At 41.4% G+C, this 72089-nt stretch overlaps 3 protein-coding genes across 4 annotated transcripts; 1 reads left to right on the top strand and 2 right to left on the bottom strand.

Annotated features, from left to right (window-relative positions):
• Nucleotides 1-16518: 16518 nt before the first annotated feature.
• LOC117751683 (synapse differentiation-inducing gene protein 1-like) lies at nt 16519-23215 on the bottom strand. Its single transcript, XM_034563635.1, has 4 exons — nt 22998-23215; nt 20781-21272; nt 17974-18111; nt 16519-17334 (listed from the first exon to the last, which is right to left on the bottom strand). The coding sequence occupies exons 2-4, from the start codon at nt 21204-21206 to the stop codon at nt 17176-17178; spliced, it is 723 nt and encodes a 240-aa protein (XP_034419526.1). The 5' UTR covers nt 21207-21272; nt 22998-23215; the 3' UTR covers nt 16519-17175.
• A 15526-nt stretch (nt 23216-38741) lies between these two features.
• LOC117725166 (RAS guanyl-releasing protein 1-like) lies at nt 38742-53107 on the bottom strand. Of its 2 annotated transcripts, XM_034525177.1 has the most exons (17): nt 52921-53107; nt 52193-52368; nt 47438-47543; nt 45894-45956; nt 45675-45806; nt 44830-44983; nt 44485-44658; nt 43595-43711; nt 43237-43512; nt 42747-42827; nt 41880-41984; nt 41610-41719; nt 41013-41157; nt 40824-40860; nt 40311-40442; nt 39179-39504; nt 38742-39075 (listed from the first exon to the last, which is right to left on the bottom strand). In XM_034525177.1, the coding sequence occupies exons 1-17, from the start codon at nt 53031-53033 to the stop codon at nt 38941-38943; spliced, it is 2382 nt and encodes a 793-aa protein (XP_034381068.1). In that variant the 5' UTR covers nt 53034-53107; the 3' UTR covers nt 38742-38940. The 2 variants fall into 2 exon arrangements, with proteins under 2 accessions (XP_034381068.1, XP_034381069.1); XM_034525178.1 differs by lacking the exon at nt 41610-41719 and having other exon boundaries at nt 41880-41980.
• A 2505-nt stretch (nt 53108-55612) lies between these two features.
• exd1 (exonuclease 3'-5' domain containing 1) lies at nt 55613-59096 on the top strand. Its single transcript, XM_034525333.1, has 11 exons — nt 55613-55742; nt 55887-55955; nt 56073-56106; nt 56186-56262; nt 56377-56450; nt 56608-56694; nt 56809-56913; nt 57002-57082; nt 57175-57318; nt 57412-57603; nt 58380-59096. Exons 1-11 carry the CDS (start codon nt 55613-55615, stop codon nt 59094-59096), a joined length of 1710 nt encoding a protein of 569 aa, XP_034381224.1.
• Nucleotides 59097-72089: the final 12993 nt, after the last annotated feature.

The raw sequence follows: 72089 nt of genomic DNA, 5'->3' as shown, positions 1-72089 counted from the left end.
ATTTAAAGTTTAAAACGTTAACAAAAGGATGGAGCTTATTTGCCCAATTGGACATTTTTCAACAGACATTTAAGTTGGGTGTTTTCTGACCAAGGTTTCTTTAAGGACTAGTATGTACTATGTATCTAGTAGCCTACTAGACATGTTTCACAAGTGAAGAATTATCTGCACCCACTTTGTATAAGAATCGACCAATTAGCTTAGAGAAATTAAATCATTTATTTGAATTTATTAGAGATGTATCGGTCTTATGAACAATACTGGTAAATGTAATAAACTATGAGTGATATAAGCTAGAGGCACAATTTTGTTGTTTTGGTGTATGTTCAAAAATATCAAAAGGCATACTGTAGCTCTCTGTCAGCCTGAAGGATTCAAGGCATTCCATCCATCCATCCATTTTCAATACCGCTTATCCTCATTAGGGTCGCGGGGGCGCTGGAGCCTATCCCAGCTGACATAGGGCGAAGGCAGGGGACACCCTGGACAGGCCGCCAGTCCATCAAGGGCACATGTAGGGACATACAACCATTCACTCTCACATTCACACCTATGGGCAATTTAGAGATCAATTAACCTGCAGCATGTCTTTGGACTGTGGGAGGAAGCCGGAGAGCCCGGAGAGAACCCACGCTGCCACGGGGAGAACATGCAAACTCCACACAGAAGGACCGCTCCGACCGGGAATTGAACCCACGGCCCTCTTGCTGTGAGGCGACAGTGCTAGCCACCACACCACCGTGCAGCCCTGGATTCAAGGCAGTGTTGGAGAAAAGTGTCATTTTCATCTCATATTTCATGCACCGACATTTAGACACGAATAAACAGACTTGTGATCATGAGAAGGTTATTGCGGCATACACAGCCGAGCAGAAGAGAAAATCTTCATTGTTTCTTATACCTTTACACGTATCGCTTACGGGTTTGTTTCAATCATCACCGCTTTGCTCGGTTCCCCCTGTGTCTGTGTCTGTTTCTGTACATCTGCTCTGCTCCACTCTTCTTCATGGTTTCATAATGCACCTGATGTGTTTATCATTGTGCCAACATTAGAGGATGTGCTCTCGACTTCTCTACACGGAAACAGGTAAAAAGGAAAAAGTGCAGAAGTTTGCTTGGCTTTGTGAAGTGGACGCACAGAAAAGATGCCTCAAGGCGTCCTGTGTTTGAGATGATTTTCCAGTTCGAGCCACGAGGTGAATGTTCTGACTTTTTAAGCATTTGTAATTCGGTGTGGCTTTGCGAAGCAGCAGGCTCATAAAGCCTTGCTGCAGCAAGCCACACTGCATGTACTCATGCAGGCTTATTTTTTATTCGGTGTGGCTATGCAAACTGTGGGGCGCCGAGGTATTACAGGGGGGAAGCCCAACACATTAAAAAGACACTGGAGACATTACACCCCACTCACGTAGATAAGCCACGGGAGCTCTTTCAGAGGAAACTTGGTGAATACCGCATGCAGGCAAATCACTTTGTAAAAGTGGCATCAGCTGACGAGCTCTTTAGGCTTCTGAGCAGTTACCTGACAGAACACGGGTTGAAAGCACCACTGTTTTCACTCTGTGAGGAGACGGGAGCGGAGCGTTCAGCTGCTTCACAGCGAAGCTCGGAGGAAAAGGCTTGTCGCGAGTCTTTGAGCTCAGAGATGTTAAACATCCATCATATGCATGACATATGTCATAGAGGACAGTACAATACAATTGAAATTGTACACAAATTATCCATACACAATATTATTCTGCAAAGAGGAGGTGGACTCAGTTTATCATTTATTTTATCTTTAATATACTTTTTGGAGTCAAATTTATTTATTCAATTATAATTATTAATTTGCAGGCAAGTTTGCTGATGAATAATTTCTGAGGAAATTGGCCTTTCTCAGTGATATATTTGGAAGGCTGAATGAATTAAATCTTCATCTTCAAGGCAGAGACCATGCAGCACATTGTAAAATATGTTTTACTTGTTTGTTATTTTAGGATATTATTCTATGTCAGTATAACAAAAGATTATTGAAATTGTCGTGATAACACACAATTACTAGTTAGCAACATCTCAACGACAAACCAAACGTCAACCTGAAAATTTACATTCAACTGAATTAGTAGTGTAAATCATGAGGTAGTCATCACGTTTTTGCGACCGTTATCAAAGTGCATTATGGGGATTTGGCGGGCGAAGTTGACTTTCCTCCAGTCCTGTCCCTGTTTCAGACCAGGCTTGGGTGACATCGTCTGCTCTGACTGTTTTCGAGGTGAGTGAAATCATAAGTGTTTATATATAAGTGATGTATAAGTATATATATTAAATGTATGAGCTATTGGGCCATTGCAGGGACCAACGGGCCAGTGAAGTTACATTATGTTAATTAGCCAGTTGCCCAACCTCGAAAAAGTAAAACATGAATTTAATTTAAATATTTTTTTCCCCAGACATTACTACGTCTGCTCGACTCGCGTACTTCAGTCTTCTCTGCCCGTGTCTGTCTCTCTCGCTATTTCAGCGGTGGCTGGTTTTAACTTGGAGATGGAAGTGTCGTCTAACGTTAGCAAACGTGGGTCCGTTAGCCGCCTTTTTTCCAGGCAAGCTAGTTTAATGGAATACTGTCCTCCCGTGCTCCTCGGCTGGTACAGGAGTAGTGCCCGAAGTTTCTGCATTAAGCTTGCTTGTGCACGTCATTCTGTACATTCATTGTGTAAACCTGGAATTTCTGCACAGTTGCAGATAAAGATTAGGCTACACTATTGTGCTGAGCTAACGCCACCAAACTTCAGACAACAGGTTTTGTCAACCTAAGTAAGTTATTCAAGACATGTGACGTTATACCGTGGCAAATAAAAAAACATATTATTGTTAGACCCTGCATGTTAAATCCATATAGCTAGTAATTTAAAGTGGTGTTATTGAGACTTGCATGTAAGCTGCATGAATGAAATGTTCAGATATGCCACCATCCAAATTATGAATTGACAACTATGTTTATGTCAGTGCATTATACCAGTGGTTCCTAACCTGGATGTCAGGACATCACATGTTGTTGCAAAGGCATCACAATGTGTTGTGGGAGAGTGCTTAAGTAAGAAATAATAAAGAACAGCACAGTAAAAGACAAACTGCGATGAATAGTAATTGGACTATGGCATCTTTAAGAAGCTGGTTTTCAGTGTTTGTGTAGCCTTCCTGAAAAGTTACCCAACCAGCATTTATTATAGAAGAAATTGTGCATAAAATGCGGTTGTAAAAGCAATAGTAACTGAGTCTTTCCTTTTTGTTTTTTTCCATAGGGCTACTTCATCACAACTGTGGCTTTTTCTGTTATGGACATTTATGAGGTGGACTTTTTTCTGTGGAAATCGTACAAGAATTATTCAACATTACCAAAGTAGTCTCAGACATTACGGAAGAAATAGTCCATTACCCTGCATATACAAAGATTGTGCACAGTATTTCAGATCAAAAATCTCTGCAGGTCCACTTGAGAGATCATGGGGTCATAGAAGGGGGTAGTGGACTTGTTGGCTTTCAACTAAAATGCTTATTGTGGGACTTTAAGGAGACAGTTGGCCTAAAGCAATATATTGCTCATCTTGGGAAGCATCTGAGGAATAGGGAAACGGTTTCCTGCCCTTTTAGGCAGTGTTCTTTCAAATCAAATATTTACTCTAGTTTTAAATCACATAAATGTCGTTTTCACCCACATTCTACTATAAAAGACTTTAAGACAGAGATTACGGTCCAAGAACGAGAGATTGAGGAATTGTCAGAATGTGCATTAGCTGAATTGCAATCAGATGTTAATGACAATGTTTTGAATTTGCTAAATTCAGGAAAGGCTTGCGTCCTTACTTCTGCAAATGCAAGCAAGTCTTGCATGTATCCAAATTAGCAACTCAAGAAATAGTCAGTGAATTTCATGACATTGTTGTTTTTATTGGTGAACTAAACAGGTACACAGCAAAAAATGTACTAAGGCAGCACAGTTGTAACATTGATGAAAACACTATAGATTTAGTAACGAATGCCTTACACAGCCTCAGTCCGCTTTAGCTCCATTTCCCAGAGTGGGTGACTTAGGTCAGACCGTAAAAGGTATTTCAAAGAAAAATGTTGTGTCATAGACCCAGTTGAATATGTTTTGGATTTGCCATCAAAGAAAACCTTTGTTTATGTCCCAGTTCTAAAAACTCTGCAAGGATTGTTAAATACATGTCATTTAGCTGACGCTTTTATCCAAGGCGACTTACAATCATGTTACATTCATACACTGTAGACACAGCTACAGGGAACAATGCAGGGTTAAGTGTCTTGCTCAAGGACACATCGACTAGGGCGGGGATTAAACCGCAAAACCCCTGATTACAAGACGGGCATGCTAACCACTGACCCACAGTCGCCCCAAATAGGGGTGATATTATTGACAAAGTTTTAGAACAAGCCAATACAGGATCACAACCTTGCCATTACAACACTTCATTTGATGGGTCATATTTCAAGGAGAACCCACTTTTGTCTATGGAAGAGCAAAGAAAAAAAATGTAGCTTTATATATTGATGACTTTGAAGTCTGTAACCCTTTAGGCACCTCAAGGAAAAAACATAAACTGTGTGCAATATACTGGGTAATAGCAAATGTACCTGTTAAGTACAGGTCATCATTGTCAAGCATACACCTTGCTGTCTTGTGTAAAAGTGTTGATGCTAAGACATTTGGATATAATAGAATTGTAGAACCACTTTTGAGAGATCTCCAACTGCTTGAAATCCATGGTATTTACATCAGTAGGTTGGGAACCGGGGTAGTGTTGTATGTATCATCTGATAATTTGGGAGCACATTCCTTTGCTGGTTTTCAGGAGTCTTTTAACGTTGACAAGTTTTGTCGGTTTTGTTTGGCCAGTCGTAGTGATATTCAGAGTTCTGTACAAAGTAATTCATTAGTATTGAGAACCAAAGAGTCCTTTAATGAGAACCTTTCCAGGCTCAAGGACAATGACAAATTGACAAGTGTTGACGGAGTGAAAAGGGACTGTGTTTTGAACACTACCCTACTTTCATTGTATAACAGGGTTTCCCCCTGACGTTTTGCATGACCTTTTTGAAGGTATTGTTCCTTTGGAGCTCTGCTTGTGTTTGAAAAAAATTATTGGAAAGAAGTTCTTCACATTAGATTATTTGAACACTGCCATACAGCGATTCCCCTATACATTTTCTGACAGAACTAACCGTCCGCCGAAACTTTCAGAAAAAGTACTTGTGAGTCAAACTATTGGAGCGGCCATGAAAACTGGACTCTTTTGAGGTTGCTACCTCTACTAATAGGTGACGTTGTACCGGAAAATGATGATGCATGGGCTGTAATTCTGGAACTTAAAGACATTGTGGAGCTTTTGGCATCATCCACCTTTACAGATGAAAGCTTGTGTTACCTTGATGCCAAAATAACTGAGCACAGGAAACCTTTACAGGATGTGTTTCCTGACCTGAAACTCAAACCTAAACACCATTTTCTGGAACACTACCGTCATTTGATCCGCTGCTTTGGGCCACATGTTGAATTTTGGACAATACGTTTTGAAGCTAAACATATCTTTTTTAAGAAAGTGGTTTGTGATGTAAATAATTTCAAAAACATTCTATTGACTCTGTCCCTCAGACACCAGCTTATGTTGGCATACTACTTGGACACACCCAGTCTATTTAAACAGTGGAAGTAACAAGAGTATCACATATTTCCCTGGACATTCTGACCTCTTCTGTCAAGCAAGTGATTGAGAAGAAATGTGGAACTCTAAGCAGTGTAGCGCTGGCCACAACCACATGCATACATGGAACAAAATACACCAAGGGAATGTTTGTGTCAATTGGAAGCACAAGTGGACTTCCTGATTTTTGTAGGATTTTCCTTGTGTTGCTTGTATGCAACAAGGTCTTTTTTGTTGTTGAACCTTTCTCAGCTTGGTATGTGGAGCACCTCAGATGCTACGAAGTCTGCAAAAGAGACCCAGCTCGACTGATGGTAGCTGAACCTGAAGAGCTCAGCCATTACATTCCACTGTCGGCATACACTGTTCGAGGTCAACTCCTGGTTTCACCAAAGGCATTCCTTGTTCATTAAGGTAATCTTTTGTGACTTTTTTTTGCTTACATTAAGGTTAGTTAACATTTTTTATTTTTCACAGTTTTGACATTCAAGCATCACCTGACCTGGGTATCCCTCTGCAGACACCAGTAAAACTTAACCAAGGCAGTGGTAGAACAGCTGTCTTGTCCTTCCCAATAACAGTAAGTTTTAAGAGTTTTTTTTTATTGTTCCGTAATGAAGTGATGTTCTGAAAATGGTCTCAATGGATTAGACATTCCAACTGTCTGTTTTTGATGCATCGCTGCAAATATTGTTAATGGTTAGATTGAAAAAATACCACTATCGCATCTGTGGAGCCCCAAAGTAATCAATATTAATTATAACATTATGAATTTTGTGAAATATATAGAATTAACCACAACATTGTGAGACGTTATAATAGATTGTTGAAACTCAACTCACTATTATGGAATTTCATTGTTCGGATTTAGTGAATAACATGTCTGGTGGATTTAATTATATCATTTATTTTAAAACAACAATTTACAAAAAACGGTGATACATTTCATGCATTTTTCCCCCCCAAATGATATTCTCATTTGATAATGTTACTTTGACCACAAGTCACTGCATTCTCGCTCCTCAGCTGTCATTTCCTTTAACCCCACTTATCGCACTATTGCAGCAACAATGCCAAATTGTGCATCAACCAGCTACCTTCTGCTGCTGCAAATAAATACAGTACACAATAACCAACCTCTCCTTTAGATTAACCATGCTGCATATGTTACCTACTCCAGCCAGCTAACTTGCAACATAAGCTCTACTGATTCAGGAGTATTCCAGGTTTCTCAAGTGGGGCAAGGCCTTAACCACATCTCAGACCAGTATGATACTTGCATGCACAAACAAATATCTAGGGCTCTACAAAGAGCTGATCATAATATGAATACTCTATTTTAAACCTTCCATTTTGTGTCCAGTACACACCTTTGGATGCCAGTGTTTTGGCCTGTTCAACAAAAGGTTTGAGAAAAATGGACATGACAGGCTCTTGAGCACCAAACCAAAGACCTGCAAGTACTACATTGTTAAATCTCATTTTGGGAGGAAGCTCGTTTAAATGCAGCTGTATTGGCCATATTGAAAATCTGGAAGACTTGAACACAGGTGAGCCATCAGAATTTAAATTAAACGACAAATTGTTTGGATCTGACAGAATTCCACCTGGTTTTGATAAGTTTTTATACTTTTCGCCATCATAGATGTCAGAGATCACATGATCATTTTGTGGCCTTTGGTGTCTGTAGCTCATTTTTTTTTGAATCTGAGGAGTTTCTAAAAGTGCAATTGATATGTTGATAAAGAAACTTGAAATGTTCATGGAATCGATTTCAACAGAAGTACTACAAATTAAACACTGCAATGTTTTTGTCTTTTATGTCTCCCTTTGTGCCAATATATACTTTACAGGTTTTGCAGTAGTAGTGAAACGCTACACTGTCTGAGTTGTTTTGAAAGACCTTGTTGAACGAATATTTTGATCTTGGTAGTACCTCTTTGCCAAACAGAGTATTTATGAGTTTTAATAAATCATCAAGTTGTGTCCCTGTTATATTGTGCCTTGCTGCATGACTCATTATCATGATCAGTGCTTCAGCCTTTGTTGTTGTACCTGCTGACATGAGCACTGAGTCCATGTCTTTGTCAAAACATGTCTCTCTCACTGGCTCATCTTCTCCAAGATCTTCCAGATCTGAATCGAGTCCATAAACACTGCCTTCAGGTGAGAAAGCCACATCTCTTGGTTGCATCTCCGAAGTTAGGAGAAAATGACCAGATGAAGATATTAGCTACAAAACAAAAACAACACACATTCATAAGTGCATTTGAAGGAATTGGAGGCAGTGAGGTTGTAGACCCCAACAAAATGAACAACCCTCACCGCCCCCTTTCAAACATATTGGAGAATTCATAGTGCCTGCAAAACTGGTAATGCTATGTAACACGTTATATAGTGGGTAAATTTTTTTATTGACCCAAACGTGTACCCAGAGGCAAATGTACAATGCTAGGCACCATTTCGAACCAGCCCCTTCAACGTCACCCACACACACTAACAAAAGTTAGCGCAACTCAAATAGACATTAGACAGGCTGTTTTATTTAGTTTTTATAAGCCCCACCTCCCTCTACCTACAGCAGAGCTTAGGCTAATCATGCCATGTAGATTTGAAATCCTGTGTTATTGCGATTTCCTTTTTTATTGGATGTGCTACAAATTAATGTAATTGTGTTTAATGAAAAATGCTATTCCACAACTTTTTAGTATTAATTAAGACCTTGGAAAAATGTTTAGATTATGAAAATTAGATTTTCCAATTCGCAGAACTAATGTTCTCCATCATTCGGATGACACTAGGTTTGTGATGCAACAGCCTATGATGGTAAAGATTGTTGTCTAATCCTGCCCGAGTATTCTTGGGAAAGATTCCTTTAATTCTATTTACATGACCAAAAATAATTAAAAGAGAAAATGGTGAAAATACTTTCACTATGTAATATACTTTATGAACACTACTACAGCCTTTAACACTTGTCAAATTATATTGACATTATTTCCATTTACCTTTTCTGATACATTTCAAAGGACATATGTTGGCTGTACTGCGGAAATACTGATGATTGAACTAAGTCTTTATGATTTATAAAACATAATTTGTTTCAATAAGGCTTGCTGGCAATCTTAAAACACCCCTCCAGTATGGCTGGTAGAAAAGCTAACCTGGTCGGCTGTGTCATCTGAATCCAACTAAAGATCAGGAGTAACAGGTATATGACCTGTATAGGATGCAAAATATATTAGATTATTAATATTATTATTATTATTATTATTATTATTATTATTATTATATATTAGCACAGGATACAAGCGGCCGAAATGAGCTTCCTCCATAGGGTGGCCGGGCTCAGCCTTAGAGATAGGGTAAGGAGCTCGGACATCAGGGGGGGAGCTCGGAGTCGAGTCGCTGCTCCTTCGTGTCGAAAGGAGTCAGCTGAGGTGGTTCGGGCATCTAGTCAGGATGCCTCCTGGACGCCTCCCATTAGAGGTTTTCCGGGCACGTCCAACTGGTAGGAGGCCCCGGGGAAGACCGAGGACACGCTGGAGGGATTATATCTCCCGGCTGGCCTTGGAACGCCTCGGGATCCCCCAGAATGAGCAGGAAAGTGTTGCGGGTGAGAGGGAGGCCTGGGTCGGTCTGCTGAACCTGCTGCCACCGCGACCCGACCCCGGATAAGCGGGTGATAATGGATGGATGGATGGATGGATATATTAGCACATTGATGAAAAAAATCCCTCTGAGAAATGTACTGTTTATATGGAATGAAAGAGCACATACATCCCTCACCTCAACATCTGCAAGAGGAGGACTGATTCTGTCCTCTTCATTGTTGTCACCAGTGAAATCCAAAGCCTGAGGTAAATTTCAGGGGGGAAAAAGTCAACAATTTGCAGGTGTGGTTACCTGGTCAATCGTGTCTGTTTGATCATAATGCTGCATAAGTTCAAAGTGGCCAGATGGAGATGTGGTTTAGGATGAAAAAGAGATTTTACAAGCACAAAAACAACAACAACAACGGTACTAAATGTAGTAAGGACCAGTGTCAAATAACATCTCACCACAAATTATTATATTATATTTTATTATTATATTACCATCTCACCTCAAGATCTGCAGGGCTCAGGTGAGGACTGATTCTGTCCTCTTCAATGTTGTGGTCATCAGTGAAATCCAAAGCCTGAGGTAGATTTTAAAATGTACAAAGTGGTTTCCACTATTTGCCACCTTAAAAGTACATAATCAAGGAAGACATTTAAAAATAATAAAACACATGATACATCACATTGACTTACATCCAAATGTCTTCTTTGCGATGTTGAACCAGGTATTTAAATAGTGTTGTTTGGCTCCAAGTACAATTTGTACTTACGTTTGGACATTCTAAAATAAAGAATAACATACATACGTAAATCATTAATAAAAGAGAGAAAAATAAATAACAAAATAGTGAATTCAAACCACAATACATTTACTGTCTGAGCCACTTAAAACCACTAAAATACACTTAATTTATAAACTAGCTGTTTGGCAACTTCATGCTTGGATCACAGCATCAATATTTAGTGTGACAGCAACTCACTATTAGGGTATTCAGCTAAAAGTCATGCAGCCTAACAAATCCACCTTACACTCATATAGTGTTGAAAAACCTCACGCTATATAACCCTCCTGTTGTGTTCGTTTCTTACATACAGCCATGATGTTCCCGAGTCAATTTGACCCGGTTTATGTTGAATCATTTTAAAGTTGTCAGAAACCAAAAAATCCTAATATCTATAGTTTGTACCTCATCACCAATGTCATTACTAACAATTCAATCAGTTTTTAGTGTAATGGAGTTATTCACCCCTCCATAGATCAGAATTCAATTAGGATAACTCACTCGTTTTAATGAAAAATACATGTTCAAACAATTGTTTAGGTACATTGAAAGAATCTATATATAAATTGCATTAGTCTACCATAACCTGTATTTTCTCCCACATTTTATTTGTATTTTTAAACTCTTTTTTTTTTTCATAGGGTGATGTAGATAAATAGAGATGAGACACCTGTGATGTTCAGGGTCACATTGACCCGCTCACTCAAAATCAAGCCAAATGAGTCAAAAGGATTTGTATTGAAAGTAAACTTTAGTTATGTTCATTTAGAATGTTAAGATACATCAATACATCAATTATATTATAAAAGATGACCAAAGGCCAGCGTGCAGTCATCCTCTTGGTGCAGTCGTATGTATCTGCAGAGTGTAATGTTGGTAGGACTCCTAAGCAACCATGTTGTATGTCTGACCCTCCCCTGCATCTGTATGTCTCACAGGTGGGTTGTTAGAAAGAGTGTGTGTGTGTGTGTGTCTGGGATTGGGATGAAACAGGGTGTGTGTCACTCTCAGTCAGACAGTCTATTTGAAATCCTATAGCACCATATTTATTAGGAGAGACATGAAAGAAACTCTCACATTAGTGTCCAATGTCCAATAAAGGTTTATTTAGGGAGAAAGTGAGAAGATAAGAAACATTGTTTAGTTTGGGGTGATGGGCACAAAGCAGGATAGAGATGGTTCCCATAACACACACCTGACTCTCTTGTTTGAAGTTTGAAATGTGTACAACTTTATATATTAAATATATATTAAATGATTCAACATTAACCGGGTCAAATTGACCCGGGAACATCATGGCTGTGTGTCAGAAACGAACATAACAGGAGGGTTAACTTTAAAAACCACACGCGCTTGCCGCTTCTAAAGACCTCACGTGCTTACCGCACATACTTACTTACTATATATGTATATATATATATATATATATATGTATATATATGTGTGTATATATATATATATATGTGTATATATATATATATATATATATATATATATATATATATATATATATACATATATATATATACATATATACACATATAGTAAGTAAGTATGTGCGGTAAGCGCGTGAGGTCTTTAGAAGCGGCAAGCTATATCTATATCTATATATATATATATATATATGTATATATATATATATATATGTGTATATATATATGTGTATATAACACCTCTCGGTAGTAGCCACATCATTTAAATTTATTGCGAAATTTTCTAGTTGTAGATATTCTCCATGTCTGTGCACTAAAGGGCTGGAAGTAACGAATAACTATCGTTACGGTAACCTTTTGCTTAAATAGGCTGATACTTAAAAATTACAAATTAACATCAACAGTCACAAAACGTCAGCCTCATAAACTGTGAAGTTGCAGGTGACTAGTTATACTGGGACAGAGAGGCTGAGTGGACTAGTTATATTGGGACAGAGAGGATGGACTGGTTATACTGGGACAGAGGCTGAGTGGACTGGTTATACTGGGACAGAGGCTGAGTGGACTGGTTATACTGGAATGTATGTGTTATTGGGTCTTTTAATACAGTTAATTTGTGAGCATGACATTGAACTACAACTGGCCTTGAGCGGTTCATCTTACTGTGTAGTGCAACATTTCATCCACGCGGGGGCAGTCTTGAGCTTCTTTCACAATCAGAACTCTGTGAATTTGTGGTCAGGTGAATTATATTTCACAATTACAACTTTTCTATAATACAGCCAATACATGAATATCCAGCTGCTAGAACACTGCGATCTTGACATCGATTCATATCTGTACGGCTGGGGAAAAAAGGGTTATATTACAATTTTTAGAGAAGACATGATCTGATATCTTGATCAATATTCTCATCTCTCGTCACTCCTCTGGTGCTCTCTGGGATGAGGTTGTCAGCTGTGAGTTAATGGAGATGGGATTGATACTGCTGCTACTAAATGATCTGTCTTGACTGGGGGCTGATTTCATCTCCCAGGTTCTCTTTTTTCCAAAACCATCCAGAGGGTTTGATCCCACAGAGCCAACCAGTTCTTTTTGTACCCTTCACTGGATAGAAATCATCATCTCAGTACTTCTTCAGCATTCAGAGGTTGTGCAGGATATTATGCTGGTGTTTTATTTGTGACAATGCTAATTTAGGCCACAAGCCTTTTGATTAAGCAGCTGATTGAAGTCTGGTGTCGATGTCCGTGGTTTATCGAGTACTACTCTGTGTTTTCATTATGATCTATTAGAGACTGGCTATAGCAGAAGACACAAGAGAATTACGTCATGGAAAGTAAACAGCATTCTATTCCACCTGCTGACCTGTTGGCATTTCCTTTTATCATTTCAGCAGTAAATCCACCATTCGTCATCCACCATTACTGAAATTCTAATCTCAGTAAACATATGCATTTTATTTTATTTTCGCCCCAAAATGAAAGAATTGGAAAGCTTCTTATGCATCGGGATTATCGGGTTAGAGTGATTGCAGTGGATGGTGGGAGTTCTGTGTCCCTGGATTACCTTCACTGTCTAAGATCAGCTGTAGACCTGCTTCAGTCTCGTAATGGGTATCGGTTACCCCTTGAAGTTGAACTTGACTGCTTGTACCAGAAAGATTCATGATGTGTGGCACAATACCAGCGGACGTCCACCGCAGCTCCCCTCCAGCTTTCCCTGCTCGGTATATTCAGCAGACCATCTGTGGACCGTTTCAGATGCCAACTCCAGTCATCCGAGTGGATGTAAACTGTGTTAGTCTCTATTTGCTTTAATATTTTCATACCTAGCATTTGTCTCCTCCTGCTTTCATGTCTCAGAAACAGACATCACCCCGTGAAGTGCCACGTACTCAGGTTGCAGTTAACACCAACTCATCTCCCTGAATCTTATCTGAGAGCTGCCGTAGATGTTTCTGCTGGCACAAGACAGCAGTTTTGAGGAACGCTCGGAGCAAAAAAGAAGTCCAGTCTTTACTTGTGAAGAGAAGATAAACATGAACAGCCAGACAGGGCTCCCTTGTTGCTCAAGAGTGATAAGCAAAGCCAGAATAGGAGGCTGTGAGGTCCTTATCAGTGCACAGGCCTGGCAAATGCCTGCGCCACACAGAGAGAGAGAGAGGCATGTTGCTGTGCGACAAAGGTGTCAGGGCAGATAAGCATGTTTGTGAAATGCTTCAAAGATGAGCTTAACTCTGATATGAACGTGGGGTGAGAGAGAGAGAGAGAGAGAGAGATGCATGCAGACATCAGAGTTGCTGTATGGGATGTCTTCAGTTCCTCATGCACACTGGAAAAGTGCGATAGAAAAACATGTTGCTCCTACACATTTGGCCTGCTGAAGCTCAGGTAGAAGAAGAACTCAGATCCTTTACTCTTTACTAAGATTTATTAGATTGTAATTTAAATGCATCAACACGTCAGTAGCACAACAGAGTTTTTGCCTTTTTGGTAAAATACATATGTTCCACCTTTTGGATTGAAGGTGGAAATGGCTAATAGCGACACTGCTAACAACCCATAGACTTGTCCATTATTCATCTCTCAAAATGAAGCATAAAGTAGCACACAATAAAGAACATAAACAAAGTACAAGTATATCAAAATGATGTATGTTGCACTTGAGCTAAGAGTTATTTGACTGAATCCTACAAGATTAACCTCCTATTGGACGGATGCAGAATAATAATAGCTATCATTATTATTTGGTTACTTCAGATGAACAGTTTAAATGCTGCTTTGCATTAGATCTACTATGGGGCACAATTCATCCCTTTGTTTACCTATTTAACGACGACATTTAGACAAAGTTACCAAAGTGGGGGCCTAGCAGGACATGTTGCTGTTCTTATAAAAAATTATATATATATATACAGGCTTTATTTTTCGTTTTCCAAAAGGCATGTAGTCATATGTTATTGAGTTAAATCTTGTTATTTTCATTTGGATTTGGCTCTGGATATATTAGAATACCACCGTCTGAAACTCCTGGTGTGCTGAAATGCTGAGTTAGTACTATTATATGCTAATTGCTCACTCCATGTAAACTGTCTCGACAGACACAAGTTTTGTCCCATCCATTGCCAGAGATTGGTGCTGCTGTTGACCTAGAAAGTGTCCGTACGTAATCAAATATGCATTAAATGTATCTGCCTGCTCGGGAATTGATCTCTGGATGAACTTCAAACAGCATGCAAGTGTCTGTAATCTACCAAATGAAGTAAGATCCATCACACAATACAAAGCCAAGACGTTTTACACTTTTACAAGATGAAAACTATTTCCCCAATAGTGTAAAAACTTCAGGACACAGTTTCCATCTTCCTTAATCACATCCTCCCATTGTGGTTTTGGGTGGTGAGTTAAACATCTATCTGCTGAGTCATATTTTCGAGTATTACACTTGAATTTTCTTTCCTTTTCACAAGGGGGATTCTTTGATTGGTTTTATAGTTTCACAGGATTTGTTTCTAATAAATGTTAATAAAACAAAAAGATACAATATCCACATTCTCAGCTTCAAATCCATCCTCTTTTGCAGAGAGGCATTGCACAAATCGAAGATACAGTATTGCTTGTATGCCTGTTGTTTACGAGCAGAGAGTGGTGATGGGTATTAAATCAAAACAATGATAAGAATCTGAAAAAGGCTTTCAGTCGCATGAACACTCAAGACTGTCATGTCCTTATTATTGTAGAACTCAGCTCTTATATCTTTTTGTCTTTTCACTGCCATTCAGATTCTTTCCATTTTGTTTCAGCCCATTCATCATGTTTCTCACCTCTGTGCGAGACCAATTTATTTTCTCTCTTTCTTTTTGTCATCTGCTCGATGTGACAGGTCGGGGTATAACTCCGACAAAAATCAGACTGTTGGTTAATTTTGGATACAAGGGTTATATTTAGAAACACAGTACGGGCTTATAATTCCTTTAAAACACTAAAAGTGTACTGACATACATAGTGTTCAGATTCAACCTGCTGCTTCCTCTTGGAAAGTTTTTATTCACATGGGGGTGGATGACTAATGAGTTTGCTTCTGGTGGTCTGAGCTAGCTATGGATGTTAAAGGCTGTGTGTGTGTGTGTGTGTGTGTGTGTGTGTGTGTGTGTGTGTGTGTGTGTGTGTGTGTGTGTGTGTGGGCGAACAGACGTGGGTGAAACTCCCTTTCTATTGTGGGAGAGAAAACACATGCAGCGCTGCCCTCGCTCACAGAGTGAGCCCACTTCAGCACCCAATACAGCTCCCATTGATGAGAGCATCACTTTCGCCCCCGTCCATCCCATCGAGCCACATTTCATGCATTATAGACTTGCTTGAAGAGAAGCTGCAAAAGAGGAGGCAGACAAACATAAGAGAGGTCAGGCTGTGCAGGCTTTCCTGTGAAACTTGCTTACCTTGCCATCTGCATCACTTATTCTGGTGGTGAATAATCGGGTATATAGGTGTATTCAATATGTTCTCCTCTGCGTCTTGAGCTCAGTATGTGGCCGATGCTGTCTGTGTTGAGGACACTATGGCTCTGGAGGCCCATGTTCTGATGGGATGGCGAGAGAACAGGATGTGCATGGTGGTCTGTTCCAAGTCCAGAAGGGGGAATAAAGTGCTGCTCTCCTTTTGCTTTGACATCCTGACTTCAGAGAGCAGGCATTGTTGCTGACAGTCACACACACTGTGGCAGATAAAGTTGCGGCTAAACAATGAGTGATGCAGAAGACGGTGAAGAGCCATGGCAGTTACAGCAGAGTCACTGTATGGATAATAAACTGGATGCTATCTGACACAATTAATTACATGAAAATAGATGTTGCTGCAATATTGTTTCTTAAAATCAAATGGTTACTGTGTAGTTATTAGTATAATTATTCCTTACGTATCGCCTAAAGTAGAAGAACTCCTGCTTGCACAATAAGAAACAATAAGAGATGAGAGACATAGCATGTGATGGTTCATTATTCATGCCAAATGTATTTATTGACCTAATTGACAGTACACAATAAACACAAATATCTCTTTTGTCCACTGCTCAGCAACTTTGTGTACATTCTTCTCTTTGTATTTAGGGTCAACTTCTCTCTGTTTACTAACAGGATACTTTTCTGGTACATTCCTTGAGGAAACAATCACAAAAAAAGCCCACTGGCTGAATGTTTTTCCAAGAAATTAATTTACGAAGTGGACAATATACAATCTGCAATAGTATCTGCAGAGATTACAGCTACTATAACGGTAAAATAAAACAGCTGTAAACGACTAATGTGGTAAACGGTAGGTAGTTACTGTTATGTTTCAACATATTAGTACAGCACAGTCTTTGTGGAAGAGTAGTCATCCCTCTCTGCTTGAGGTGGTGGAATACCTTGGTGGGAGTGTTGTATCCCAGAAATAATGAGTCCATGTAATACTCCATCCACACATCTCGTTGTTTTCCTCTTTTCCCTGTCTTTCTGATTTAGTCTTTTCTCTTCACAGAGACTCTTTTTTTTCTGCAGACAGCCAGGCAGCAGCACAAACACGCGCCTCCAGGAGAGGTATCCAGCCTCGTCTTTTCCCTGCCTCCCATCTGGATTCCTCTCTCTCTCTATCTTCCCCCAAACCAGCTGGTCCCGGTGCTATACGTGTCCAGGCTTGGACAGGTAGGCTATGAGGGCCACAACCACCCCCACATACATCCCTGTTCCAATGGTGATGGAAAGAGCCGCCAGGAAGAGGGCTCTTCTGGAGCTCATTCCTGCTCTGGAGAAGTCTCCCTTAGAGATGGCCTTGCCTGTCTGACAAAGCAAAGCAGAGAGTGAAATGAGCTTACTCATCAGCACAGAGTGTATGAGTAGGCGTTAAGCCACAGTCAAAAGAGAGAAAACAAGAAATGTTCTTTGGGAGCCATTAGTTACCATGGCAATTAAGTCATTATCCATCTGACAGTGACAAATGTGTTATTTGGGTGTTTTGGTTTCCTATCAAAAACTGTGATTTATTCTACTGCTGCATTATTTTCTGTCCAGTATAATTGTCTCTGCAATTATTGTGTAAAATGTCGCCAAACCATTGAGATATGCTGTGCTTTGTTTGAGGATGCAGGATGTGAGACTTATCTTTTTGGACCAGGAGACTCGGGTCTCAGCTATGGACGCTCCCACTTAACATGATGTCATAAAAGTGCACTGCTCACACATACATACTGCAGACCAAAAGCTCAATGTTAATGGTGTCCTAAAGTGAATACAGAAGCGTGACAAGTGGTCCGAACTTGCTGAATTTACGTAGTCAATCATCTGAAACAACTGCGAGGAGGGTCACAGGCAGGACAATGGGCTGCGGTAGCACTTGTCTGAGTGCTTGTGCTCGCTGACCTTAAATAGAATGCAGTGTAATCAGAGTTAATGACGGACTTGAGGTCTCTGGGCCTTTACCTTGTGAGAGTAGTAAAAGGCAACGATGCCCAAGGGCCAGAAGCAGCAGAGCATGGAGAAGATGGCTAGGCCCAGGTAATCCCGGGGGGGCAGCACAAAGAAGTTGTCCTCGCTCTCACTGTCACTGGAGCTGTCACTCTGGAAGACAGAGGTTTGAATAATTCAATGTCAGAAAAGGACAGGATGATGCACTTTTTACATGACTGCTTGTACTCCTCAGCACAATTTGTGAGACAACCAACACATTGATGAAAAGTGAGCGCAGGGATCTTGAGACTGACTCCTAAACAACACTGGGGTAAGGGTGACATGTGATGATAGTCAGGTGTACTTTAAACATGTTAAAAGTGGTAACAACTCGCACCCCCCCAAGGCCAGTGTGTCTGCCCTTGTTCCACCACCACGCAGGACATGATGTGCTCAGCCAGCCAGACAGGATTTGGTGCCTCTGTCAACACCCATGAGCGGGTTGACAGATAACACAGGATTAACGGATTGTTCCATCATCACGAGGTGACAGGGGAAACAGCAAGAACGCCGTGTCATTTATGTGCTAAATTGCTTCTACGGCGTGAGAGACCTCCGCCATCTCTCCTCAATGCACCCGGCATCCTATAAGGCAGCAGGTGTCCAACCGGTTCTCAATACTGTGTCTCCATACTCAGGGCCACAAGGGCTGAGTGGGTTAATAAATGAGAGATTGGGAATCCACTCAGACTACATTGGCACACGGCGTCTGCAGCGAGGATGGCAATGCGACTGCGTGGGTGACCTTTAAGAAGACGTTGTCGTCCTCCTCTCGGCTGTCCCAGAGACGTAGTGGATGTTTGTCTAAATAAATAGCCCCCATAAGGAGTGGGTTTTATTTGTTCGTCTTGCAGCCTGCAGGGATCAATCAAAGTGGGGAAAAAGGAAGGCACAAAATGGAAATCAATATGTAAGGCAGGATCTGAACCAGACATTTTAGAGGTAATTAAAGAACAGTCAGGGAGACGGGCAGAGAAGAAAGGATTGCTTGAGCGCTGACGACCAAGTTTTTAAGCACGTTGTGCAGAATTTTCTTTCTTAGCTTCTAATCTTATCTACATTTACCAAACTGCAGAATCTAATGTAATTGTTTGTGCTATTTTCAGGACGTTTCCGTTTCGAAACCTTAGACGCTGGAGGGAAGTGGAGGATTGCAGTTTCAACTACCTTTGCCAAGAGAAGATTACGTAGCTCCCTGTTATCTGCTTTATGAACACTGTCCACCTGGACAGCCGGATGTGACCCATCAAAACAGCAGCTGGTCATAACATAATCCGACATCACATGAACAAACTGGTGGGTACAAACAGCAGTAATCTCCCTTTTATCATTGTAGCAAGACCTGATAACAGGTCTGAGTGACCGGTGCATTCAGTCTATACTGACAGCCTGTCTGACACCGAGTCCGGCCGGCTGGGGACACACTCCCAGTCTGGTCTGATGCCAGTATAACTGATGGGGCTCCGCAGAGGCACAGTGCCTTTAACAACCCTGTCACTGTGTTCTCTGAGGCCTCGTTAGAGTCTGGAGGGGACATTCGGCTCCACAGACCCACAGTGGCATCACCCACACGCTCTTGTTACTTTACTACCTGCATTCTATATGTTTCACTGTCACACAGATGTCAAACATCTGCTAACTAGCCGTATATTTTTTCTAGTATGCAGACTACATCCTGTAATTGTGGCATGTATTATTTTTAGTCTCAGTCCTCTGAAGGTTTGATTGGACTTCTATGCATCAACACACATCTGGCACTGTTTGTGTGTGTTTTTTAATGATTCACACGGATCCGAGCACAGAAGCACACACGCACATACATGCACACACACACACGCACACACAGACGTGCAGAAACGCAGGTGCTGAGCAAAAAGTCTCATATTCCAGCTGGAAGCCCAACTTCCATCTGAGCACTGTTCATCAGATTCATTTTCTCTTTTGAATTGGACATGGAATAACTTTAGCTGCAGGCTCACCTGCTCCAACAGCCAAGCATCAGCAGAGGAGTCCCGCCTAATACCCTCACAGCACAACATTACTTATGGCGTTAATGGCAGGCGCTGCTGTGTCTCTATCTATCTGCCAGGCTGCCGAGTGAAAAGAGCTAGCTCGATCATCAGCCCAGTTCGGGTGATACTTCTTCCTCCACCAGCTCAGAGCCCCGGGTACTTGTGTCCCTGGATGAAATTAGATTTTTACCACTTCTGAAAAGACTTTCCTCTTTTGCTGTCACGCTTTTCTTTGGAGAGCGAAGTTCTAAAAGAGCAATAGCTTGGAAAGATAAACTAAGATGTGTCATTTTCTTAGAATGGAATTATTAAAAGAAAGTGTACAATTATCCTGCACTAAATTTGAAAGACTCGAGCAAATTGACAATTCAGAGAAGAGAAATGAGCGTGAATCCCACTGGCAGTCTATTAGAACGGTAAACGAAATAATAAGCATCACTATTCACACCACGGCTCACTTTCTGCTAAAAGATGGCCCAGACAGTTACACTACGAATAAGTGTTAACGTCTTTAATTTCAAAACTCAAAACTTGGCCAAATGGTTCTTACTTTCATTCATTTGCTCTTTAAGCGGTGTAGTTACAGTTATTATTCCCATGTAGCTTGTATCCGGGCTGAGAAACTTGTAAAATCATGTATTAGGTTTACAATTAAAATAGATATGGCTTGTAGAAACCCAGTATATATATCAGGAACCTCCTCTAAATAAAATACCATTAAAGCAATGCAAAGTGCCACGTATGCAGAACATGTATTTGCCCTCTGACCTCATACTCAGGACCCTGCTCCTCCTCCACTTCGTACGACACTGTCTGGATCTTTGCATCCTTCTCTCCATGTATGCTGTCCAGAGGGTTTTCTGTGGAAACTCCATCCAACACCATGTCCTTACTCTCTGTGAAAGTGGTCTCAAAGCTCTCACTCTTGGAGTCCTTGCTGTGGAGGCTCACGTCGTCTTTGTACAGGATGAAGTTTGGTCTGTAGAAGGCCTCCACAGCCAGATGCAGGGATTTGGCATCCAGGAACTGTTGAGTCTTATGCTCACCATTAGTCCCAGTGTAGTAGTAGCCAATGAGGCTGTCCTGGTAAGGCTGGCCTGGGTAGTCACACTGGTAACCCTGGTAATCGCTGTGCCCCACTTGTCGGCTGGTTTTGTCTAGCAGGGGGTTCTGGAGCTCACTGAGGCTCTCCATGATGGCCGCTTCAAACTTCTAGTGGACCAGAGGATGAAGTCCCAAAAAGATTTGCCGATCTGGTCGCTGGAGAAACAAGTAGAATTACAATTAAATATGATTCATAAGAAATGTAGAAGATATAAACGACAATTAAACCATCAGTCCCCACATTAGGTGTTTAGTAATGCAATAATTTAGAACATGAATTCAGTGCAGGAAAGATTTCATCTTGCTTGGGAAGCATTCCTCTCACAAGCGCTCACCAGTCTGGGCCATACAATCACCATCTGCTGTATGTTCAACTGTTGCATCTCACACCCTCAGATACAAACATTTAGGGGAACAAATATCTTCCACATGTCATGGAAGTATACATCTCATGCTGCCTATATATAATCATGGGAAAGTGTGGCGGGCTGTACTTTCCATTGCATACTGATTACTTTGACTGTCTGAACTGGCATTTTGTTGAGTCCTCCTGAATGTGTTTAAATGAGTGGAAGATCAGTAGAAAATGTGTGTTTACGTTAAAAAAATAACAACAACACACTGCCAGGAGAGGCCGTCACTAAGGCAACACATCAGCCAATGAGAGGCTGTGGGATCTAAGCATGTCCAGATTTGTGTCACAAAAAGATTGTTTCACAAATCCAGCACCAACGGTCAGATCCTTTAGGTCAACAAAGACTTCATCCATCAAAGTCATCTTTCATCCTATATGTTATGATGAAATATGATAAAAGCCACAGAGGCGACTGCCTCATATTTCGGTAATATAGAGAGCCATTTTGCGATTTTTTTGTTGTTGAAAGTGCTGTGGTGAGAAATGAGCCACAGCGTGGAAATACACAAGAAAGCAGAGGCTTTTCACATATTAGAAAAAAGAGGGCTTGATTTATGAGGTTTGGGAGGCGATTGAGTTGCACAGACCTGAACACAAACAACCTGGACGTGGCAAAATAAAACTAACACCCAGAAATGAAATGCCATCGAGTGCACCTTTAGCCTCAAGACTTATATCAATGCCTCTGACAGAGTCTAAACAAAAACTATAAAATAGGAACCCTTGAAAGGTGATGTTTATTATAATGAGTATTGCATTAGTTTGCATATATTATTCGACAACGACTTCCTGGCCCACAAAGCAGACCTCTGGCCTCTGTGACCCCTGGAGAACAAAAGCTCACGCACTCACAGGAGGTTCCAGAGCTGTTCGGCGTGGAGGAGCGTGAATAATGTGGGCCAGTGGCTGAATCTGAGCACACACACCAAAGACGCGGTCTCTATTCTCACATGCTGCTGAAGCTGAGCCACTCTCCAGATAACAGGGAATTCCATTACACACTACATTAGACAACACAAACCACATCCCACATCCACAAATAATTCATCTCACACCATGAAGATGTGAACATGTGAGTGTGTGCTTGGACTCCACAATTATTAATGACCATGAGCTATACTCTCTCTGCCTTCTCTTTTTATCACAGTTTATTCATATGTGTCACTCTCTCTCTCACACACACACACACACACACACACACACACACACACACACACTCACCCCGCCCCCCCCCCCCCACACACACAAAATCCCAATTTTCATAATTTTGATGAGATCACATCTCATAAACCTCATAAAATTCGAAGTACTTACAAATTTCATATAGCTGATCATGAGGGGAATATTCATATTTCTTCACTGTTTTGCCCGTTTGTATTACAGCGAGATCTCATATCTACCCTGCAATAAGTGCGAAGAACATCTTGTGGATACTAGTAGCTAAACGTCTCCGAAAACCATCTTACCTGTAGTGGAAAATCCTCCCGCAGCTTTGCTCAGCATCGTTCCGCGGCGCAACTGAGTCGAGACGGACGGACGCACCTTTCTACTTCACATCCTCAGTTCTGGGATCCTGCCATTGCAGCGCAACACATGCCATCTGATTAAAAGGAAGTTTATTCCGCGTGTGTGAGAATGGACTTTGCTCGCTGAGCGCTGCCTGCCACGGCTCCGCTGCTGCGTCTGACAGGTAGATTTTACGCACAGTATCACACTGAGCAGGCACCAAAACAACTCCGGCAGAGGCTGAGCTGATTCCAGCCAACTGATTGGCTGCTTGAGGCGCGCTGCAAACTCTAATAGCGACCACGGATTTGACATTTCCTTACTGTAACACCTTGCCTGGGCGTCCTCCCCCGGAGGTGCTGTTTAGCCGCCTTGCATGAGCAGAGAGTCATTTGGAAACAGGTTGTTAGCCCGCAGAAATATACTTCAGATCACATGAGCCAGCATGTGTGTGTTCTTGAATCATTGCATTGCTTGCACAACTTTGTAAGATGAGTGTTATTAAGTGTTATTATTCCCAACTGAGAACGCCCCCAAAAAGGAAACACAACACAAAATCTGCAGAACATTTTTTATGAAGCTCCTTTTCTGATGCATGAATTTCAGGATTCCCCTTCGTGGTATAATTTCAGATTCTATTCTTATTTTTATTTTTTTTAATTGTCATTTTAACTTCCTTGCCGATGTCTCTGAATGGGCTCTGAATGGTTCAGGAGTAAGCCACTATTAAATTCATTGCACACTTATATTTTATTAATATTTTAGACAAATCCCATGCATTTATCATGAGCCTGTCAATTTGGGAGAGACTTTAACCCCACTCTACTAAGCTGCCGATGATTCCATGGCACCGTTTATCATTGTAAACACTGTTTACATAACATTAGAATCGATTTCCCATGCAAGCAAATGGGTGATATAATAGATCCACACAGCAAAACTAAGACTAATTAATTTGGATCCAACTGTAGAATGACATAACTACAGTATTTACAGGGACACCGTCCGGGGGTTGGAATCATGGAAACACACTAAAAACAGGCTGAAATGCTAAAAACTAAAAGACTGATATATAGCCAATGAACACTGGACACATATCTTATTCAGAAGGAGCACTCTGTTCCACAGGCTCATAAAAATGTCTGGAGTTAATAATGTGCAAGCCAAGGCTCTGTCACTTTCACTGGGAGATGCATAAAGGTGCTGATGGACACTTTATGGGGGAAACATGGGGCTGCATTTATAAGACTGGGCACACACACGCTGCGTCTCTCCCAGAGTCACCTTGTGTTCACATGCGCGAGGCGACGTGGCATAACAGCCCGGCAGTCTCCGTGATGGATACCTCTCCCTCCGGAGATGAGTATATTAGAAGAAGGGACCAGAATCTGGCACCCTTTATCCATTATTCTTCTGTGTTTCTCTCTCTCCATCAGCTGCAGCAGCAGCAGCATTCAGAGTAACATTTTCTAATGAAGATCTGTGTGAAAATGCCACAGGAACATCTGCAACACACCCTAATCTAGAATGAAGCATCATGAAGATGAAACTCAGTGGTGCCACATTAGGCATAATTCGTGAAAAGGGAACATTTCTCCTTGGACCAGGCTTTTGCCAGCCTTCTGTATGAACCGTGAATATTTATGGCCCTCACTGTGCCCCTTTCTTCTGCTCCATTTTCTACTCTATATTTAGGCACTGTGTCACTACACAGCAGATGCACACTTTGTCAAGTATTTTGTCGCCAGAGTCTTGTAATTTCAAGAAACAAAAAGATTATTAGGATTGCAAATACAGGTATTCATAGTGCAGTTGATTGACAGCATACTTTTTTACTGTTACCTCTTATTGACTTCCCTCCACCCCTGTTTGATATCGCAGCCAACTCCTGACACCATGAACTTCCCTAATGCCCATTAACCATCTTTAATCATTTAAACACTTTTGGGAATTAATCACCCTAATCCGATTGGCAGAGAAAGTATCAAACCACTTAATTTGATCTGGCCTAGCCGGCTTTTGCAGAGAAAGAGGAGATTTAAGCAGCTTATCCCAGATGGCCGCTGTGTGCATCAAACATTGTACCGAGGCGTATGCCAATAGAACACCTCTGACCGCTGAAACAGTCTATGGGACTGATAAAAAAAGCAAAAATGCACAATTAAATCTGTCTGGATACTTGGAAATTCCCATTTGCAGCACAGTTTAGACATATTTCTGTATATACAGCACAACCCATCAGTCAACCAATCCATATATTTGTGGTTATTTTTAACAAGATACACCTTACAGACATCAAGTGTTGCATCCTTTTGGCCAAAGAGGTCAGTTTGTAGAAAACAGTGGGACTTCACTCCCTGCGGTGCTCAGTTCAGGTGCAAGGAGGAGGGTTGGCAGAAGAAGAAGAAGAAGCTGGAGCTACTTGCAGACCTGGAAGAATACTGCAAGCCTGGAACTGAACAAAAATAGCCACCGCTAAATACTGCCTCACATTCAGCACCTGACTGTACAATGATAGCGTCATTTCCTGTTGTGGGCAGAAGGGAAATATGTAAATTAGAGTTGGTGATTAATAAGATAGCAGGCAAGTGGGGAAATAAATAACAGATCCAGCTGAACGCCTTAAGGCTGTGAATATTTCTATGGAGCAAATTGAGCTTAATAGCCAACAAACACAACAAAAGCTCTTTTAAAATGCTCACCTTTTTCACCATAAACAAGAGCCATATTACAGAATTTCACTTTCATTATTTGTTAAGGTCTGATAGTAAAACCGGCCGATCTGTATAGCATTGAGGGTAATTGATTTATTGCCTTCTTACATCCAGAGAAAATGAAAGGGAGTTTGACTCCCACAGTAGGTTGTCATAATGAAAAACATAATAGTCGGTGAATGCCAACATTATGGGAAGCAATTCCATTAAAGTGTTAGAAAGTTGCACAGTATGTGACTTTTCAAGGTTCTTCCACAAATGTCCAATCAGAATAATAACAGTATGTGTCTAGAAGTTGGCCCACGTCCGTGTGCCAGTGCAGGGGGATGGATGTGCGGGGGAGTCCCGAGGGACCGGCAGAGGCTTTTTGGCTTTGCGATTATCTAACACACAAATGCAATATGTGTCGAATTAGCTGAAAGCTAATGGGAGTCTCAGACACAAGCACCACTTTGTAGCTCTACCCCTCTCCTATAAACACATATCCCTTTAGCAGTGCATGGAAAAGTTGATCCGGTCTGGAGTTGCAGTAGTTAGCGTCAATCATAATTGGGCTTCCTCCTCCAGAAGGAAAGTGAACAGCGGGGAGCTTCTCATCATCACACATCGTTCCACTCTAGAGAAACGCTGTGTGCAGATTAATGGCACCCTCCGTGGCGAGATTTGAAAACTTCCATTAATGGAACACCAATGATAATTTATTTGGACAGCCGAGCAGCTTCTCTGTGAATAATGAATCGGCCTTGGGATCATTAATATGATGGATTTCCTCTAATGTGAAATGCTGTGCCAGTAGTTCTAGCTGTAAAAAGAAAGAAAAAAAAGATACTAGCTGTGTACATTGTTTGTGATATTGATTTGACACTGTGTCCCTCTTTAAGGGGATTGACGATCTTTTAAATAAATAATACCTCAGATGATTACCATTTGAAACATTAATAGTGCTAATGAACACACATTAATCTGTATGCAGATATGCCAGGTCCGACAGTGCATGGTTTTAGTCACAGTCTATCCCATCAGTCCAAAAAAAAGAACTAACAGTTAAATGTGCCCAACTCTACCAGAGCTACCATCCCTGATGTATCATGGGACCAGCCTGCATATGTCAGAGCTCGCTGCTTTAAGATTTTCCATTAAACCTATTAAAGCATCTATTAAACAGAAGAGCGTTATGCTTTCAATATTTTCATCAAAACCGAGCACAGACGAAGGCAGGTTTCCCCTTCAGTCTGTGGTTGTGGGACTGCTGTGGAAGGCTTATAAATAGGTAATCATATAGGAGCTGCTTCAGGTTAAGCAGGGGAGCTCGCTGAGGGACTTCATCACCCTGTCTCTTTGCATCATGTCAGTAACCTGGAGTCTGCACCTGTCACTGGTAACCTATAGTCGCCTTGAAACGTCTGACTCACACACATAAACAGAGCCTCTTTGACTTTACAAATAGTTTCCACGGTTTATTAAAGTGCCCATAATCAATATTTGTATAATTACAATGAATTAAATTACTACATGTAACGTGAAAGGAGTCACATAGTGACAAACCCATAACGAGTTTTTGCTTTGCAGTTACCCTCAGTAGTAGTTAGAGTTTTAGCATCTTTCAGCTAATTGTTTCGGTAATTCTCGTGTTTCCAGCAGAAAAGCTATAAAACCCACTCTATGCACCAAACATAGTGGAGCATGTTCACCAAAACAGAGCTCATAATGTGAATATGGGACTTAAACTCAATAAAGGTGCTAGACTCAAAATTCAGAGCATTAATGTAGGAGCAAACAACTATTTGCTATGTAAAGATATAGTGGAGTCATTTATACCTGAGCAGAGTGAAGTGTGTGTTGTTACCTGAGCTTCTCTTTGACATAGCCGACAACTTTTGCATTTTAGCGCACACAAGTCTCTCTGTTGTGTCCCACTTGGATACTAATGGCCACCGCTGCACTCATACAGCGATTACTGCAGATAACACCTTCCTGATCCATGACGTTATCGTGGAAGCGTTGCTCCCAGCCTGTGTTTAAAGTTTAAATATAGATTGCCTTGTCCTAACCGTCATCTTAACTGGCTAAGCTCCCCAGCCCTATATTGCAGTGCTGGCACGAAGATTGTGGTTTATTTACAAAAGCCAATGTATTGTGCATTCAGCTGTTGTGAAAATAAGCCTGGTCCAGAAATTCTTTATCAGTTTTTGTCGTGCACAAAATCCTTTTGTACTTGAATAATACAACTAAAATGCTGATGGAATGATTGTGGTAGATTGCATAAATAAATCTTCTGCAGTTTAATACGTTTGAAAGCCATATTCTGCTGAAACAAAAACTAATTATTTTGTTTCATGCATTATGTATGCACCGTAAAACTCCTAATCTGCTCCCCCCTCTGATTTGAATCAATATCCACACGTTTCCTAATGTTCCTTTTCAATGTTCTTCTCTGAGCTGTAATTTCAGGTGGGTTTATTATCTGAGTCTTGGCAGGTTGCCGTTTGTGCGCTTATTTGAAAAGCTATTTTAGTGCACACTGCCACAGTTGCTGATGTTGTGCCTAATAAACAATACAGGAGACCCTGGGATTCCTGTGGGTGCCAAAAGGTCAGGAAGGACTACTTGTTTGTGTGAGTCTTCCTGCCTATCATTTTTAAAAGCCTGGAATGGACCCACAGGAGTCTTTCCACGCTCAACAATCCGGACATAATTAAAGCACTGCAGACAGCTATGATGCTCTACCACACCAACGTTTTCTGTGTCCATGGCCGCTCACAACTGCTACGCAGGATATGTGTTGACTTGGACTGCCTTTCAAGAGAATCAATGCTCACATGTGTAACCCGTGGGAGAAGAGTAATCATCAAGATGTAAGATGAAGAACGATTTCTGTAGCTGTTCATCTGCTCCAGCACTCTGGTCCAAGGCTCTTTAAATGACCGGTCTGCTCTGCCAAATTAGTTTGGTCATCCATCCTCGGAAAGCTGTCTGCTGTAATAGAGTGATCCTCCTGAAAAGCTGGGCCTAATATTTTTCAACCCAACATTGTCATGATGTTCTCTTATTTCATGACAGCACTTCCCATGCTCAGTAAGATAGGAAAATAACAACACAGTTCATGTCCAGCCATTAAACAGGACGTTAGATCAACGTGACACCATGTGAGAAAATGTCGCCATTGTGAGAATGGTTATGAAAGATTCTACATGAGCTCATCTGACTACGGATGATTCTTGATGACATTGACATTGCTTTCCCTTGTTAAGCTGAATTATTGATGCCTCGCTATGTATAATTTAACGGAAATGCAGTATTTGTGAACTTTTTTTTATGAGTTCAAGGTTGGAGTTTCACAGCCGATTTTTATTTTTTCGACATTGAAAGAAACTGAAGCTATCTGCAGGATGTAGGCCTAATGAGAACACCACAACCTCAATTGGAGCAATATAAGCACACTTAACCACAGACTTGATGTTGCTTTTTTTTATTGTCTGAATTAAAAACAAAACATTTATGCTTTTGCAATGAAAACATGAACACAATATTGACCTATGGACCCACATACATATTCATAAGGTTCAGGACAAACTAACTGTGACTCAAGAGATGTTGGACATCGACAGAAATTGAGTCAGTTTAACACTGGGGACTGCCGAATGTATACATATTTTATTGGCATATCCATATTTTATTGAAGTGCTCATTATGTTGAGTGATGGCTGGGATGGAGATTTAATCAGGTCTGTTTAATCCCTCATTAATTTCATAATGACCTATTTCTCATTTGACATTGAGTCAGAGGTGGACAAGCTATTTTACTGAAAACTGTCACTGTGAACTGTCAGAAAGAACGTTTCTTGTAGATTTCCACTGGAAGCTAGAAGCTAAAGCAGATGGAAGATACTGATGTTTTTATTGATAGCAGGATTACCCAAGGCCCCACCTCTTCATGTCAAGGACTTCAATTGAATAAAGAGGAGAAGAATATCAATTTGTCTATACTGTTTTATGCCGGATGTCTGATTTGATCCTGTTTTCACATCTTACACCAAGAGTCTACCGCCAGGCGAGGCTCTTCAAAAGCTCTACCTATTTAAGCTAATTGCTAACCTCATTGGGCTAACAATAACTCTGCTAATATGTTGATGTTTAACATGCTCACTAGCAAAACTCCTATGTAAAGTACCCGGAAATGACATTTTTGGTCGCACATAGTTGAAATGTCAATATAAAAGATCACCTTATGACAGATAGCAATAGCCCGCCTGTGGTGTGTGCATGAACATATGGTCAACTTAAAGCGCTCAGGGGTTTGAAAATATTGTCACCCAACATCAAACTTTGGTTTGGTGTTGCACATTTTGCACATACTCTATTTAGTTTTTCCTCAAGTATCACAGGTGAAAGATGTTGAGCTGACAGTGGTGCTAAATGAAAAGTTAAGGGATCACCAAAGTTATTGCAATTTATCTTGAATGGGACATTAATGGCAATCCATCCAATAGTTGTCAAGACATTTCACTCAAACCACAAAGGACCTCGTGGCACAAAAGATTATTATCATAGTAGCTGCGCTTAGTAGAGCCTTCAGTTATCAAGCTCCTCTTTTATGGCAGACACAGTCACCTCATTTAAGAGTAGACTTAAGACTTTCTTCTTTAATAGCGTTTATAGTTAGGGCTGAATCAGGTTTGCCCTGGTCCAGCCTATATGCTGCTATAGGCTTATAGGCTGCTGGGGGATGTTTTAGGATACACTGAGCACCTATCTCCTCTTCTCTCTCTACTTATGGATGAATTGACATCTCTCCATTGCACCTTACTAACTCTGCTTCCTCCACGGAGTCATTGTGACTTCACGTCTCATTGGGTCCATCGGACCTGACTGTGTCTGGTGCCTCCTGCCTGGTGAACCGGCCTCCCGCGTTGGCCCTGCAGACGCGCCCCGCCCCCCACTCCTCTCTACCTCCTTCTGTTTCATGGATTGTGGAGGTCCATTCATACATTGTCATATTCACTGAATGTGTTGTAACTCTGTAACACTGTTCATTCTGTACACATGACATCTATTGCGTCTGTCCATCCGGGGAGAGGGATCCTCCTCTGTTGCTCTCTTGAAGGTTTCTTCCCTTTTTTCTCCGTGAAAGGTTATTTTGGGGTTTTTCCTGATCCGAGACAGGGATGTTGTATGTGTACAGATTGTAAAGCCCTCTGAGGCAAATGTGTAATTTGTGATATTGGGCTGTACAAAATAAAGTGAATTGAATTTAATTGGAATTCATCCTCTATGAACCGTTAATGTTTGTAAAACATACAAATACTAAAAGAAACTGTACCAACCCATCCATAGAACCACACATGACTAAAATGTATGAATTGGTTGGTAAAATAATGTACAGTACATCTAAACTTTGACTTTTTCTGTACAAAAACACCTATTTTAATGAGTAAGCCAACATAACAGGCCTGGTGCTGTATTTACACTACATGTGCTATAAAGAGATTAGCATGAGTTAAACATTAACAACTGAAACTATCAGCATTACAGAGTAGCTTCCTCTTACAAGGTGTGTTGTTTTTGTACTCTATATAAGGGATGACAGTTTCTTAAAATAGGTTGACGATGTGACACCGAAGGCAACCATGATTACCAGGAATGAGGTAAAGAGAGAATCTCTAGAGGAAACATGGGTTTTCTGAGTTAGCGGCCTAAAGCTAATTCAATATGCCTGGAGATTTTTTATTTATAGTGTATGTGCATGTGCATACATCCAGATTTGAAGCAATACACCTGTGCTGAAGATTACAATTAAAGCCGCTCTGCGTCATGTAAAGGTCCCTTTAACTGAGACTAGGTTGCCAAGCAAATAAGCAAATAAGTGCGAAACAGAAAATCACAGAGACAGTTGGGCAGGGAAGAGACCCACTTTCATTGGAAGTGTTTTCTTGCAGTTTATTTTTGTGAAACAGGATTCAAAAAAAGATCATTTTTGTGTGAAAAAACAAACGCTTATAGATATGATATTTTTGCACTGTCTATACAGTATGTGTGTTTGCACCACTAACCAAACAACACCTGATCTCAGACCCACAATAGGACAAATAAGATTATTATCTATCAACAGTAGACTCTAATCCGGCAATATCTGACATCTCTCAAAAGATAATAACATGACCAGCACAATAAAGCTGAATTAAAATACATACTGGGGTATTAAAACTGTAGTCACAGGTTCATAATGTATTGGAAATGTTGTGAAGTAAATTTCTACAGTTAAGAGAAGATTAGAAAAATGCATGTAGTTTGAAAGTGATTACCCAGTTTTGTGTACATCGTTCTTCAAATGATACTCTGAACTGTGGCGGCTGCATTGTGACCTGGTTTTTGCTCATTATTTCTGTTGTTTCTTCTCTCCCTGTCCACTTCCCACTCCACTTTTAAATGTGAGGAACTCTTGCAAGTAATTGCAAAACTGCTCACAATGTTCAAGTCCAAAGTAGCACATCTTAGATGTAGTTTTGTGCAGCATGCTTGTAAGGTTTCACCGGGCAACAACGAAAGGTACTGCGGATGTGAAATGTAAAAGCTGGGGGACGTGTGCTCGTACCCACATATTCAGACATTCAGACATATTCAGGTATGTCGCTCAATTTGTGCATCATATTGCACCCTTTCGCTGATTCCACTGGGACGTGAGAGTGTGAGGTTTTCTGTCATGCCAAGAGTGAAGATTCCAGACGATGTGATGTATAAATGAAGAGCTGTGGCTGCACAGCTTTGAGCTGTCTACTCACATTATCAGCGGGCTTATTCCTCTCATGAAGCCTGCGAGGCACGGGTAAGGTCAGGAGTCAGACGTATTTCAGGACCTTGTGGGTCGATTGAACGATTGTGAACGCCTCCCTGACCCGTGCGGTCATTACTGAGGAGCAGTAAAGGTATGCCTCTGTTTCGTCTGTTGCGTATCAAATCCAATTCCATTTTAAACATCGAAAAACCAAACAGGACCATCTTTCACATCCCATTATCCTGTTCTGAAGGACGCGGCTACATGGTCACTCTCCAGGGACACCTGCAAGAAGGAAAGCCTCAGATCACATTATTCTGAACATTTGGCTGCTCCCTGTGAGTTGGCCGCTCACAGATGGTGGAGAGTTGTATGTGATCTGTTAAACTTCTGTCAAGTTAAACCGAATTAACTTGTGCTAATCACACTACCGACTCCAGGGATCAGCAAGGTGATTCTTGATAATTTTAGTAAAAATAATGGTTGGATGTAAGTCAACGAATAAAACGATGCTACAGGTGAATGTCCAGTGTCATGACCTAAAACAAATGGTTTAACATTTGAGGAAAGTCTTATTAAATGTCTTGCCAGGAGATGATTGATACCACTTTTCCCTCTGAGAGTGGTATCAGTCTTCTCAACTCTTGATAGATGGGATACAAGACATACAAATCTCCTGAACAGTAAGTAGTTGTAAGTAGTAAGTAGATGAATATTTCACTTGTGCCCGTCATTGTAAATGTAATATGCTGTCAGTACAAATCAGCAATTAAATCAAAGCAGCTAGTTTTTGTCAATAGAAATTGCGCTGGATTACAATCTTTATTTCTTTCTTTCTTTCATTTTATCATGCAGTTACTGCGCCGCTTCAATTTTGCACTTTTTCGCCTGGAGGTCTGACCTTCAAAGAGAAAACAGAGTTGACGTGGGTAAGGAATGATAGAAGCATTTCTACGTCTGACCTTTTCAGTGATGTATCGCTGCTCAGCAATAAGAGATATCAATGGTTTCGTGTCCTTATGATGTGCCAAGTACATATGTCACGATACATTCCTCCAGGCATTTTCGGTAGACTGTGTGGGACACAAGGACATGTCCTTATGTCAAATGTCCTTATGTCCAGGGTCATTGGAGGAAGCAACAGAGGGTGGCGAACCAACAGCAACTAGCAGACAGCCTGCTGGCCTCCATTAAAGCCCTGTGGCTATTTCATCCAGCCATTACGGAGAGGTGTGTGACTGATGGTGTGAGTAAATGGACACTCTCACTCTCGCTTTGTGCTATTGCTGCAAAGAACAACGTATCATTATACATGGATGCACCGCTGAACCAAGCTGAAGCTCCATTTAACAAATTATCAGCACTTCAGCACAGTGATTGTGTTTCAAAAGCCCTGAAATCTGAGATTGATACGATTTGATTGTGGCATTAACGCACCATGTGCTGGAGTGAATATCGCAAGCTCATTGAGGTTCCTAGGTCGAAATATGAAATCAAAAGCCTTTGAAATATTGGCCCACTCCAAACAATGGCCTAGTTAAAGAATGAATCCATCAGGGACACATAACAGAATATGATACGCATCTCACTTCAAGTGTGTATCCTGCCTCTTATAGTGAGTGTTTTATCTAATTAGAATGTTCACTTTTTATAGGGACACATTTAGTGGACATGCAGCAGTTATTGCAGATGATCCATTGTAATTGCTATCACGCTGTGCACGATGTATTCATGTAAAAATCATTGCTCCGGTTATTACATCGGTCCAGTTTTTATTTTCTGCGTCCATGAAATTCACACTGAATCTCTTCTTGCTGGAACTCTATATATCGGAGCAAACGATGCCTGTTTGGAGATACGCTGTTCAATCCTACTGCCTACAGGCTGGTGTATGCAAACAAGGTGCAGCAGCTGCAGAGGTCTTGCCTCAAGGAAAACAATAAAGTCCTGCCAGAACAAGAAGAATATGAAAAGAAAATGAATTCAAAGTGGACGTTCTTGCATTAACCGTATGTCTTGGCAATGAGGGAAAGAGAAAATCTTCAAGCTTGTACATCATAGCAGCCCATCACTCTGGTCCTGAAGGAACTATCTCAACAACTCATTCATGCTCCCCAGAGGATGATTCTGACGGACTTTGTCCAATATTTTGGTTTATGACCAACTATTTGTAAAACTATTTGATTCCCAGATTGTGTTGAATACATATAACCAAATATTAGCATATTAACATAACATTGTCATTTAAAGCATATTAGCGTGCTGATGTTAGCATCTAGTTTTAATGTATTAATTAACATAACAAGCTACATTTTAAATAGTTGTGTTTCATAGTATATCAAGTTTCTATTGAGGATTCTTCAAAGCATGCACACACAAGGGTTAGAAAAACAAGCCGTCAACCTAACAACTCGTTCTATTGTTGTGTCGGTGCAAGCAGCAGACTGTGGTTCCCATTAGGTGGGGGTGGAGTCCAACTGTGTCCTACTGCTTGGTGGAAACAGGAGATGTTGAGTTGAGCGGGTTCAGATACAGTCCGGCTCTCACAGGTTTGCTCTGTGTTACTCACCTTCATCAGGAATACTCACTGGGGGTTTACTCACTCTCCTACTACTTCCTCCTCGCTTTGCAGCTGCTCTGTTGCTGCAATGCTTTGCATCCCTTTTCTTGATCTTGGCAGTGTGTTGTTTCAGAGGGTTCTGCTGATCAATGCAAAGCGCTCAGGTTGCTCCAGCACCGCAGCATCTGCTCTTCTATCGGCTCTTTTTTCTTTGGTTTTTCTTCTTTTTCTCATCCACCCGTTTCCTTTCTCATCAATAAATGGTCCTCTTCTGCATTCTGTGTTTGCCGTTTTGTGCTGTTACATAGCACGTAGCCTTCAGTTCTTGGAATGAGTGAGTACTTTACATCAAATGCCATGATGTAATTTGGCAGCTTCATGATGTACAATGTCTTGGCTTAATACCACATAAAACACAAAACCAGATATTTTGACAATCTGCTCTTCAATCCAACTTAAATGTAGAAAATGTGCATCTGCATTACTTTCCACTAAAGTACACTTTGAGGAGCAATAACAGAGTCAAAATCAATCATAAATTATCATGACAGCTGCAGCAAATTGCATATTACCATAAATCTTACAAAATAACAAGTAACATAGTATGAGTGACAAGTCACAGGAACAAACGGTCTAACTCTGACAGCAAACACAAACTACCTCAATAAGAGATGTGTTTTTGTGAGTGTTATTAAGTATGCCTCTTTGTGTCCAGACCAAACATATGCCCGTGCCAAACCCAATGGGGAGCCGTTACTACAAGAAGAGATATTTCATTGTTTGGTATGCCAGCAAGTGGAATATTGTGAAGCACTTCATTGGATATTTACAGGATATACACAGATTGCTTTATGGGTGTGCGCAGCCTTATTGTCAGGAATTCAGAGCCAGGAATGTCAGCTGATGTTTCTCTGTGGATACGTACACAGTCTACAGTGTTGCCCACAAATTCATTTACCCTTGTATCAGCTTCAGGCGTCGCCTATTCTCTCTCTATTCTGCATTTACAAGGTGCTGATATGAGTGAATTTAGTCTGTATTGTGAAGCTAAAACTACATAATTGTTAAAGGCCAACATGGGACACAGCTGAGCAATGATGTTCCTGCTGGCAAATTCATGTACAGCCCTTCTCTTGTTACACACCTTCGCTATCATCAAGGTTAATTAAAAATTTCACCATGGCTTCACGCCATTTTCAAGCCACCTCCGGAAAAATTCTCTTTTTTGCCTCCATCTCCACTACAGTTTCTTCCTCTGCTCTCCCACAAGGATCCTTTGGCCATCGTTAGAACTTAATGAACTCAGTTTAATAATCAAAGGGAATTAGTGGAGTTCGGCTGTGGCGTTGTGTGCCGTATCCTGCAGGCGTTGTGGCACTAGCTCTTCCTTGTGTTTGAAATGAGCGTGTGTTAAATGTGTCGTGTTCTCATTGTGTTCCCTGTGTCCCACACTCTGCTATCAGGGGGACATAATGGGATGTTCCACATCTTTCCCTAATTAGTTTCGGAGTGTGTTCATTAGACTTAGCAGATTTAGTTAACTTATGGGTATCTCACAATGGCCCAATTCCCCCAGGTACACCGATGTCTGGGTGATAAATCATCTCTGTCTGCACACTATAATGAGGCAGACTATGTCACAGTTTGCTCTCAATGTATGGAGAGCTGAGTTATGCAAGATATCAGTTAGCCCACATATGTTTTGCAATTTCCGTCGGCCTTCGATGCACCACAATTAATTTTGTCAACATTCGCTGTTGGGTTTGTAAATGGATTTTAGATTGATATATTTATCTTCATGATGATTACTTTAACATGACGGATTACATACATTCCTCTTTTCAAGTTTGTTTTGTAGCCGATGGATAAAAAGCAGCCTTTGCTGGTGCATCATTCCTCGACTTAAACACATGGTCTCACTGTCACATTCTCTCAGCCAGCCATCGTATTGGAAATTATTCAGCATTAGTGTGCACAGAGCCTGGTAGACTTGGGGTGTTACTCCCTTTCAGTGGGGTGTCACATTCAAATAGAAGTAAATTAGCTGTCACCAAGGCTTGGTTTGGGAGCTGCTGCTATGCCTCAGAGACAATCCTTTTTCACCGGGTTTTTGCCAAGTCGATGCAAGGCAACAAGTCATTATAGCTGCAAGAAATAAAGAAGAATATAATCTGAGTTAAATGACTTTCTTTACCCGAGGATGAATTACCACCAAAGAAATGCATATTGAATCCCAGCACTGGAGTGAATTCCCCTGCTGTGTGCTGTTTTGCTTAAAGAAAACTGAAGGATTACGTACTCCAACGGCAGACAGTTGGCCTCTCATTATCCACGGGCCAACATTATGTGTGTTTGGAGCTGGACTCATTATCAACAGCAATGCCCAAGGGACGGGGCAGATTGGCAGTCTAGACAACAGGGTGTTGAAGTCTTTTAAGCATTATGTCTCGCACGTTCACGTCATCCATTTCATAAAAATATACAGAGCAATCAACTGATGATGATTCCTAAATATATCTCTGAACTTGTTCTTATGAAACTCTGCTTTCCTCATCTTTACACGTTTTGGGGAAAGTGGAGACAATTCTCCCTTTTTTTACTCTTTAATTTGTTAAGTGTCAAAGGTAAAACACTTTGAATAGAGTGCAACATTTATAGAACAAGTCCAGAGAGAAAACACATTAAGTCAATAATCATTAGCGAGACCCTGAATAAATAGTATGAGGCTTTAGTGGCCCCCAGTGGTCAAACTGAGTAACATAAGCAATTATTTTATATACAATACAGTATTTATTGTCACAATGAGAGAACAATACTGAGCAATAGGATGAGCCTTGACTTAATTAAGATGGCACTTTGTATACTTTGTATTTACAGTGCATTACACACAATACAAACACATATAGCTTGACTCACAGTACAACACTCCCACAACAGGCTGCACAATGGAAATAAATGTCAATCAATATGATGCCAAGTAACACACACAAGCATAAATAATTCACTGAAAGTACCAGTATGCTTTACAAAATGTCCATTTCTGTCACTCCCTACATGACCTGTATAGTGTTTGAAACAATAAATATCAACAGAAGCACTGACAACATCTCGTGCATTGATATGAACAGGGACAACGATGCAGAGCAATAAAAGTTCTGTACATCGGATGCCACCAACCTTCATTCTGCTGCTATAATCAGTGGGCCCTCATGTTGCACCTATGATAATCACAATAAACATCTTGTTTTCCTCTGATTTCCATTTTATGTTTAACATAAATATCTAGTCGCATTATTGATCAAGAATAGAGCAAACACAATTTGCCCTATTTTCACTCTTAAACACCTTAACATCCTTCATTTAATATGTTTTTTCTATGTTTACCTTAAACATAGGAAACTCCTTTCCAGCTCTTAATGGATCACTAAAAAAAGTGAGTAATACTCATTGCAACAATGTTCCTTCTTCTGTAAAATGTATAATACAGTAAACAAGCTCCTTATGCTCACTTGAAACTTCTTTAAATATAACACTACAGTATTGTTACTGTATTTTTGGCACTATGTACTGTAGCTAGTTCCAAAAAAACGATACTCCTCGAAAAAGGTTCTTAACTTCGTTATTGTGACATAATGGTTGGCTTTTTTGTTTGACTGTATACCGTTAGCATTAAAACACTGTGACTAGCTATGTGCATCATAACCTGCTTTAGACCACCCAACGCCAGATTGATTGGGTCAGACTGGTAAAATACTTGCACTGTTCATGACCAATAACTTATTGGATCCAGATGTATACATGCTGCCATAGGGGGGCAGCAGCAATCTCCCTTGAGGAGGTCCAGAGTAAGTGTGTGTCTAGGAGGAGGAGTCCTCCTCCACAGGGTGGAGAGCATGCCTCTTGAGCAGTGTCTTTAGTATCTCCACCTCCCGCTCTGCGTCCTTCAGCTTCCTACGTAGTGTCCCATTGGCATTCTGGAGCCTCTGGTTGTCCTGCGAAAGACATAGAAGATGTATAGTAACTGTGATGCATTTAAGTACTGTGCCTTTGTTGGGGGGGGGGGGGGACTTGGTCCTGATTGGTCCTGACACTCACCGATTCCAGAGATTCATAGGTGGGTTTGTTCTCCTCATCTGGCTCTTTAGGCTTTTGCACAACCGACGCTCTGTTTTCCCACTTGACACAGTGTCGCTGTTTTCTCTGGAGCACCGGGCTGGGACATGAGGTGAGGGGTGGTGGTGTTGGGACCAGCAGAGAAGGCTGAAGGTAGCTGGCCTCTTGGTCCGCAGAAGACAGTTGGAGTCCCTCTGTCTGGGTGGCACTATGGACCTTCCGAGGCCTCGAATAGGAGGTGACTGGGGAGTCTGGGCTCCAGTCTTTGCTGTCATCTGGCGGGTAGGGGAAAGGACATTCTTCTGAACCTGGAGACGGGGTCAATATCAGTAATTATTTTAAATGCGACAAATGGAAAATGCTGATTGTTATCATGACCTACTTAACTGTCTCCACCTTTTATCAAAAATCGTGTCTTTAAGGAGAATAAGCTCATACGATTTAATCAATCAACTGCGACAAAACAAAATAACTCAATTCAGTATGCACTGAAACACAAGCCAAATAAACCAAATGCCAAAATACCACGTCACAAAGACTCATTTGAAGAGGGGCTGTGTTAATATAGCCCCCATGTTTTTAACCAAGTGTCTTGGTGTGTCAACCCTCACCAAGTAAGTTCTTCTGTTCTGAATATAGTAGCTTTCTCATTGCAGGTAGCTTCAGTATTACTGGAAGTGAAAACGTTCCTAATGACAGCTGGAGGGAAATCACCCTGACAGTAGACCCTGTGCTCAAGACTTGTTTTCTTTAAGCTGCAGCAAACTAAAGTGAAATCATGTAAATTCTGACTTTTATTGTTTTCTGTACTGTGTGCCGGGTAGTGATTACAGGAAATAACATACTTAGTTGATGAACGTTTGACTTAAAATGTTTCTGCCACCAGATGGCACCTGTCCTAGGGACTTGCTGCCATGTTACTGCATGTTATTGTCTTCATAGTTCAGGCGAGAGTTTTTATCTGTGGGAACTTTAAAGTTAGAGTATTTGTTGTGATGTGTGTGTGTGTGTGTGTGTGTGCAAGCGCTTATGCGTGTGTGTGTGTGTGTGTGTGTGTGTGTGTGTATCATTTTGACTGTTTATGCAGATAATTAACCCAATCACCCAAACCCACCCTCTGAGGTGCCCATGGTGACAGAGCTGGAGCTCGGTGTCGGACTGTCGATGGCGTTGGTCACTTTGGCGTTCTTCTTGCACTCAAACGCCACCTGCTCCTTGCACAGCTTGTGGCAGTTCATCCCACAGTCTAAGCAAGCCAAATAATGCACAACATGTCAGAACAGGAACTAGCGTTAGTCTAACATCTACAAATTGACTTCGGCAGACTTTTCTTTGAACAGTCTATTCTGCAAATGCAACTCTCAGACTTCTGCATGCTCGTCAGGCAAACAAATAGCTTTCAGATGTATTGAAGGGTGGGGGAGGGGGGAAAACTGTGGTTCTGGCTGCAAATTTCTTTGTTTCATGTTCTGCAAGACTCAGCTAGCTGTGTGCAAAGCAGAAAACCACACTACACCGTCCTAAGATAGCTCCACTTCATCTCCTCCCCACAAGAAAATGTGTGTACCTAATTTTTAAGCACGATACTGACTGACCTTTTTTTAGCCAAAGATATAATAACAATCACCTCTGCATCTGTAGCCTTGCTTGATGACACCCCACAGCTGTGAAAAAGAATGTGGAAACCGTTTTAACATCAGTGTGGCAAAAGCAAAACTAAAAACAAGATAACATTTTTAGTTAATTTTGTTTTGACCCTGACATAGCAGTTAAGCGGTTACATTAATTCATACATTGAGTTATTGTGGTGACTCACAAATCCTGAGCAGTTGTCACAGAAGGTTGGTTTCATGTAAGTGGTCTCCTGGAAGTTGTGGACAAAGCCAAGACCCAGTTTGGAGCAGATGACACTTGCCCGCATGAAATAGGCTGTGATCTCCTCTCTGCTGATGAGGCCTTCCCTGGACAACCACAACACGTACACAGTATAACTTATAACGAATGAAACAGAGCTTTAAATGAGCAGTATATATGGGAAACAGATAGTATCTTCACTTCATAGCTCAATGTTTGGTAATGTCTGACCTGGTTTATTTGTCTACACGCTCCTCTGCTACATGTGTTAAACACTAAACCACTTTGTCATTGTGTAATGTGAAAATTTAACCATCAACTATGGTGTCTTTTTATGTTTAGGTCTAAATGAGGGATTGCAGTATAATCTGTGGGTTATACCGAATGAGCATCATAAATACAACAGTGATTATTTAGTGGTGGGTGTTTATGGTAAGTTCTGTAGTTATTTTATGTTTCCTGTTGCTATACTCATCACTATAAATACCACTTTTTCTTCCTCTCCTCTGAAGTCACAAATGAGCTCAGAGTATCTGTGTGACCTGTCAAACGAGCTCACTTTTCTTTGTCAATGACACAGAAGGAAAACGGAAAGCTAGCTGCAATTTTCTCAAATTCCTCTTGAGAGATGAAGCCGTTCTCGTCGTGATCGTAGTTCTTAAAAACGGACTGTGAAAGACAAGAGGCAAACACCATTGTTGCTTGATTATTAGTGCACAATAGCTGCAAGAGCAGGCTGTCAAAATGGCAGCTTCCAGAAGAATAGTTAAAATAATTGATTATGGTTATATAACAGCATTGCTGAGTAGCTACACTTGAAAGTACTTACATCCACCATTCTCTGCACATGTTTGCTGATGGTTCGGGGATCGGGTTTGGGAGCCACTCCTGGTGCCCAGTCCACAACCACTGAAGGTCTAGAGGGGGTGGCTGGCTGATGGAAAATGAATTAGTCATTAAAAAACAAACCTGAGCACTCAGATAAATATGTAAAATATTATCCGAGCTGTTCTGTTACATTAAATCTATGAGTGTCCTTCAAAAGCCGGCACACAATTCTTTGAAAAATCAATGCTTTGAAGGAAATGTATGTATTTTGACATTTAGGAAATAAGTTGCTTTCGTGCAGTGAGTCAAATGAGAATATCAATACCGCTCTCATGTTTGTAAATATGTAGCCAGCAGCCGGTTAGCTTAGTTTAGCATAAAGAATGCACAATGGGAAAACAGCTAGCCAACAGCTATGTCAAAGTGTTACACTTTGATTTTCGTACAGAATACGCATAGGAGATATTCCATGTTAATTGGTGAGCATTAAAGGTGGTGGTAATTGGATTGTGTTCCCTTTGGACAGAGCCAGACAAGACATTTCCCCCTGTTTCCAGTCATTAAGCTAAGCTAACCAGTTGCTGGCTGTTGCTTCACATTTAGCATACACACAAAAGAGTGGTATTAATCTTTTCTAACTTCTGAAAGAAAGAGAATAGCTGTACTGCCCAACATGTCAAACTATTCTTTTAAGCATTACCTTTTGTTTTAATATTTGTTTCTAAACTTCTAGGTAGTTGACAGACTAGCTGCTTCGCCATTTTCAGTCTTTGCGCTAAGCTTCATATTTAGCATACAATCGAAAGTGGTACCAATCTTGACATCTTGGCTTGTAAGCAGTTTTAAACTGCCTGCTTCTATCACTCACAGGTGCTTTACAGTTCTTGGGTTCTCTGGTGTAAGACAGTTCATATATCTCATCCTCAGTGTAGTAAAGGTCCAAAGACAGCTGTAGGGAATGAGATAACACATGTCAGCACATGAGAGGTAAACAGAAAGAGTAGGAGCACTCTATATATCTAGATTTGTGTCCTTAAAACATGTTTTGATGAGGGCAAGATCAGGTCACAGGGTAACTATTATCTCTTCATGGGCATTCTGTCGTTCAAGTACGATTAAAGCACCTCACACAGATGGCACAACAATATAGCAATCTGAACTCTCTCATTCACACTCAGTTCGTCACCCACACACTCATAGATCATAGACTCTCATCACACCCACACAAGCGCGGACAATCCACATGCTGTAAGGCGCTCATTTGCATCTGTGCTTGCGTTCAATTTTGTGAATCAAATCTAGCTACATAACAATTTGAAAATAATCCAAATGTAAAGCTGCAATGAAGGGTGCACTACCGTCAACAGATGGACCAGGTCCTTGTTTGCGTCCAGCCTCGGCGGGATTTGCTGGAGCTGGATCAACTCATTAATGTGGTTGTAGAGTGCCTGGAGCTTCTGAACGTTCACCTTGTTGTCCTCCACATAGTCAGACATGGCCTCGTTAACAGAAATCAGATCTTTGAGGTGAACGCCCAGAATAGGGATTTTAAAACCTGTACACTTGTTGTAAGCTTGTCTATAGTTGTCATAGTTTCTGCATGAGGACAGCAGGTCTGTCATCTCGTTCAGTACCTGGGAAGTGAATAGATTTCCTTTGGTGAGGCTGTTATGGCTCAAAATATGAATGGATCTTATGGTGGTACGTTTCATTTACCTTGGTGACCTCGTTGGATACATGTGAGGTGGTGTCCTTCAGTCTGGAGATCGAGCTGTGACAAAGCCCTCCCACCACCGCCATTAGCGTGTTGTAATTGTGCATGAGATGTAGATTCTGGTGGATGCACACAAAAAAGCACACATATCAGTCCATCCGCACACACATAAACACGCACAATTAAACTTGTTCCAGGTAGCCCTGGTTATATAATCAACAACACTGCAGTTACATAAGCCACTTACATTGTTGGGCTTTTCTTACTGCGCTCTGATATCTCACTCTTTAATGGAAGTGCTTTTCCCTCTCTTTTCAGTTGTCTAAATTTGTGCTGTCACTGAAGCATTATGGTGTGAAATTCATTTCCACACCCATGGGTTTGAGGTTGACAGCAGTGAGCAGCAGCAGACTGGTGCATTAGTGTAACAGTGCAAAAGGTCCTCCAGAGTACAAGCCTGCCTAACTGCTCCCTTGCTAGCGCATTTCTTCTCAGCAGGCCGCAGGCAGCTTCACATTGGAAGGGTTTTAGAAGCAAGGTTTACACTCACGAGTCATTTCTGTCTTTTCCACATCCACATCCTCCTCTGTGTCTAAGTGTGTTCCACTTGACGACTCCATTAGCTTGCATTCAGTTCATAATTTTCTATTGGGAAGATCTTAGGATACGCTAAAAGCCTGCAGCACTGCTGTTGAGAATCATTGCCGGCTCTTGGTGAATATGCATTATGCAACTGTCAATTATGTAGCATCTATAGTGCTGTTCAGAGTATGATAATAGGCTGTCATTAGTTGGATAAAGTGTATGAACAATAGCAAGTAGATGCAAGCAAAGAATTTTTTCTGGAACAGAAAGTGCAAGAGTAGTAGTGAGGGGTTGATTAAACCACTACCTGTGCCACGTGGATGAACTTGGTGAAAACCTCAGCTCTCAGCTGAGCTGTTGGCCTGCTCAGCACCATCAGCTGAACCCATTGGGAGATACCATTACACAGGGCGATGGAACGCTCCATCACGGGGATGTCCTTCATGCAGCAGCTTCGAATGTAATTCTGAAAGTCTACAAACTGACAGAGAGAGGAGCATAAACTGCTGCACGGAAACTGGAAGGCATTTCCCGTCGAGAGGAAATACCTACTGGTTTTCAGTTCACAGAGATGCATGTCAAATAAACAAATCATCAACGTGCAAATGATAAAGCATATACACTCAAACAGTATTTTAGTGTGTATACTCACTGATATCCTGCAGAAGGACTTGAATTCCAGGAATGTGAGATGCTCAGCCAGCTCAATGGGCTCCAGGTGATCAAAAAGAAGAGAGACCTTCCTTTTTTTACTGCTGTTAGCTTTGATCTTCTGGCTGGCCTTCCACGACCAGTCCCGTTCATTTCTAGAACACACCATCGAACGTAATTCAACAACTTTTACAATCAGCAAAGGAGTAGCATGACTTCAGAAATTGGAAAATTACAGCTTTAGACATTGTTGTGTCTATCAATACAGTATTGTGTCAATGTGCCCAGCAATTTCTCATTATTTTAATTATAATCAAGATGAAAACTCTTCCAAAGTAACCAATATGCTGAAATATATACACATTTTGGACATAACTGTGCAGCCATAAATTGTACAGTTTGGATTTATTTTATTTATTGCATTTCAACAATTAAGTGGTTTTAACATATCAAATATAAAATGTAATGTTAAGATATATATATATATATATATATATATATATATATATATATATATATATAAATATATATTGTATTATATATATATATTGCCTTCGACTCTGGGAAATTGGGATTGACATTTTCTGAAATTTTATAGACGACAAGATCAATTGAAAAAAAAAAAGAATGGGCAGAATAACAGATGATTGTTAGCTGCAAAAGAAGTTAAGTGTTGCATATAGAAGACACAAATGTGTATGTGAAAGCTGCAAAGCTACATAAGAAGCCTCAAAGTTATACTGTTCACAGTTCAAAGTCTGTATTCTGGATCGTGACTGAACAAACCACTGAGTGTCATGTAGGCCTAATGTTTCAGTTGCCAGCTGGTCAGAGATTAACACTTACATCCATTTGGTCTCGAGGAGAGAGCAAAGATGCTCCTGTCCCTGCTCTCTGATCAGCTCCCGAAACTGCTCCAGGCTGTCTGACAAGCTGTGGTGCAACCGGAACATCATCCAGAATTCCTGGATCCAATGCCTGCAGGTCAGAGATGATGCCATGAGACCGACACAGAACATACAATTACAGTTAGACTCTTACAATGAGTAAATGTGTTAAACTGACCTGATAAGGTAGCATATCCTCTGGCACTCTGTTGTCTGCTCATTGTCCAGCGCTATTTTGAATGTAAGGGCTTTGGTTAAGGAGCTGATTTCGACTTATCGTGATTAGCTCCTTGGGTAAAGATTGGTTAAATTGTCTTAAAGTTAAAGCTGGGATTCACATCAGGTGTCAGCAGCGTTTCAGGCTTTACAACACTTTTAAATCAAAGACAGGTGCATTTTGAGTAAACAATAAACATATGTGTATTTCGACTGCAGGGTTTCTTTCATACAAACAACTCATTAATAAAAACTACAGCAACTAAAGCAAAAAGGCAAACAGAAGTGGCATTTGGTAATGTGGGAGGAGGCGACTGCATGAAGCAAAACTCTGATGAGCATCACTGAATGAATCATTCTGGCATACAGAAATAAGTGAATAACAAAATGTACAAAGAGAACACACACAATCAATGCCTCATATACTGTAGAGCAGCTGTGGATTAACGTGCATTGTTTAGTGGTCGGACTCTGACGATGTTTTTATTATAGCCCAAAAGAATATTATTATTTAACATGGTTGCTCTGGCTTACATGTTGCACTTGTTGACCACAGAAACACCATCAATTGATATAGAATACACACACAAAGACATTTCTTTATTATACTAAGCAGCTTGTATATACAGACTGACACTATAGCTCTCAATTGACAGAAATCCGCTGAAAGTGATTCATATAAAAAGCCTAATTGCGTCATGGGAGCAGACGATCTGCCCACGCAATCCCAAGGCCAGACTGTGATGAAGGCTGTTAATGGCCCCTGTGTCTCTTCACTCAATCCTTACACTCCACACACTGAATTTATTTGATGTATCCTTTTGGGTATTAGGTTCAGAACGAGAGGGTTAAAAATAGCAGAGGGGCATTCGGCGTTGCATGCTCTGACGTGGGTTTGTGTGAACGGTGCCTCTTTAAGCAATAGAGGGTCTGTCTTTATATATAGTTGAAGAGGACCTGAATGTGAAAGAGACAGAGGTAATTAACACCTGAAACCCAGAGGCTGCTCACCGGGGCCAATGGACTCCTCTGAGAGGCTTAGTAAGGCCACGGCTGCTTCCTGAATGGAAGCCTAGATTACAGGCCCTTCACTCACATCACAATACTAACAAAAAAAACATGCTTTTTTTCCAAGGTGTGAAGTGGGGAAAATGACAGAGACAGAATCAAACATTTTGAAAGAGATTATTGAAGATGTTATTGAATGCATGGGATACAGGGCCCAGAGTGAAGGGCATTTACACGGACAGCGATGTAAAAGATCTATAGCAACTCACAGCAGGAGTAAACATGAGCTACCATTTGCCTATCTCATTTTACACTGACAGCCACAGGCTGTCGTAAGCCAAGTACAAGCTTGATTGCCGGTTGCTGTTGACAACCAAAGGAAAGCAGCACACAACAGAGCCAGTGATCTGATCCCGACTTACATTTGGTGCTCAAAATTGGCCAGTTGCATTGTTTGAATCATCTGTCTGTGTTGAGATAGATAAAGTTGAAGGATATAGAGTGGTGAGTTTGTCCAGCAGATCACAGGAGGAGATGTGGATGCGGTGCATGGTCAGGGTGATGTTCAACAGGTGGCTGCTTCCACACACACCACCATCCGAGTCTGCAAGATAAAATACACAAGACTTAAATGTACCCTCATTGCAACAAAGACCTTTTGCAAGTCAACATGTCATCCCCTGAAAATAAAAGTGGCATCAGAAGTAAACATTTAGCAAACATTATTCAAACAGGCGTAAATAATACTTTTGCTTGGTACTATTTACAGATGAGGATTAATCTAAATTTGCTGCTTTATTGAATAATTTCAGCATTGGATTGGAGCTGCATGGTGGTGAATGGCTGGCACTGGCAGCACTGACTCGCCTCACAGCAAGAGGGGCCTGGGTTTGGTTCCTGGTCTGAGCAGTCCTTCTGTGTGGAGTTTGCATGTTCTCCCATGTCAGCGTGGGTTCCCTCCGGGTTCTCCGACTTCCTCCCACAATCCAAAGACATGCACCGTAGGCTAATTGGAGGCTCTAAAAATTGTCCGTAGGTGTGAATGTGAGCGTGAATGGTTGTCTGTCTCTATATGTGCCCTGAGATAGACTGGCGACCTGTCCAGGGTGAACCTTGCCTTCGCCCAATGTCAGCTGGGATCGCCTCCAGCGCCCCGCGACCCTGAATAGGATAAGGGGTTTAGATAATGGAATGGATTGGAATGTTTACCAATGTGGGATTTACTCTAAACAAACTTCAGGCCCCATGTTTGCAGTAATGAAGGAACATCTCATCCAGTATGTTGTGGCTGATGTGTGATAGTTTTTGGACAACAATGGAGGTCTTTGGCAGAGAAGAATAAGATATATCTGGCAATATTCGTTCGTCAAATTAATTAATTTGTGGTTCTGGTCTTTCATAGGATTTGATAATAAGAAAATATAGAATATCACAGCCTTATCCTTCAATTACTATTTTCTGCAGGAAATGCGATGTTGGATGGACCGCTCTTTGCAAATAAACCAATGTCTATGGATGCAGTGCTTCATAGATTATTCTACACTATTCCTTTAATTACAAATCTCTTAATTATGATCCTCTGCCTCTGTAAGTGTTACCTGTGAAAACCAAGACATATACACTCCCATCATTGACAACAGAGGGTTAGGCCAACCTGCTAAAACACCAACTGAAGCATACACTGTAACAAACATATGTTGTCATACTATCCAGCACGGACCCCGTTTGTGAAGATTTGCCTTTTCCTCTGATTGTGTGAACCTCTGCGCCTTGCTAGTCTCACTACCTTTTTCGCTTCCTTTTTCCTTGTGTATATCTCACTTCCTCCCATTGTGGTCAGACCACCTTTTCTTATCTCGGTTGTCTGATGCTAGGCTACAGCTGACATCTTGAGACCCATTGAGCGAGAAACTTTCACGTTGACCACTTTACAAAATGAGTCTACATGTGTACAAAGTATGACATAACATTACAATGCCAGGTCTGACCTTTAATTGCAGAAAACACCTTTTTCCTTCCCACTTATCTTAAAACCAAGGCTACATGCAGGGAATTAGAAGAATACATAAACAAGAAGAGCTTGTAATTGCATCTTGAAATAATATATATATATATCGTGGTATATTTGAGGCTGTTTACATCTCCCTTCGACAATCTGTAGAGAATAAAAACATTGTGATGAAAATGTGTGAGTTGTCAAGCTGAAAATGATTTCCCTTTCAGCTTCACCATTATCTTGACACCATCAAGGACATCAGGCATCTGTGGGCCCACTTTTAAACCATGTCACCTTGGAAATACCTCGGACGCCATGGCAACATGTTTTCTAATCTTTGTTATCTGTAAGCAACTCACCACTCCAGCTGCAGCTGACTAATCTAGCCCTCATATCCTGCATGGGGTGTGTTTCTGTTTGTAACACACAGTCTCTACCAGCCAAAGCCAGTGAATATCTATTGCCCCACCAGGTCAATAAGAGAGGGAAAGACAAGAAGAGTGAAACAATGCCTAGCAATTAAAATAACATGGCTGGTAAAGTACTAACACTTTGAGGCAGTTAAGACATATACATACATACATACATACACACGTACATATATATATATATATATATATATATATATATATATATATATATATATATATATGTAAATGCCTTTTTTACTAAAATGATCAACTCACTCATATTACAGGTAACAGGTCTCAGCTGTGAATCAGCCAAAGTCAGACCTAAGGCAGACAACAGGACGTCATGACTCTCCATCAAGTAAACAATTGCTCCATCCTTTTTTCACAACGTTCCAACCGCTAACCCTGCCTATGCAGGGTTAATTGCAGGAGGAAATCCCCTCTCTACTGTCTGTTCCTTACTGGAAAATTAGGAAAGCTGCCGCCCGCTAGACTGGAGCTGTGTGATACTGTATGGTGATAAACACAGCCTAGGGCATGCAGCGCCTTGCCCACTTTTAAGGTTATCTTAGACATTCATCAGCCGCTTCAAACCTACATGTCGCTCTTCCTTGTTTTGACAGAGCCGTTCAGACTGGATGGTCCCTTTGTTTGAGAGGATTCCAAATCAGATGCAGGATGATGATTAGGTCTCTGAACCAACATCTCCAAAATGATCAGGACCCAGAGTAACTTTATGGACTATGTTTACATTTTAACTTTAGAGCAGAGATTCTCTGTAACTGGTACTTGTACGACAGGGAGCACCTCTGCAGTTGCCAGGGGTACATAGAAAGATTGTGGAGGAGTTTGACTCATTTGATCAAATATAATGTTATAATTAAACTTTAAATATATGTCTATATATAGAAGAGTGGACAAATGGTTGATGTCTACCCCATAGACATCTGACATCGATGTTACATTGATGCTCATCTCTGTACATTCAACGTTTGCACATCCCCTGAACAATGATGTTGTTTGCAGTACATTGCCTGTATCTTTTCTTTGCTCTTAATATATTTATTGTATGAACCAAACACAAAAGGCACATTTCATGTCAGCAAATAACCTACTTGGCAATAAATCTCATTATGATTCTGAGGTTAGCTGGAAGTAGTGATAACATGTTTGAAACATCAAGCTTCTGACGCTTCATGTGGTAATAGTACGAATGCAAACATTTACAATGAAATTGTATCAAGAAATTATTGAAACATATACTATTATTATGACCTACTTTTATATTGTTAATATTTCCATGCTAACCAATGTAAAATCACTAAAAACACATTTGGTGATGATAGGGGGAGTTGATGGAGGAGTTCATCTGATCCACTGCTTTAGAGGTCGAGGGCTTTCTATACAGCCAACCGAAAGGTTCTCACTGTAAGAATCATATTGTTTGATGTCTTACATATTTTAGAAATTATATCTAATAAAAAGAAAACCTGTATAAATACAAATTAGCTGTAAAAGGAATATGTATGAAGTCGACATTGGGCATGTTCGGAGCGTGCAGTGTGGTCGAGAGAGAGAGAGAGTGATGATGTCAACAGCTATTGATCCACACCTCATAGTGCTCTGCATTTCAAAGGCTGGTCAGCATCTGAGGACCACTGTTAGGGGAGCTGACCTTTTGGCTCAGTCAGGCTTGAAGCTGCCATCAGGTAATCCTTCAAATAGCTTTCACATTTGAAAAGGTGGCAGGACTAGTGGACCTCAGGGGGGTTCGCCTGTGATGTGGGCCAGGAGGAGCAGGACTATGTTTCATTTTATCAGGAGAAGGTGTTCAAGGAAACTCTCATTCATAAACAAACTGTACTCAGTGAGATGCCATCTTGAGCATGTGGGTCTCACATTTTGTTCACAGCAAGCTATGACCCTAACAGGGTTCCTCAACTCTCCTTCTGATTAATTCCGTTTCCTTCGTCAATTTGAAATGAGCAGCAGGCTGTCATTACTGCCCGCTTTTACCTCTCCACAGATACATGTAGTTATGGGATGTCATTTTATGTGCAGCCCATTGTAACGTCTCTCCATTGCTCTTGCTCCATTTGTGTAACCAGGCAACGGCAATTTGAAAGCTTGTCTCTGCCGACACGCAATCACCATAACTCTGGGAGCACTCCTGACAACTTGATGAAGCCAATGATCATTGCTTGATTGATCCGGCTACAGCCCACTTAATCACTGCTGCTCTTTTTCATTAAAAAAAACGATATATCTTGCATACAGTAACATATCGATAATGAGACATTCATTGAGAAATGCAGAGACATAGCTAATTATGAAACACGTAATCATCAAATACTGTTTTCCTCAATAATTTCATATCACACAGAGCAGAAAAGAAACAAAATATGACTGGCAAGCATTTATAAGACGGATTTCATCTTCAAAAGATGAAAACTTACATCAAACAAAAATATATTCAGCTGATTTAAGAAAATCCATTTCACTTTCAAATGCCTATTCCATTTTTTTAGAGGCCTGCCCAAACTTGTTGGGAGGTATGCAGCCAAATGCCAAGAGAAAAGGTGGGGAAAACAGAGACTTCTGGGTAACAACAACAGTATGTGATCGCTCATGAACTAAGGCTTATTATCTTATAATATCTCTGTTGATCTTATTATCAACAGAGACGAGAACTGCATACAAACTTAGATAAAACGTTCATAGAAAAGACTTCAGTGTGACACAAACACGGACCACACACAGCGGTGCTCACGGTGTACACCTCACTGCAGTATTCCACCAAAAGAAACAACAACAATGGTGGCATGGCAAGTCCGGTAAACTCACCAAAGGACTGCAGACAGGCCTGGATGAGGTCCTCCCAGCTCCCCCCTTTGGTCAGGGGACCCAGGGACATCATGGATTTCCCTGGGGTGGTTTGGGCCGGGCTGGGTTTGTGGAACCTGTGAGGGCGGCCTGGAGGAGAAACTCTAGACCTGGAGCTGCATCCTGGAGACACTCTCCTTGAGAAACACCAACACAAGAAGAGTGAGGGGGGAGGAGGGGACAGGAGGGCTTGTTGCAATGAAAGTCTAATCGTACACGTGTTTCAAGCCACAATCTCATGAGACCACAGATGATGACACATGAAACGATCTATGTCACAAGAAATTGGAGCCATTGTTTGAATGTAAGAACCCTCTGGAATTTAGCTATTCATTGTTCTCATTTCCTTCCTTTTAACTTAGGGAAATACCGGTTGATTGCGGACATCCAGTTCAAAGTGTTGAGTGACCAGTAAACAAGAAGGAATTTGAAGCATACAACATCGAAACATATGCATTTTAAGTGCAGCAGGTCAGAAAGTAGAACCTGTGCGTAAAGTAATTGGGTAGCCTAAAGTTAGCTGTTCACGCACTCTTTAGGCACAAATAGCACGAAGCACAGTCACTTGCGCGACTCTGATCATTGAAAGCATCAAGTTATTGTTCAATAAATGCGCACATTTCATTTTTCGCCAAATACCACACAAGAAACAACACTCCAAAAAAGCGCGATAAGATGATCTGACTTACGCATCTTCCTTTCCCTTTTCGTCCGACGTTATACTTTCGTTTTGGTTGTTTTCCTTTGATTGACAGCCCATGGCGAGGTACTGGGCGACGAGCGGCTGAACTAGGCTGTCCATCTATGTTCTCCTCGATGGGAGCATTTCATCGCTCTGCGCCTCCGCGGTCTCAGCAGCATTGTGCTGACTCGTCAATGAGCGTTACACAATTAAGTCACCCAGAGTGTCTGTGAGTGGGCGGCCGCGGCGCCGGGCTGCTGTCACTCACACGGAGCGCTCTGTCGGCTCCTTCTTTCTTTTACAACTTTAATTTAAAGGAATTAGTTTGGTCGCTGGTGTCTGTTTTTGTTTGGAAGCGCAAGCAACATTACAATGCAGTTAAAAACATTGTTCTGTCGTCTCCCTCATTTGAAAATGTAATAAAAATGGATCAGATTCCAATCTCCACCTTTATGCTGTCCAACATAAATTCACATTTATATATTTTTTAAATCCTTATGGGTTTACACAAAAAGAGAGTCCATGTCTCTTTTGGGACATGAATACATTTAGGGAGATCTCTGGGATGTGATTTTTTAAAAACCTTTTGAAACCTTTTTTGTTTGTTCAGACTGCAGAACAGGAACAGGGTGGACCTTCCTCTAAAGATAACAGTGGTGCTAGAGTAGTGTTCCATGGAGGCTTTTATGGGGGATACATTTATTGTAGTAGGTGGTCCAGGGTAGAGGTTTCCTGAAGTCTTTCAACTGTTTTAATGGGAATCTTATCACACTTTTACGGGTGGAGAACAGAGCTCTTGGAGAAGGGATTCAAGTAGACATTATGCCAGTGAATAATAACAGAGTAGGTGTGTTAACATTTAGACGAAGTGACACCTGAGGGCATTTAAAATATTGATTTATAGGATGGAACAAATGATTATTCAGAACTATTTTTTATTACGATGACAAAAACTACATCTGGTGTGTTTGGACAATACCTTCTCAAATAAGAAATGATGTGCAAACACACCAGAGTTTCCACTGTGCTGCAATAGATAATGAGAACACCTGTATATAATTGGAAATCCAACAATTAACAGCTTTTCTTTGACCTTAAAACATCCAGTTTAAGAAAAAAGGAATGCTGTTAAATTAGCTATGGAGCTTTGCTTTTGCCCTTTTTCACTTGAATTTAAAGCAGCTCAGGCAGAGCAATACACTCCATGGCAAAACATAATATAAGGTGCACACAGTCTGTGATTAAATCTGCACCCCAGAGTGTCCACCCTTTGATGAGGTGCCTCCCTGCGTACTGTCCACAGACCAGCAGTAAGTTAAAGAGTTTCCACTGAAGTCATGAGCACCATGTGTAAAGCTGTCTACTTCTGATAAGATAGCTTGTCTGCACCCTTTCCTGTGTCAGTGTTGTTATCAGACCAGCCAGTGAGGCCTTAAGCCTGCCCCCATGTTGTACATATAAATCTGATTTCAGTTTTTTCTCATGACATTGAGCCCTGTAGTGACAGAAATTAAAAGAAAATACATAATACATTGACAATTCTTTTATTATTTGTCAAAGAAAGGAGTGACGCAGCATACATTACTCTTGCACTGCTTCTGACATTATACGATACATTTGGGTGGACCATATTTCTACATGCGCTTAAGATATACTCTGAATGACAAGTTAGAAATGAAAATATTTCTTAGAAAGTTATAATTTCTGAATAAGTGGCCAGTGGGTTTTAGTTGTTGCTTTCGTTTATGTTATTGGTCTTTTTCAAATAATGTTTGGATTTACTTAATCTTGAAATGATTATCTTTATTTGCATTTTCTATTGTAAAGGTACACTACCACATTTGTTTCCTCTGCACACCTCGTCATTTAAAACGATGATCAGGTCCTGATGTGGTCAGACATTCCTGCAAAATATGCGCCTTGGCCAATTAGTCGTCAGCCAGACTCTGCTGCAGCCAGCTACATGGTGATTCATGTCTTTCGGGTGTAAGTTAAAAGGGCATTGAATTTTGTTTTGTTATTAATGATCAAGAATATATTCAACATGGACCAAAGTGTACTCTCTAAGGATGTAACATACTGTATAGTCCAACACAGACAATTGAAAAATTGTCATATGCACACACTGTGTAATGTGGATAAAAATGCATGGCTGCTTTAATTATTTAAGTGGGGGTTTTTTTGTAATCAGATTGAAAGATTTCATAGAAACTAACTCAGAGGTCAGAAGAGTGAAAGACCGTGATCACCCCCTGGTGGACGCTATTGTAATGTTAGAGTTACTGCCCACGTGGGAGCATGCAGGCCGTCGGTGGTTATTGAGAATTGTAGCTGCTGCTGCTGCAGTTACATAAAGAATTGTCTCGTTTAGAAGTTGAAGTGTTAACAGTACTTACATATGAGCATTGCCTGCTCCTGCCACACCACAGACTCTCACAAAAAATAATTTGGAAAAGTAGGACCTCGGTCAGATATGAGCAGCAACCTTCTATTCAACAAAATGTTAATAAATAAATAATACTATTTGAATAAACACCCTTGTTTTGCTAATATGATAGCGTTAGCCACACAGACATAATGTATGTATTTGATTAGCTGGGGAGGAGGAAGTCGATGGTGATGTTAACGAGAAGCTTTTGAACGCAACATTGACCTTAAAGTGTTGAACCCGCAGAGCACGCGACACAACCGACTTCAAAATGGCCGTGGACGAAGTCCAGTTCCTGAATATCCTCAAGGGAAAACGCGTCAAACTGACCCTGAAGACCTCGTCGTACTTTGGCGTCATCCAACGTATCAACCTTAACAAAACGCTGATTTTGACGGACGGTTAGAAGAATGTCCGCCTTGTATTTTGCGTTGTTAGCATTCCGGTGTTGGTTCGCTAAATAATCGTGTTTTACTATGAAGGCCTTCGCTGCCTCGTCGGCTTTCCGAAGTAACGGCTGCGTTTCCTTTTGTATATTGTTTCAGTTGTTTGTGGCCACAATGGATTCAAATGTCCGGGTTCAAAAATGTTCTTTGGCCATGAAGTTATACATGGTGAGTTATCTGACACGTGATATCTGAGACTGAAGCTGGACGTGATCCTTTCAACATGTTTACATATTTTTAATTGAACGGTTTGAAGTCTTACTTCGCGTTTGATTTAATTAACAGTGGAATTTGCCAATGAAGCAGACACTGGCAGTGGGTAAGTCATCAACAGGCAACACTGTCATTATTGTGACGGCACGTTCAGCCGGAACTGTGACATGCAATGTGTTGCACAGAAATATTCACGACCACGGACTTGAAGAGCATTTGGATGTGGAAAAGTTTCAGGCCTACAGGAAGACAATCGCATTGGGTGAGAATAATTTGGTGTATTTGCTTAATACCCATGTTTTAAATTCGGCATTCAAATTCATGTCCAAATGGTAATTGTTAACCTACTCACTGTTGAGAGGTTACTTTTCCATAGATGAAGACGCACAGGAACAGGAGTATTTCAACTATGTCGTCATCGATGAGTTTCATGAGAAGTTTGTGTCTGCTGTAAGTAGATTTTTACTTTCCTTTACTGTTGCATAAATCACTTAAATTACATATGTAGTATACACATGTATGTGGACAATATGTAATCATGGAGAAGCGTCTATACTGAGACCTATTTTAAAAACTCTTGATGATGTTTTGAGCTCCCGTTCATCAGGTGATGCACATCAAGAAGCAGAGTGTGATCAGTGTGGGAGCTGATGGAGTCGAGGTATTTAAGTATGGGAGGCTGTGTTGGCTGCAGGTGAGTTCTGCCTTCTTCCTTTTTTGATTCCTTCTGTCCTTCGTTCCTTTCTTTTCCTTCATTACAAGAATGACAGAAGAATGTAATAACTCAAACTGGTTTGCATTAATTTAGATTGCCACTAAACACAAGGTTTACCTGTTTGATATCCTGTTACTTGGCGCTCGGGCCTTTAAGAACGGTCTTTCCATGATCCTGGAAAATAAGCGCATACTGAAGGTTAGGATTGTGAACACACTAGAAATACTGCTCAGTCACTGTTATGATTATTACCAAAACATCTATGTTGATTGCACATATTGTTCAGGTCATACATGACTGCAGAGCCATTGCTGGATGTCTGATTGCTCAGTTTGGAGTAAAGCTTACCAACGTCTTTGATACGCAGGTACATGTGCAGTATTTTCGCTGGCTAACTTTCTCTCATGTATGTTTGGATGAGCATAATTATTCCCTGCTTTTGTTTCTACATGCGTTTAGATTGCAGATGTCATGTGCTTCTACTCTAAGACAGGAGGTCTTCTCCCGGATAGAGTCAGTACTCTGCAGGAGGTGGTTAGTTTCCATCTAAAGGTGCCCTCCTCTCAACTCTTATCCCTTCAGATGAAGTCACAGCTCACCAAGGTACAGCACACAGACTCATCCAAGATGGGTTTTATTTGCCGTACAGTTGCATCTTTATGTGCTGGAATCACTGGTGTGTGTGTGTCTTTACAGGAAGAAAGGGAGATGTGGTTCAAGCGGCCCTGTCCTATACCCCTGCTTAAGCTGATGGCTCTGTCAGCGATCCACCTTCAGCCTCTCAGACTGGTGCTGCTGGATACTCTTATGATGGACTACATGGCCCTGGTGGATTCATACCTCAACAGCGGCTTCTATGAACCCGATGAATTACAGCATGTCAACATGGTGGGTAATTCACAAATGCCCATTTCCCGGGCATAACGTCTGTCTTAGTTTGTACAATGTTTCATTGGTGGATAAATCAATCGGGCATTGTTTTTGAATATTTTTCTATTTTGAATGTGTGCCCTTGCTAGCCATTGTGTACACTCTTATGATCAATCAAGTTGAAGCAAAACATAATCTGTCTAACAGGCTTTTGAAGTAGTTGTGTTACACTGGTCTGCTTATTTCTTCTTTTTTTCAACCTGGAGGTTTTATTATTTATTATATTCAATCTTAATGGGTTGAACAACACGTTTTTCATAAACTGCATTCACAATTTACAGCACCGACTAATTTCATTTCTGTACAGGTATGGCTGGGCAACATATCAATATTGTGATATGAGCTTTCATATCTTATTTGATTTTGGATGTTATAATATGGCCTTTTTGTGTTTCCCATGACTGTTTTTCTTGCTGACAGCATTTTAAGCTAAACACTAAATACGATGGATATCCATTTAATATGCTTTTAATGCTTAAGTCTCACATTGGCTTCAGCTGAACTATACCATTATTATTTTCATTGAATGAGGCCTGTGGATTTTGTCCATCTCTTTCATTGAAATTGTGTTAGGAAATTATCTCTTTACAGCCAGATTGGACAGAAGAAACAATAGCATCAGCCAAACTGATTTGAAGTTTTTATTGTTCCAAGACTGACTTGAAACAAATGTGAACTTATCCTTAAAGCACATACAACCAGCATATAAACAGTCTGCCTGTTTGCATCCTCAGGAGAGTGTGTTGGAGTTGCCCAGAGAGCTCAGGCAGCTGGAGGTAATGCGTCGCGAGCGGCAGGAGTGGGCTGCCGACCACTACCATGTCACAGAACAAGGTCTGCTGGATCGCTATAACCTCCGGGCCCCGTCTCCCATGCAGACTTTACCTGCAGCAGAGGTGAACGGCCAGCAACATGCAACTGTGGAATTGCCTTCACAAGTGGACCCTCTTCTTTTTAAGTCACCGACAAGCCCTCGAAGAGCCAACAACATGTTGTCTGTGGATGTCTGTGCCTCCCCTGACTCAGCAGATCAGCCTCCAGTCCCAGGCAATTTATCAGACCTCGGGGAACAAATGTCTGTCAACAGTTCCCTGTCTCTGGTCGGAGGCAGAGGGTGCACAGAGGTACTGATGAACACAGCAGGTAGAGGAAGTCCCTTTGGAAAAGAGCAATCGTCTATCCCGGCCCTACGTGCCTTCGGAAGAGGCTTCCTTCTCCAAACGTCACAAGATCAGGTCCCCAGAGAGAGCATTGGGGATGTAATGGCTCCCGATAGGATGGGGACAGCTCCTTCTGGCCACAGCCATGCACCTGCACAAGAAGGGATTCCCCAGCCTGGCCCCAGTGCTAATGACCTGCCAAAGAACGGCACGGCAGGGGACTATTTTACATCAACAGCTGAGTCCATCTCATCTTCACTCGCACAGTCATTTAGATCTTTCAGATATTAAAGGAAGCGTTATAAAGCCATATAAGGACACTTCTTACAGATGATAGTGCTTATATTGTTTTTTTTACAAAAAGTGTCCAGTAGATGGCAGTAAATATTCTGTTTTGTGCAGAGGTTTGTTTAATACCAGGTGGTGAAAAATCTTTTGAGAATGAAAAAAGATGAATGTTTGGATGTTGCATGGCAGTTTAGTCAAATGTGTTCGCGACAAAACATGTCCCTGTCGGTTCCGTTATTTGAGTTGCATTTCATAAGAGTTTTGCTTCTAAATCCAACTCAACTCAATTTAGTTTTAACTGGGGGATACATTATTACATTCTTAATTCTAACATCTAGATAATCTGTATGATATTCAAAAATGTACCGTTTATGCCCATTAAACCATAATGGGGAAAGCTTGGTGTGATTTATTGCCAGTACAGCTTTGCGTTGGTGTTGCAGTTAATTGATTTTGAAAAACAGCGACTGACATTGATGGATCTCCTTTTTAATTGCGCAAAACCATTGACAGCTGACATTTCTTTTGATTACAAATGACTGAAGAAAACCATTAGACTTGGCACAGGCTGAGCAGTGATACTGACTCTGCCGCCTCGTTCATTGCTGCAGTTCAGATGTTCATGTTCACAGGTGGCCAGCACCTGCCATGTTCTATAGAAGCAAATCGTATCCCTTCAATTTACTGATTGTGGGGCTGTGCAGACGTTGCAGAGAGGCACTGCACAACTTTCTCTTTTTTTTGCCAGGATCATCAGAGGTTGGTGCCTGGGATCAAAATGAGGCATGGACACAACAGCAGGGCATTGCTGTAGCGCCAATGGGGGGCCCCCCATATTAATCACATCTTATTGCTATGGTTATCTGCATCCAGAGGCTTGGGCCTTTTCCAGAGTTTCCTAATTGAAAGCGTGAAACAGATAAAGTAGGATTTTAATTAACTGGGAGGCAGCCCTGCACAAAGCCTTGCATCTCTCTTAGCAACCGGCTCCTCCTCATCCTCTGCTCAACACCGGCACTATGGATCCTACCCATATGCCTCCTTTAACCCTTTGAAATGCTGTTGTTTCTCAATCTGTATGTGGGTGGGTTCAGCAGGGAACAAAGGGTTTAACACGTGATCTTAAAGCTGAATACCTTCCCATGTCTTTTTATGTGTACATAACTATCAACTTGCTTTGTATGTATTTATTTGTAGGATTCATAACAAGTCTTGCATGGCTACAGAATGAGAACTTGTTTTATATATCTGTGTCACTCAACAGTGAAGTTATGGAGGGGGCTAAGTGTTGTTTGTGGGTGGGGGTGTTGTCTCTCTGGGGCTGTGGAGGACAAGCTCCTGTCGTTGACAACCAGATTTGGGCTCTTATTTTAGAGGACCTTGCATTTCCTCTCCGTCACAATAATGCCTTATGTGCAGCACTTCCTGTTTCTCAGGCCTGGGAGGAAGGAACAGGGCGCTTGTCACAAAGTAGTCACCGCTTCCTCCCCCACTCCCCCTGCTCACAAACTTCAGACAGTGTTGTGTCCTTCAGAGGGGAAAGATGACTGCACCTCAGCATCACAGCAGGATGCTGCCGAGCTATATTTAGACTCAAGTCGGAAAGGTAGTGCACAGACATAAACACAAACTTTAGGATGTCCAGCTGTGTTGATTTAGCATCCGAAAATGGTGGTTAAACTGTGTAAGGCCGATTATTGTTTTGACTGAGCTGTGGGAACCTGTAGGCCTGCTGTTTGCTCAAGGTGTAATGCAAATCAGCCACCCAAAAACTATGAGTATCACATTAAGATCCTATGGACACACACAAGTATAGACATGTTGCTTAAATTCTGGTGTTATTTCTGTACCATTAGTCAACCACGTATCAATAGGCAACAAAGTGTCCCGGACATGTGCCAGACTGCATTATTGATCGCCTAGGCTTGTGGCACCCTTCTGACAGCACCCAAAACAAAGGCATTGTGTCCCCCGTACTCTATCGCCTTATTTACTTTCCACCATATTATACTGCAGGGGCTCCAGTTACCGACAACACCAAAGCGACACGGTCTTCAAAACGGGTCAAAGCTCCTAGGCAACCATTCCTCCTTGATTAGTGTTAGGCTACAAATTTGTTCATAATTAATAGGCTTTAGTTAATTATTAAGATCGGTGGGATACTTTACACTACTACCTTTACATGGCACCTTGTTAGGGTTGTCATGTTGTTTAGCTGGTTTGACTCCTAAGCACATCATTAAAATGCATTGCTGAGCTTGCCCACTAAGTGCACATGCAGATCACGCTGCATTTCTCTGATGATGCTGAAAGCAGTGGAAAGCTGAACATGCTGTTGGACCACTGGGCTGTCAGTAATGAGATTGTTTGTGAGCTTTTTAAATTTGTACTCATGATTGAGTCCTGCCACATGGGCATTTCTCAGCTAATAGCCTCATTTCATAGGATAGTTGCTTTAGGTGGCAGACTTGGCCAGAAGCGACTTCTTTGATTGGCTTGTTGGAAGAACTTGATCTGCCGGTCTTACCTGAGTAATGCGGCACAAAGAGACCGATTGATAGGCAGTATTCAGCAGTTCACAACTATGGCACAACAAATTAGATGCAACAAATATAATCTCAATTTCATTATTCATACAATCACTTGTAATCCCTTTGTGTTTGTAAACTGGGAGAAATATAATCAGATATCAGGTTCCACTGTGACACTGAACTATAACCGTGCAGCCAATCTTCCATCTGTTAGGAAAAACCTATTGTTGAGCCCTGCTCAACAGCCCCCCCCCCCCCCCCCCCCCCCCCCCCTCTCTTTCTCTCACATTACAAAATGACCCTTTTTTACTCTCCCCTGGTCATACTCAATGGGAGAATTAATATTTAACGTGTGAAAGGCTGACCTATCCAGATGGCCTCAAGTACCGCAAAAATAAGAACAAAACACAGCATCAATATTTCAGCCATTCTTAGCGGTATGTGTGTATCCCCGCAGCCAGGAAACCCAACTCGGGAAGACCCCTCAATATGCACACATTCATGCAAACATATGCATACACAGATGGAAGCACACAATATGCATCTTTATGAACTGCTGCGCCATGTTTACTCAGGCAGCATGGAGCACCGGGAACTTCAGGGCCTCTCCAAAGGAACCAGTCTTATTGTGACCTTCAGCTGGGACAGGCCAGCTCAGTTAGAGTGACAGGTGAGGGTGCAGAAGAGAATGTGTTTGATGCAAAGAGAGCCGGCCTTAAGAATGCATTCTTCAGCTTTTCTCGCTGTGCATGCATATGTACACTATTTAACTTTTTCTTTTGCCACACTACCAGCTGTTTGCAGCCAGTTTGCACACCACTTTTTTCAAGACTGAAATGTTTCAACAACTGTTGCCGTGACTGATTGCCGTGGCATCTAGGACAGACATTCATGTTCCCCAGATGAATCAACACCCTTAAACTTTTCCTTTAGCGCCATCATCAGGTCAACATTTTTATTTGCCAATGTATTTATTTTTTTGACTAGACACACACAAAACTACCTGATGTTCCCTTCAGCCTCAGCTGTACTTTGTGTTTGGTGCTACTTGGCATGCTAACGCGCTAAACTAAGCTGGTGAACAGGGTAAATATTACATGCTAAACTGCTGCTGTAGTGAAAAAATGCCCCTTTGTGAGATTGTAAAATGTGTAAAATAAGAATAGAAGAGACTCTGAAGGAGGAAGAGCGTTTGGATGGCTCCAATTCAAAGTCATTCATGCTGCAGGTAGTTGTTCAGCCACCAGAATACTTTAATGAGTTGTGCAATGAACATGGACACGTGTCGATGACAAACATGCAAGTTATTGATGCAAGCCCCCTATCAACAATTATGTATGTATGTGTGTATATATATATATATATATATATATATATATATATATATATATATATATATGTATGGTATGTATATATATATGTATGTATGTATATATATGTATGTATGTATATGTGTGTGTGTATGTATATATATTTATATATACTCACATATATATATATATATATATATATATATATATATATATAAACACACATATATATATATATATATATATATATATGTGTGTGCGTGTATATATATATATATATATATATACACACACACACACACACATATATATATATATATATATATATATATATATATACACATACACATACACATATACATATATATATATATATATGTGTGTATATAGATTTATGTGTGTATATATATCTATATATAGATAGATATATATACACATTTATATTGAAAGAATGATGGTAGGTGTTAAAATTGCCGTATATATCTTAACTTTGGACTTATACAACATGTCCATGTAGCTATGATTAATCTGCAAGCGCATCAAGCTATAAACTGTCCTCCATATTTTTTTGCATTGGTGGCTTTGAGAGATTTTCAGGCTTTGCTTGATTGAGAAAGGTCACTGTTGGTCAAAAGAAAAAAGGTGTTTATTCACCAGAAATTCATGGTTATTAGAATATTGGCAACCTCCTCAGCTACAAATGTCCTTGATTAAAAAAGATGGGGGATTGGCTTTTGGCGAGTTTGTCAAAATTAAAGCCTGCATTCTGTATGGGGTGTGTGTGTGCACAGATGAGGAGGTAGTTGCAGGCACAGGGAGGGCCTGGAAGGGATGGAGGGGGCTCCCTGTGGCTGGCTGAATTAGTGCCCGCTGGTTTGGCCTGGCAGCTGCTCTCTGAGACTGGCACGCTGACAGCCTGGCACTGTGGCGCTGTGTTGTCAGGGTCGACCAGCAGACTGTTGGGGAGGCGGTAACGCCAGGCCAACCAAACACAAACTCTTTTACCATAGAAGGCTTTGTCTTCCAACCATACTTGCGTTACTTGTTATGGCAATATCATTGGATTAGTATGAGATTAAGTTGGGTAATTAAAAAGGGCAAATTATGTTCATGTCACAAGGGAAAATGTAAATGTCATCCTTAACCGGTTATGAAGTTTAGCCATGATGAAAAATGTGACCATTATGCTTTTTTAAGCATCGTTCCAAAACAGTCAGGTGTCCCATTGACCGAAGTTAAGACCGCGTCTGTGTGATTCACTTAAGTGAAATTCAATTTAAATTAAACTGCTTTGTCAAAAGTGCTCAACAAAAGCCCTAAATGGTCAATTAAATGTGGTACACAAAGCAATGCCATCTGTTCTAACACATACCTGTTACTACAGTCGCATAAAACCACCTTGTCAACAATAAGCATTTCATGGATTTATGGAGCCTGATATGATCTAGCTATAAAAAATTTTTTTGATGTCTTTTAAATGACTGAAAATGTTTTTTTTGAAAAAAAAAGTGTAACGTCTGAGATGCGTAAATTAATATCCATTCATCCCGCTACTTCCTCATCATTGCAGTGACAGAGTGAAAGTGTCATCATGTATCTGCTGCACAATGCTAAAGGTGTTTATTGAGTCATAAACCACCCTTGTGTAGAAGGGTGTCACTGGTGGGATTGGGGTAGATTCTGGATCTGGGTGGGTCTGCCAGGGCCGGCTGGGCTTGTCTTGGCCCAGATGCAGCATCTTCTGTCCAGGCATGGCACTGGGATAGCTGTGGGGCCCAAGCACACCAGCTGCTATCTCCGTGTCACAGACAGCTGTATCTGAATATTCATACAAAGCGTGGATTAATGTGTGCATGTTTGGGCCCACATGGCACGCCGTCGAATGGGCCAAAGTGTGAAAATGCCCCAAAAAAGTAATTGGTGTAAAAGGACGCCATCCACTGAAGACTGAATGAAAAAGTCCTACAAACCCGCAACCTAACTTCTGTCTGGGAGAGAGGGACATGCTAGAGGGGAGCAATGTGGGCGGGATCAGATCCACACAGCAACAAAACAATGAGTTGTTTACCACCTCTACAGTTCAAAAACACATTTTAGCAGCTGTGGCATGTATGCTTCTTACCCTATGTTTATAATTTGGCCATTTCATGTTTTTAGAAGGGCCAGAAGGCAGCTGCCCGTCTTTACCAGTGGCTACGACTGTGGCTGTAATGCCTCTGCTCATGCTCAGTCCAACTCCTCCACATTCAAAGCAATGGCCACCTTCCACAGCCTTGGCTTAATCAACCTTGGCCTTCTTTGAGATTTGTTTTGGAGGCAGTTCGTGTGGGTGCTTGGTCAAATAATCTGCTGGCCGACTGCAATAGAATCTGTGAATGTGTATTAGTGAGTGTTTTGAGACAGGAGTCAAATGAGCAGATGGTCTTTACTTATAGGTGGAGTGAACCAGTGGGCACGTCGAGGGAGATTTGTGGGTAAACTGTTTTACCTCCCCTCTCTTTGTGTTGTACTGGAGAAGGCAAAATGGTTGCTAACTGCTGTCGAACAATGGCCCGGCCCTAATGAGGACAAAGTGTTTTGGTGCTGCTGGTATAATGAGGATGAAGTGCGGCAGCTAATTATTGCAACCATCTGAAAGTTTCAGAGCCAGACAAGCTTATATTTCATATCCGACATATTGCAATACAGTTGTTATTGCCCACTATTTTCTACTTCAACATTCAGACAGTGTGGTCTTTGAATCACAGGATGTAAGGTAGTCGAGGGAAGGAGGGCTCGTTAAGCAAAGTGAAACAGAAGAGGCTATCTCATCACTACAGGGAGCAGTCTACTGTATGTTAATCCATCACAGGATAGTAAAACCATAAGGTGACTGGGTGTATAGTTTATTTGTTCAGGCATGTGTGCTACAGCCCTTATCTGCTGTCCGACCCCTTGCTGGCCCTGAGAACCAGTTAGGCTGACACAATGCCAGTGGCACGAGCTGTAAAACCCGCGGGTCGCGAAAGCCTCCATTCTCACCGGCGAGGATCTGTGTGGCAGCCATGTTTGTTTGGTGGATGTCTTGGTGATTTATGGAGGAAATTGTGTGTGGGTGTTCCTCTCATTCTGGTCACTTGCCCACAGCTGGATCCCTATCTGTCTTTAAAGAACATCAGACATGTTGTGTACACTCAATTAACAGCCATGCTTTTGAATGAGCCACCATTTTACTTCAGATCTCTTGGTTTTGTTTTTAATCTGTGCTGAATTGCATCTTTCTCTTGTAATTGCTCTTTAACAATCTCTAAAACAAGCTGGATTTTGATGATTGAATATTGGTTGATTACAGAGTGGGTTATACCCTTGAATAAGCAGTACGCACTCTCCTCATCAACAACAAGCTTGCTGTGATTGCTGTACCAATGCCCAGGCCGAATCACACTGGATGGTGGTGATTGCCCTTGCAGAATAGACACATACACAGCTCACTTAAAAACATCAGGGGACATAAATGAGCTTGTTGTATATTTGGGCGACAACAACACAAACATATTTTACACAGCATGATATTCTTAGATTTTAAATCTATCAAACATTTATTTGGCAAACTTTAATGATTCTTCAAAGTCATCTTTGACGTTGGAGGTATGTCCATGTGCCAACATTTCAAGATTTGGCTGAAACTCATTTTTTAAAATTAATTTATAGAACTAGGTCGAGCTGACTTCCTCCATGAGAAGTTAGTGCTTTTTAGACTCCGGAGGCTACTTTTTTCATTCTCTCGTACGTAGAAAAAATACTTTATATTGTGTAAATAAAGATAAGAGCCACATGCTATTTCATCTTTTGAAATTTATGGTTGCAGAGTGTGGGTGTAACAGAGCCCTAAAAGGAGACATTTTTGCAGAGGCTCACAGTTTCCCATCAAGCCTGTGCGGTGGCAGCAGGGCCAGAGCACTTTCCCGTCATTATGAGGGCTCCAGATGAAAAAGAGAAACAAAATGGTTTCCAGGTTTTACTTTAATCTGAAGAGGGAGGGGTGAGAAGAGAGAGGGGGGGGGGGGGGTGGCTCGACCACAGGTAGCTCTATCAGAGAGACACAGGGCTGTGGGAAACCAGGAGTGGGTCACAGTGACATGGCACATATAAAAAGCTCTTCCTTGCCTCATCCTACACACACACACACACTTACTGCATTTGTGACTAACTGAACATATTTGACCAGTCAGATTATTAGTTGTAAATGAGTCTTTCATTCATTAGTCGCAGGTTGTCAACCAGAGGCAGCCATTAGAACAATGAGCATTGTGATGTCTGACAGTGACAAACCCCTGCAATTCTATGAGTTACACCGGGGGATGACACCCATACGGGGAGGGAATGGGTGTAGAGTACAAAGGGAAATGACACAATGTCCAAATCTCATTGTGTAACGACAGCAGGGGTCCTGAGTTTTCAGTAAGTTTCACGTCAGCAGGTTTTATTAGCGACATGAAATCATTGAATTCGTAGTTCCCTTTTCTCTGGTCTTTTACAATAAAGATAAATGTATGTCTGAATTAAACACTTCTAAAAGGCATGTATTTTAACACTCTTTTAAACTTCAACTCAGCAGACTCAGCAGGCCGGCTTGTCCAGCAGGGCTCCCACATTGTCCCCTACCTTATTGTCTGAGGAGGAGCCACGTTGTCTACAGAGGGTCCCATTCTCCTTTGTGCCCTGATAGGTTTACCAGCAGCAGCAGCAGAGAATAAGGAGTCCCTCTTTCCCATACGACAAACAGGAACCAGCCTGAATGTGGCCCCGATGCTTATCTGTTTCTCTCATGACTACTGTCTGTGCTTCGGAAATCAAATGCCACTATTTTGACAGTTTAAATCAGAGCCGATACAGCAAGAAAAAGAAACAAACGTTTTGGGGACATATGCTTAAAAAGAAAACATGTATTAGAAGATTTAGCTGTTTCCCCTTGTGGCAGGCTGCTGACTAGTGTTAGCTTCATATGTAGTCTACCATACGGACACGAGAGCAATATCAATCTCATGCAACGCTTTGCAAGTTAGCGTATTTACCTATAACATACTGCATGGGATACTATACCAGATGAAAATGTAGAAAAATAACCCAAAGCTCACAATGTCCAAGCTCAATATCTTTTGTTGATATCATAAACATATCTGTCCAGATCTAAGGCTGACAAAACATCCACCTCGCACACACAGGATGTCCAAAGAGCTCTGAGACCAAAGTGCTGTTCCATTTGAATTTGTTGGTTTCTCCAACAGACACAAATGAAGCGAAAGAGTAAAAGAGACCAATGTTTTGGGTGTTTTAAGTGCTATCACTCAAAACATCACCAGTTCCAATGTTGTCATCCTGCCATCTTCACCTGCAGAATACACAATGAATAATGTCCATGTTTCAGAGTAAGGTTTATCTTGAATATCTTCATATAATATGGAGAAGAAACATGGGAATTTAGCCACATTCCAGACCAAGTCCAACAAGCTTATTTTTATGGATTTTGTTTTGCTTTTACTTGCCAGTAGCGAGTGACAGGCATCATGGGAGAGGGACTCAAACTGAGGACATCAACGTTATATTGTGAGTGTAGTAGATTGCTGTTATCTAATTTAATAGAGGTTACAAATAAAATACTGACAAGAAGGAAAAAGTGAAAGCCAAAGTAGATGAGAAGTAAATAGCCAAGAAGTACTGGATCCCAAATACAGTATCGTTCTGTGATGAGCTTTGATTTGTAGTGATTTTCAAGCCCTGAAGCGGTTGATTTTTGTTCAAGGAAATGAAGAGATGCAGAGCTAAACAAATGCACACTCATTCCAAATGAGGCATGCAGTATTTGTTCCTGTACCAAACTGGAAGCACTGATACATTGTGACATAATTCAAGCAAACATGCTTTTTGCATAAACAATCAAAGCTAGAGAACAATCCACTCTCTTATAAGGGAGGCACTTCCTTCTGATTTCCTCTACACTTGCAGGAATACTGTTATTTTACAGTGAGGGAAGTTGTTTTTGTTCAGAATCACAGTCATTTTTCACGCTCCTGATGACTGCCAGGGTCCCGTTTTCCCTTGCCTTGCAACATTTCGTTATCCAAGTAATTTTGTAAAACGGTTACTTATTTGGCTTCATATCGAAAGGCGTGTGAAGTTCTGTTTGTATCAGGGGCTGATCTCAAGGTTGTGTGCTTAAGTTAGCTGGTTCCCAGCATAGTTTAGCGTGGCATGAGGTACCGGGGAGCGACCCAGCTGCAAACAGGACCTCATGTGTGACCTGCCCCTGCTGTCCAGGGGGGAATGACTCAAGGCCTATAGTTTGGGGTGGGGGTGGTTCCCATGTCACAGCTAAGAACATGCTGATATTGTGGACCTACTTTACAGAATGTTTTTATTTTGCACTCCTCTGACAAGCCTGACTCTTCAGAGACCTTTAATCCCATGTCCCACTCTGTTCACTGTCAATCTTGGCATCCCCGGCGGTCATTCCCGTCCATGGGAACATTGGTTGTGACGGTGGGACTCCCGAAGGGGATGGTACAGGGTAGATCTTGACAGAAAATCCCAGCGGCGCCAGAAAAGCATAGTTTTGCAGTTAAACTGAGGCCGGTTTGAGGTTACAATTCGTAAAAAGGATTCGACTCTCATGACAGCCTGTGGCTCCCTGTATGGACAGGCCACATGCTCCTGTGGAGTAGAAGGATGTGTCAACTCTCCCTAGAAGAGGTCACTGCTGCGGGAGCTTGATGATATAGGTGAGAGCATGAGCGCTGATTAAGGGCCAGGAAGTGTGTGAGACATCCTCTGATGTTCAGGAATTCCCTCATTAAAGAAGGTCATGTTGATGCTCAGTAGGAATCAGCCTGCGGAATAAACAGGGGCGGTTCCTCTAGCAATTTTAAATAAACACACTTTTCATTTAATCAACATGGAAGTGGTTGTCACAAGTGTACATTTCTATACCATTTCCTTTCAAATTTGGTTAGATCCCTTCGCATTACAAGGCACATTTTGTCCATTTCCTGTGGTCCACACTTACATTTAACAACCTCTCACTGTACGTCAGCTTGTCACATAAAATTATAAATATGGAAATGCCATGGTATTGGCATGGCGTAAAGCGTAAAATTAGAAAAATTCTTCCAGTTGGCTGATAGTTAAACGTTCTGGATAATATTTTTTTTAATAGCCTGAATTGCAGCAATTACAGAGACCATTAACGTATCTGTTCAGTGTACGGTTCAGCGCTGGGGCCACATCATGGCCCTGATTTTGTTGTTGGTTTTTTTCCCTTTCCCGGCTCCCCCTCCCTTTCTCATTTCTGACAAATCGTTTCCAGCTAATTTACGATGGTCAAACTGCGGGAGAACAATACCCCATGGACTTAACACGCTGCAAATGCTACCACATGTCCCAGAGAAGAGCGAGGTGCTCGCAGGAAACACTTGCTGAGATAACAAGATAGTAAGGAAAGCAGGGCCACTGAAAGGCCGCGCAGAGAGGAGGAGGCCAGACTGACTATGGAGGAAAATGTCCATCGAGAGGGCCTCGCTTTAGAATGACCACCAAAACTGAGCATAGTATTGTACGGGTCCTTAAAGTAAACTGCGAAAAAAATGTTGATTGAGAACATTCTGGATATTGTCCTTGCTTCAATGAGTCACTTGGCTGACCATCAGAGTCTGTGACCAGCTAAAGCCTTGCCAGGACAGATAGATCTCCTCCAACATGATGGGACAGCGGGTACGACCCCACCAGCCAAGCCAACACACACAGCGCTCAGCCGTGCCTCCTGCTGAGAATAAACATTTAATAAAACAGGTGCACATCTGCAGAGGTTGATTACATGTATTTAGCTTAGATAATTATTTTTGGATCTCATATGCGCTATAATTACAGACAGCACCTGTGCCTGGCCCACCTGCAGTCATTTCCACTAATGCCAAGCAGCAATTTAACCGTAATTATATCAACAGGGGGAAAAGGAAACAGCAGCAATACAACTCAATAACTTTACTATTAAAAATGCTGCTGCCTTGAGAGGAAAAGCAATGTCTCAACAGTATTCCTGGAATAATGAACCGCCAGCAAACGGTGCACGAAAACATTTAAAAACCCTCACCCCCCAGGCAGATCTGTGTTTAAATCTTGCCAGCTGGGTTAGGGTTGAGCAATACAGGTGACCCGGAGGACAGCAGGATCAAGGTTATCAGTCAGGCTAATTGATGAGCTTACTTGTTTTCTCTGAGCCTAAGTATAGGCATGAGGAGGAAAAGGAAGACAGTCTTCAAGGCTGCCATGTTTGTGTTGTCAGGACAGAAGTGAGAGGTCAAGCAGAGCTTTGAGTGTTTAGCTTATTAAAACAACTCCTCTGTTGGCCAGTGAGCTCCAGGTAAAGTCTCTCCTCCACACAATCATTCTGGTGGGAAAGGAGAAACAGGGAAGTGGCAAGCCCTCTTAAGATCAATGAATGCGGTGGAAAAAGGAGTGGCCCATGGTAGCCAATGGTGGCCGGGCGACAGGGATCCGCAGGGAGATAACGTAAACAAGGAAACCACCTGATGTGAGCGGGGTCAGATAAATGCTCAGCCCGCCGCACAGGCAGGTGCTTCCTGAGTCCTGCTCTCTCAATCAGTTGAGTATAATTCATAACATGATGGCAAGGTGATCAAACCACAATCACTGCATGTCGTCTTCACACTAGAGCTCAAAGCAAACACTCAGGGACAGTAAAAAGCAGAGTGCTAGGAGATTCACTAAAGCCATGACGGTCATTCGGACAGTAAAGATAAGAGCAGCTGGCTGTCACTAGGATAACATACAGTGCATAAGGGGAAACGTGTTTTGCAGGGGTCTGGGTCTGCAGATAAAGGCCCTTTATCTTTTGAAAAGGGGCAGTCAGGTGAAAACTGCAGATTGCAGAGAACATCTGTGTTCCCAGCTACAAATACCAAACCGTACCGACTGAGAATATCTTTTCAAACACAAGCTCACCTCTCCTACTGCTCTCTTTCATTCTCTTTTTTTCTTTTTAGCTTTGCTCGTTGGTCTGGGATTGTTTTGTGCTGTCCAATGAGGAAGGAAGTCGGTGTGAGAAAGTGCCTGTTTTTTTGGGACCGACAGGAATTGGCCTCATCACAAGCGGTTCCTTT

This window comes from Cyclopterus lumpus, chromosome 22 (genome assembly GCF_009769545.1).
Source record: "Cyclopterus lumpus isolate fCycLum1 chromosome 22, fCycLum1.pri, whole genome shotgun sequence".
In the NCBI taxonomy this organism is placed as follows: Eukaryota; Metazoa; Chordata; class Actinopteri; order Perciformes; family Cyclopteridae; genus Cyclopterus; species Cyclopterus lumpus.
The sequence above is the reverse complement of the archived record's forward strand: the minus strand, read 5'-3'. Positions and strand labels throughout refer to the sequence as shown.

Coding starts and splice junctions, on each gene's coding strand:
- LOC117751683 (XM_034563635.1), bottom strand. CDS start 21,206: ATGGAGAGCCTCAGTGAGCTCCAGAACCCCCTGCTAGACAAAACCAGC. Junction 18,112..20,780: donor AGCAGGGTCCTGAGTATGAG/GTCAGAGGGCAA, acceptor TCTGTCTTCCAG/AGTGACAGCTCCAGTGACAG. Junction 17,335..17,973: donor CCTTTTACTACTCTCACAAG/GTAAAGGCCCAG, acceptor TTGCTTTGTCAG/ACAGGCAAGGCCATCTCTAA.
- LOC117725166 (XM_034525177.1), bottom strand. CDS start 53,033: ATGGACAGCCTAGTTCAGCCGCTCGTCGCCCAGTACCTCGCCATGGGC. Junction 44,659..44,829: donor AGTCCTTCTGCAGGATATCA/GTGAGTATACAC, acceptor TCTCTCTGTCAG/TTTGTAGACTTTCAGAATTA. Junction 40,861..41,012: donor GTGACAACTGCTCAGGATTT/GTGAGTCACCAC, acceptor TCTTTTTCACAG/CTGTGGGGTGTCATCAAGCA.
- exd1 (XM_034525333.1), top strand. CDS start 55,613: ATGGCCGTGGACGAAGTCCAGTTCCTGAATATCCTCAAGGGAAAACGC. Junction 56,451..56,607: donor ATGAGAAGTTTGTGTCTGCT/GTAAGTAGATTT, acceptor CCCGTTCATCAG/GTGATGCACATCAAGAAGCA. Junction 57,604..58,379: donor AATTACAGCATGTCAACATG/GTGGGTAATTCA, acceptor TTGCATCCTCAG/GAGAGTGTGTTGGAGTTGCC.